The sequence below is a fragment of the Taudactylus pleione genome, unplaced genomic scaffold, assembly GCF_031769625.1.
Source record: "Taudactylus pleione unplaced genomic scaffold, aTauple2 ptg000214l, whole genome shotgun sequence".
NCBI classification, from domain to species: Eukaryota; Metazoa; Chordata; class Amphibia; order Anura; family Myobatrachidae; genus Taudactylus; species Taudactylus pleione.
This window is the reverse complement of record NW_028284616.1, coordinates 16020789-16091408: the sequence shown is the minus strand read 5'-3', so window position 1 is coordinate 16091408 and position 70620 is coordinate 16020789. Positions and strand designations below refer to the sequence as shown.

Here is a 70620-nt window from a genome sequence, read left to right as displayed (position 1 = left end):
AGTCCCCAGGCAGGGGGCTCCCTGGGGACTGGCTGCAGCGTGGAGCCAGGCGACCAACCTGCGCTTTCCACTACCCCCTGGGACAGCGGACCGCAGCAGAGCGGTAGTGCTGCGGCGTCCCAGGGGTTAAATGCATGCCAGGGGAGCGCGCCTTCCCTGTCTCACAGCCGGCGCCTCCCCCGCTGCACACAGCCCTCTCTGCACGCTGCCGACTGGTCCTGTGGCAGCGCTCCTCCCCCAGGCCAGCCTCCTCTCTGCTCCTCGGCGGCCATCTTCTCCAGAACGCATGGTGAACGCTGCTGGAAGCGCTGGATGGGAGCATCGTGGTCTGGGTCCCCCCGCATACCTCTCCTCCGCTATGGTCAGGTCTGTGTATGCAGCGCTGTGTCCTACCAGGCCCTGTGTCTGCGTAGTTGAGTGATCAGTGCTGTTAGTGCAGGAATTGATTTTCTTTGCATTGTATGTGACTGTGCTAGCGCTGCTGCCTGTAACTTTTCTCTAAACTGTCAGCTTTATTACTGTCCCTGTTCTTTCTGCTAAGTCCTTGCGGTGCGGTGCTGCAGGGTGGTCTCTCGCCTATTTAAGTTATAATTGGTGAGAGAGGTCACATACGTGGTGCCATCATGTCCGAAAGTGATTTTCCCCTCCGGCTACAGTGTACTACGTGTAAAGTATCGTTAGCGGAGGGGGAGGGTAGCGCGGAGGGCCTTTGCCGGCAGTGTTTGTCCATGACGCAGCCTCTTACGGTTACAGCACTGGTACAGGAGCCGCCCTGGGCTTGTTTCGCTCAGGCGCTTACAGCCTTAGTGGGCCAGTTAGCTCCGCAGCCTGCGTTTACACCGATGGGTTTATCCCAGCAGTCAGTGGTGTCGTCACCCATGCAGGGTTTCCCACGACAATTGGTGGCACCCCAGAGTCTCCCTATTTCCCCCCTCCTGGTTTCTCAGGAGCCAGCGTGGGTTAACTCCCTGACGAGTTCTGTACAGCACTTGTCGGATGTGTTGCAAGGGGAGTCTGTGATGCGGCCACATAAACGGCCGGTGGCGTCTCTGTCGGCTCCTTATGAGGATGACGAGGGGACGTCTGATGATGGGGAGATTCTGGATCCTTACGATCAGGAAAATCTAAGTATGCCTTTGTCAAAGATGTGAAGGGCGATGCAACATTCTTTCATCTTTCGGGTCAGTTGGTGGACCATTTAGAGGAGGCGTGGAAACAGCCTGGCAAAAGATACCAGCTGCAGAGACGCCTGGCGGTGGCTTATCCGTTCGCGGATAATTATTTTGCAAAGTGGGAATCCCCTCCACAGGTGGATTCTCACGTGACCCGTCTTGTCCGTAGTGCCACATTGCCGATGCCATCCATGTCCTCCCTTAAGGATGCTACGGACCGCAAGGTGGAGATCTGCCTGAAGTCCGCTTATTCCCTTGCGGGGGGGGCAGCACACCGGCTATGGCCATTTGCTGGGTTGCCAGAGCGATGGAGCGCTGGGCGGATTCATTAGAGGCTTCTTTTGATTCCGACTGTCCGGCCGAACAGGCGGAGTTGATTGGCAATCTCCGTGATTCGGCCACCTACATCAACGAGGCGGCCCTAGATATTAGTACTCTGGTGTCTAGGATTTCTTCAGCAGCGGTAGCTGCTCGTCGCACCTTGTGGCTGCGATCCTGGAAGGCGGACTTAGATTCCAAAAAGGGTCTGGAGGCGTTGCCGTTTACCGGAGAAGTTCTCTTCGGTCCGGATCTGGATAAGATTGTGGCCACGCTGGCGGCAGCCAAATCAGCTTGTCTCCCGTCGGCCGCTGCTCCTTCTGGTTGTGGACCATCGTCCTTTCGGTCATCTAGGGCCCAGGGCAGGCCCAAACCACAGTCGTTTCCTCGACAGGCTGGTCCAAGAAATCGGCCAAGCCCCGGAAGCAGGCATGGAGTACCAGACGTCCGGCCCCCAAGCCAGATGACAAGCCTGCGGCCTGACGGTCCGGGCCTCCCTTTGGGGGATCCCAGGGTGGGAGGCCGCCTGCTGCAGTTCGCCCAGTGTTGGTCGACCACTACGACAGACACTTGGGTTCTGGAGGTGGTTTCCCACGAATACGCCCTCTCCTTCCGGCACAGACCCCCGGCTCGATTCTTCACCATGGGTCTACCATCAGACCGGAACAAGGCTACGGAGCTGCGGAAGGTATTGCACACTATGCTCCAGGCTGGAGTTATAGTGCCTGTTCCATTCTCCCAGAGGGACCAGGGTTTCTATTCAAATCTATTTTTGGTACAGAAACCCAATGGGTCATATCATCCGATTCTCAACCTCAAAGCACTCAACAAGTCTTTGCGGGTCCCGAAGTTTCGGATGGAGACCCTACGGTCCATCATTCTGACGCTGGAACCTGGGCACTACATGGTGTCATTGGACATACAGGACGCTTACCTGCATGTCCCTATTCTTTTGCGCCATCAACAGTTCCTCAGGTTTGCAATCCGCAGCGACCACTTCCAGTTTCGGGCGTTACCTTTTGGCCTGGCGACAGCACCACGTGTTTTCACCAAGGTGATGGCGGTGATGGCGGTCATGGCGGCTTCTCTGCGGCTGCAGGGAGTCCGCATGTTGCCGTACTTGGACGACCTTTTATTGGTGGCAGGATCTCCAGAGCTCCTGTTACGCCACTTTGACCTGACCATTGCACTGCTGCAACGGCACGGCTGGCTAATCAACTGGCAGAAGTCCACTCTAATCCTGTCTCGGAGGATTCTGCATCTTGGAGCCTTATTGGACTCGGGACAGCAAAGGATCTTCGTGACGGAGGACAAGATCTCTGCTTTACAGTCCAGGGTGCGCAGTTGTCTTCACAGCCGCCGGGTGTCCCTACACTCGGCGATGAGGTTACTGGGCTCCATGGTGTCGGTGTTCGACATGGTGGAATACGCCCAGTTTCACTCCAGACCTCTGCAGCACCTGATCCTGTCCAAGTGGAACGGGCTGCCTCAGTCTCTGAAGTCCCAGACGATTGTGATCACCCCGGAGGTTCGCCTGTCCCTTGCGTGGTGGTTACAGACGACCCACCTCAACAAGGGACGTCCGTTCTGGGTTCCAAATTGGGTCCTGTTGACAACGGACGCCAGTCTTCGGGGCTGGGGAGCAGTTTCGGGTCCACACTTGTTCCAGGGCAGGTGGACGCCGACAGAAGCGGAGCTTCCAATAAATATCTTGGAAGTCCGTGCGGTCTTCAATGTTCTCCAGCAGGCACAGCGGTTTCTCTAGGGTCACCCGGTGCAGGTCCAGTCGGACAACGCTACCACCGTGGCCTACATTAACAGGCAAGGAGGAACTCGCAGTCGGGCGGCTCTCGTAGAGGTCTCTCGGATCCTGGTTTGGGCGGAGCGCAATCTTCCGGCCATATCAGCGGTCTTCATCCCAGGAGTGCTAAATTGGGAGGCGGACTTTCTAAGTCGCCAGGACGTTCATCCGGGGGAATGGTCCTTGCACCCGGACGTTTTTCAACTGCTGGTGGACAGGTGGGGTCTTCCAGAGATCGACCTCATGGCGTACCGGCACAACAACAAGTTGCCGGTGTACGGGTCTCGCACAAGAGACGAAGGGGCATCTCTGGTGGATGCTCTGTCCGTCCGGTGGACGTTCCGGTTCGCATACCTGTTCCCTCCGGTCTCCCTTCTTCCACGGGTAATCCGGAAATTCAAACAGGAAGGAGGGACGCTCCTGTTGATAGCTCCCACGTGGCCCAGACAGCACTGGTTCTCAGACCTTCACGGTCTGTCCGTGGACAGTCCTCTGCGGTTGCCGCTACGACCGGACCTTCTGTCTCAGGGTCCTTGCCTTCACCCGGACCTGACTCGGCTGTCTTTGACGGCGTGGCTGTTGAGATGGCCATGCTGAGGTCCCAGGGGTTTTCCAGCTCTGTGGTGCGTACCATGTTACGAGCTCGGAAACCGTCTTCCGCGAGGATATACCATCGCGTGTGGCATACGTTCTTCCAGTGGTGTCGACCGAGAGGTTATGCACCGCGGGAGTTTCGTCTGTCTCGGATTCTCGCCTTCCTGCAAGCGGGACTAGATCATGGGCTTCGCCTTGCTTCTTTGAAGGTACAGGTTTCGGCCCTATCTGTCTGGTTTCACCGTAGGATTGCTACAATCCCGGATGTGCGCACCTTTATGCAAGGTGTTCTCCGCATTCAGCCGCCCTTTGTTCCACCTGTGGCGCCTTGGGATTTGGCTGTGGTCCTGAGGGCTCTCCAAGGACCGCCGTTTGAACCACTGGGCTCAGTGGATCTTAAATGGCTAACAGCTAAGACTGTTTTCCTTCTGGCCATTGCTTCGGCCAGACGTGTTTCTGAGTTAGGGGCTCTTTCTTGTAGACCCCCTTTCTTGGTTTTTCATGGGAACAGGGCAGTGCTCCGCACTCGGCCCGAGTTTCTTCCCAAAGTTGTTTCCCCGTTTCATGTTAACGAGGAAATAGTTGTTCCGGCCTTTAACTCACCGGGTCTTTCCGTGGGTGAGGCCTCTTTGGATGTTGTGCGGGCCTTAAGGACTTATGTTGACCGCACTTCTTCGTTTAGGAATTCGGACGCTTTGTTTGTCCTCTATGGCTTCCGTAAAAAGGGTTGGCCTGCTTCAAAGCAAACTTTGGCAGCCTGGATCCGTATGGCTATTTCTGAAGCTTATCTTCATGAAGGCCTACTGGTACCTCCTTCTCTGAAGGCTCATTCCACTAGGTCTGTGGGTCCTTCGTGGGCAGCTCGACGTGGTGCCTCGGCAGTCCAGATCTGCAAGGCTGCTACATGGTCCTCTGTCCATACCTTCGTGAGGTATTACAGGTTTGACACCTTCGCCTCTCAGGATGCTTCCTTCGGGCGGCGGATTCTCCTTTCTGCACAGGAGCGTCCCCACCCTTAAAGGATACTGCTTTGGGACATCCCCAAGGTATTCTGTGGATACCCTATGGACCCTGAAGTAGAAAATATGAGATATGGTAAGAACTTACCCTTGTTATCTCTATTTCTACGAAGTCCATAGGGTTCCACAGGACTCCCGCCCTGTCGCACCTGTGCTGCAGATGGGCTTTGCTCTGGTCACCGGTTTTCCGTCTCCCTCTGGTGAGAATGTGATTATTGTATGTGTCCAGATCTTTTTTCTCTCTCTTCCTTCTCCTCCTCCGGCCTATGGCTTGATAACTAACTGAGGTGCCTTGGCTTGGGGGCGGGGTATAGGAGGGGGACCCTAGTGCATCCTGGGAGGCTGAAAAGCTTAACTCTATGGTGCCCAGCGACTGACGTCACACCTATACCCCAAGGTATCCTGTGGAACCCTATGGACTTCGTAGAATTAGAGATAACAAGGGTAAGTTCTTACCATATCTCATATTTTTTAAGACCAGTCTGGCATATACAAATATTCTACTTTCAAATTTCCTCATTTTTATTATTATTTTTAAAATAAGAATTGACAACACAATGTATAATTTTGGGCTATTTTGCCATATATTACAGGGTTAATCCAATTATACGTGATATATTCGCTGGTGTGAGTCATCGCGACAATTGCCGCACTATGCAAATTCGGGCTTGAGCGGGCCACTAGGGGTGTGAGATGCTGTGCCGTTTCCGGCGTTTTAATGTCATGGTATGCAATTCTGCTGTATTTGTTATTATTTTTATTATTAGTATGTACATCTATTTGGAACATATGCTGAGAAATACTGATTTGTATTAGATTCGTTTTAATATTGACAATATATATTTTTACTACAAATTGCTTTACTTTATTCAAATAACATATCTTAACACCTACATTAGCACTTTGAGAATATTTAGGGACATATTTATCAATTACAGGTTGAGTCTCCCATAACCAAAATGCTTGGGACCAGGGGTATTTTGGATATTGGAATAACAAAATCTAAACACAGATAGCATTTATGTTCTATATACACCTTGTACACACAGCCTGCAGGTCATTTTATACAATCATTTCAATAATTTTGTGGCTCAAACAAAGTTTGTCTACATATATGAAAATCATTTTTGTTTCATATACACATTATACACAAAGCCTGAAGGTGTTTTTATGCAATATATTTAATACGTTTGTGCTTTAAACAAAGTTTGTGTACATTAATCCATCAGAAAGCAAAGGATTTACTATCTCAGTCATGCTAAAAAACTTCCGTATTTTGGAATATTCTGTATTTCGGCATATTTGGATATGGGAGACTCAACCTGTATTGGGTTTTAGACCTGATAATTGAAATTTATTATCATTGATAGTTGCGGTAATAAGCAATTATTTAACGCCTGAATGTATAAAAAAACACAGGCAGGGACAGGTATTCCGAAAGTAGCCCATACCTGGGTCGGGAGGTAATTATGAGATCGGCGGCCGCAATGCCGCCGGTCTCAATACCGACAGCTGAAGCCTGACAGAGGACTTAAGATAGGCATTGAAATAAAGACGCCTATCTTCATCCCGACGCCGGAACGTACATATTAATGCCAGACACTGGGTACACCCACTTGGCAGATGGTTACACCCCTTCAGTGGGCCCCTACTATTGCAATCCTCTGGTGCGCCCTTCATGCCCCAGTCCAACCCTGGATATCAGTGTTATCTCCTGGGTTACAGTAATGATGAAGGAGCCTATAACTTAATTTCTACACAATAAGGTGGAAATGTTAATTTTCCCCTACCTTTGTAGAAATGAAGGGATGATGAATAGGCCCTAGGTGTAGAAATGAAGGGATGATGAATAGGCCCTAGGTGTAGAAATGTAAATTCACTCAAATGTTTTGCTCATATCTACATGCTAATTAGAGTCTGTGGCTGTGCATAGAGAGTTATGTATTCTTTTAAGACTGAAAATATGGGTCTGTTCTGAGCTGTATGTAGCTGCGATGTTGAACACAGTGTTTTTTGTATGCACATGTGTCTGAGTTGCACTGCACTTGTGTACCGTAGGTGTTTGTACAGAGGACGCAAAAGTCCGGGCTCATTTATGTATCTGCCTGACAGGTTACCGCAGTTCTGGGATTTGCGTTCCACACTGTGGAATGCAAACCGGAAGTTCTCATCGGCTCCTGGCTGGCAGGCACATCCGGGTGCCGTTAGCCGGGAGCAGCAGCATAGTGTTAGCGCTGCTGCTCCTTTGCCTTCATAGTGGCAGCGTCTCATCCTGCACATAGCATCCAGCACCAGGGACCCCTGTTCAACCTGCCGATAAGCCGGCGTCAGCAGCTTACGGAAGCAGTGCCTCTCCCCTCTGGTACTTGGCAGTGGCAGTGGACACTATAAGGCAGCAGAGTCGAGCCAGCTGTGCCCAGCATTTAGCCGCTTCGTACTCACCTCCTCAGGATGCCTGCTAGTTAGACCAGGTATATAGTTTCTGGTCCTTGTTACTAGAGCCGATTTTGTGAGACTTCTGGGGGTTAATAACTTGCAGCAGTGCAGTCACTCTAAACTGCAGGAAGCAAACAAGGGAAGAGTATGCACTGTGATTCTCTTGTTAGAGTAGACAAATGTAAATTTCTCTATTAAGACTGTCCTTGGTCCTCTTTTGAGTAAAGCTAGTGTGCAGGCAGAGGCAAAGCATTGTACACTAAACACCCTCCATCCCATGACATACTCCCCACCTTACCTCTCAGCCCCTAGACATAGTGTCCCCGAAACCCAGGGACATACACTATACACTAAATCCCCCCCTCCCGATACTCTTATGTCCCCAGGGGCATACACTCCCCACCCTACCTCCTGGCCACCAAACCACAAACCCCCCGATCAGGGACATACATTATACACCCTACCACCACCAGTCCCCTCCCTGGTCCCAGAGACAATACACTGTCCGCTATATCTTCCCCCCTCCTGGTCTACTCTACACCTCAGTCCTGGGAACAAACACTACTGCTCTACCTCCCCTAATGTCCATAGGGACATATACTCCCTGTATCCCAGTGCTAATGCTTGTTTTTTTTTTTTCCTGTGGGGTCCGATGTGTTTTAGTTTTTTCCGTGGAGGCCATTGTGTTTTATTTTCTCCTATTGAGGCCAATGTGTTTGCTTGTGCTATGTTTCTTGCCTGTGCTTGCGTCTGAGTTTCTCCACGCATGCGTTCCATACAGAGTTGCAGTACAGATTCAGATGCGCACAGCAAGAAGTAGATTAGAAATGTTTTCGGTTCTCACAGGGGGATGACTAATCAGACTCTGATGTAATGTAGTATGGGTGTGTTGCTGAAAGTGGTTGCGTATAGAGACACTGAATCACTGATACTGGAGGCCATACTCAGACGGATGATCTGCACCTAGCATAGGGCTTGTGAAAGTTTCAATGATGTGACTGATGGTGGCGCCTAAAGACGCACAGAGCATGATCTGTAGACACTGAAAGTGGGCCGATGTACACCAGGGAAGGGCATTGTAGCAGCATTAGTTTAAAGTCGCAGATACAACTGTTGCAAATGACACAAAGAAGGTCGCAACTATGTCATACTCATAAACACACTGAGGACAGTCCCGCCCCCTTGACAAACCCCGCCCCCATTTGGGCTGCTTTCATAAATTTCCCGGGCTGGTTTTCCATCCCAATCCGCCCCTGCTGACATATGTTGGGTGTTCCTGGGCAGCATCTGGCTGGCAACAGTGGTGTGTGACTAAACGGATGCACAGAGATTTTGCGTATTATGGGAGTGTCACAGGCATGTCGTGGCCAAGTTGCTGATAGTGGGTGTCTCATACCTTGCACAGTTATACATACGGATGTACACCAGGGAAGGGCATTGTAGCAGCATTAGCATAAAGTCACAGACCTGACTGCGGCAAAAGATGAAAGGACTCAGAAGCAGCCTATATGTGTCTTTATTAATATTAAAGAAAAAGCATATTTTATATCTACATTGTCAATTGTATTAAAAAAATTGCAGTAGCTGCTTATTTTCCTGCCATAAAGAGCAAATTATCACCAATAGACAGAAAAATAGTTGGCAAGATTAGAAATGACCGTTTTCTGCTGAGTAGATCATGTATGTAAGTCTGTCATGCTGTCTAGTCAGATTCTAGCGTACTGCAACTCCCTTCATAAACCTCCCCATCATAAACTACAGTATGAACTGAACAAAGCACTTATTACTTTTTATGAATGTTTATTCACTGATGTGTATATGCTGCACCTGACATGAATTTATGACATGTAAATATAAAATATATATATATAAAAAAACAACCTCAACAGAAATTCAGTTAATCTTTATTGATGGATCCTGCACAGTCTACCCTTCAACACCACCCTTTCCCAATTGATAGACTTCAGCCCTGCACTGATAATAATAGGTTGGCTATGACAAGGAGACCCTATGCTTTGTCTCTGGCGGTGGGACAACACTCTCGGTGTCCCTCTCCTTTAGAGGCAGGAGGCCATTGGTATCCAGCTTCTGGCTCTACCCACGGGCACTATGGGAGAGACGTCATGACATCTCTCCCATAGTTCCAAGGAGCAACCGGGTGGACCGGGCGGCGGCGGACGCAGGAGCGGGGTTTAAGGTAAGTATTGTTTTTTTGGTTTTGTGTAAGCAGCACTACAGGGGCATTACTATGGTGGCATTGTTACAGGGGCATTACCATTTGGGCACTACTACAGGGGCATTACTATATGGGCACTACTACAGGGGCATTATTATGGGGTCATTACCATATGGGAACTACTACAGGGGCATTACTTTATGGGCACTACTACAGGGGCATTACTAAATGGGCACTAATACAGGAGCATTACTATAGGGGCACTACTATTACACTTCTTCACCATTATCCCCCTCAACTCATATCATATTATGTCATGGGCCATATCCTTATTGGGTGGCGTAGACACAATACTGGAAACTCCCTCCCTTTTCTAAGATTATTGCCGATACTCATAGAAATAATGAAAAGGAATCTTTAGGCTTGAAATATTCAACATCTACCGTCTCACCTTTAGTTAAATGGAGCCCATTGTTTGAATATTATACCAAACATCTTAACCCATCCCATTCCTCCTCCAATCCCTAATTAGGTTCTGTCTCTCTTGTTGTATGCAGATTACCTTTATAGGCCTGATTAGAGAAAGAACAAGTAACTGTGGTCCTGATTCAGAGTTGGGAATAGAGAGAGACATAGCACTTAACTGTGAACCTAAACAAACCATATTGCAATGAAAGGGGTGTAAATACATACATTTGTTTGCATGTGGAGTAAATTCTGGCTACTTTTACATGTAGCCCACAAATACTGCACAGCTTTATTATTACTCTACAATTCAGATGTCAGTTTGGACACCTCCATCCCAAATCTAAATCTCTCTGTACATTTTAAATCTGCCCCACCTGCAGTGCAGCATGGTTTCACCAAGATGATCAGTTGAGAGAGATATCGCTCTCTGGGTCTGATTCAGAGCCGGACGCTATTTGCGCTCGCTCGTCCAGAAAAAGGGGCTGGCTATTTAAATTGACCGTTCTCTCTTTGCGGTCTGTTGACGCCTCTAGGTCTGAACGAGCGAACAAAACATGCAGACTTTTTTTGTAAAAAACGCCCCCTGGCCGCTCGCATCATACGTCATCTCCGCTATTTATTAGATTAATCGAGTACATCGAAAGGCGAATGAACTGCTCGCTATTCTTGTGGTTGCATTTTCCTACCGCAATCATGCGAGCAGTTCTGGCTAAGAGACACCCAACTGACGTGGTCGATGATGCTGCTTTGTTAATTATGCACTCCCATTAAACGCCCGTTTTGACCGTTTGGCACGCCTGCGTTCGGATCTCCTCTCCCCGTTTTCAAGCACCTTCCCCTGTTACCACCTACAAACGCCTCACCCTGTCACTCAAATTAGCAGGCATTCGCTATATTGCGAGCACATGATTTCTGACCGCACTGACTGGTTCGCGCATGCGTACTAAAACCCATACGCATGCGCAGATGTGCGAACATCGCTCGGAACGAACGAGCGGCCGCTTACGAGCGGCTCTGAATCAGACCCTCTATTCCCAAGTCTGAATCAGGCCCTGTGTATCTTAGTAAAACCACTGCAGGTGGAGAAGATGTAAAATGTGTAGATAAATTTAGATTTGGGAGTGCTGTGTCCAAACTGACATTTAAATTGCAGTGTAAAAATACCTCTTTCCAGCATGTGTGGGCTACATGCAAAAGCAGCCAGTATTTACCGCAAATGCAAAAATTTTTTATGTATTTGCACCACTTGCATTGTAACATGGTTTGATCAGGTGCACAGTTACTTGCTCTATATTAAGCTGGGTACACACTATGCGATGTGTGCCCTTACGATATGTCGAGCCGACGAGCAGCGTGTACACATCGAGCGATGTAATGAACGACGGAACAATCCCTCGTTCCGTCCTTCATTACCTGCAACGACGCCGCATGCGGTATTGTCTGGTTACCCGTGAAGCACAGCCGACCGGACAACATGGCATGTGATCGCGGGTGTGCGCAGATAGTCCGTACACACTTTGCGATCCGCACGATCCATCATTCGGATCCACGACAAAATGATAGAACGTTCAATGGATCGCATAGTGTGTACCCGGCTTTACTCTATTCCCAAATCTGAATCAGGCCCGTAGTTGTATGTCTGCAAGCTATATTGGCCTACTCTCATGTTTTTGTTTTACTACTTTAATACTATTGTCTTGTACTCCCTTCCCTCCCTCCTTCCTTTCTTTCCCTGGTTGTTTGTTCCCCTTTCAGTACTTTCTGGTCAATGATAACTACCTTGTATTGCACGTGGTTTCAGTGTTTTCAGCTGCTGCATTGAAAAATGTTTTAAATAAAAATGTATTGTTTAAAAAATAAATAAATCTCATGCACGTATAGGGATTATGACATATTACTGCATGCATTATGCACAACTGAGGTACCCAATTCTGGGATTCAGGGTTTACAGTTCATTATCTCGTTGGTAATTTTTTCATTGCCAAGAACATGGTTGTAAAAATTGGGGACCTGGGATTGGCTGTGGAGCAGTGTGAAAAGATCCCAGGGTAAGGATACCGTCCATGTTATATAACTGCTGAAGCATGCTTGTGATTTCCGCATCCTCAGACAGATGTGTTTTTCACCCCAGCGTCATATGTGGCACCCCAAACTACCTATCTCCTGAAGTTCTGGCCAAGGATGGTCACTCTTTCAAATCAGACATCTGGGCTCTTGGATGCATAATGTAAGAGATGTATGATAAAGTACTGAGATTTCTGTTTCCTTTCCCTGTACTACAAATGTCAAGGAAGCAACATAGCATTAAATTACATGACATAGTCAGCATGATAATACCATTAGAATAGTAGGTTCTGCTCACACCAGGCCCACAATCCAAGTATTTATATCATTCTACAAACCTTGAGAGAGCCATCCTATTTATGTATACAGATCTGAAAAACGGCAGCATATAGTCTATCATGTGCCATCATAAGCCATCCAGGGACGAACAATTCAGTTTTTGTAATAAATACTGTTTGTTGATTAAGTCATATGAATGTGACCTTGCAGGGTCAAGAATCTTAATTCCCAATGTACATATCTGAGATTCAGAGGATTAATTGCTGTAAATATGCACCCAAGGGCAAGAGCGAGGCCAGACCTCTTTTGGGACATAAAGGGAGATGCATCAAACTTTCTAATCAGGACAGGTGAGAAGTTACCCATAGCAACCAACCAGATTTCATAGAATGTAATAGATAAAATGATATATAGATCTGATTGATTGCTATTGGCAACTTCGCCACTTTTCTCTCTTAGAAGGTTTGATACATCTCATAACATCAGATATCAGGGGGAATTCAATTAGACTTGTTATTTTAACAGGTGTGAAAAAGGGTGGTAGCCTCTTGCTTTAATGCCCCAGGGTGAGATGTAGTTAAAATTCCAACAGTCAGGATGTCGGCGCTAGCTAGCACCTTCTAGAAGATAATATGTAGAATCTGATTGGTTGCTATGGGCAACATCTCCACTTCTAAAAACTCTCACTCTAAATTTACCCCTAAGAATGTGTTAAAAGCATAACAATCAAATCATAACACCTTTGTGTCTAAAGTTTGTTTTGCAGTACCAAAATGCTATTTATTGTACAGAAAGTAGCCTTAGCCTTTGATGGGAAACAGGATCAGCACTCCTTAAAGCATGAAGATTAAACAAATAAAATAGAATGGTTTAATGAGTTGCAAACATCCACTTCTGCACTTTGGGGCTGATACAGGGGGTGTAGTAGGTATTACCGTGGGCCACATGGCCAGCGGTTCAAATCCCATCAGCGGCAGCCTGGCAAGGGTGAAGATCCCAATCGTCCCTAAGGTAAGTATCGCTAACCTAATTCTACCCCCTAACCCTGCCTTAGGGGTGCCTAACCCTAACCTCCCCCCAAGTGCTTAAACCTAACCCCCCCTTCCCTGCTGCCTAACCCTTAATCCCCCCGGGAGGCCTTAACCTAACCCCCCTCCCCCACGGCTGTCCGCGCCCGGCTTACCTTTATTCGGCATGCCGGGCGTCGGTCTTCTGGCGTATGGTTAATGACAGGCGTCGAGTTTTCGATGCCTGTCATTAGTACCATGCCGGGATTAGAGAGTCTGGAAGCCAGCGGTCGGTATTTAGACAGTCGGCTTCCAGACTACATCCCGATACAGGGGTGTACACAGCCGAAACTGTCTATTGGCGGCCACCTATCTGCAACTTTATGCAAATACCACCACAAAGCCCTTTCCTGGTGTACATGAGTATGAAGGTGCAAGGACTGAGACACCTACTGTCAGATTCTGTAAATTCTTTAATTAGATAATGAATTCTACTGTGCTCCTTTGGATAAAATCACTATACTTCACAAATGTCAACCAATGCGTTTCTTCTTCCTGCACTAACAACATAATGTTTGCTAATGTCCTTTGTCTGCTTGTAGCGCCAGGTAGCCAGCACTTATTATTAAGCACTTACTATGGTGCATCTTTCACCATGGAAACTTGCACATGTGGTATGGCAGGTACTCCATCTGTGTATGGCCGTCTATTTGAACGCCTATGTGCGCAACCACTTTCACAACACACCCACAACACTCTCATAACATGTCCATAAGATGGTTCCCCAAAACATTTCTGATACCATGCATCTCCATAGCTATTAGCAACAGCGCCTTTGTGTGAACACTGGGCCTGATTCAGAGCAGAGGAGTAGCATGGATCCATGGCGCCCAGAGAAAGTGCATGTCATACCGCCTCCCCCTTCCCTGTGCTGAAATGCGCCAGCTGGGCATGGCCAGCCCGTAGGGGAATACTGAAGTGAAGAAGAGCAAACAGTGGCAGTTTTACACTTGGCAGTGAGGTACCATTGGGGGAATGGAATGCTTTGGTGAGGCACTGTCGGACATTAAGGAGTAGCTCCTTTGGCACTGCTCTATTTATGTATAGAACCTAGGCTTTGACTTTTATCTCCTTTGAATCATTGTTATTAGTCAATAGAGGAGATTGTATTATATATTCTGATCATTTAACTTAAATTGATAAAATATATGTGCAAGAGTGAAATGTCACAGGGTGCAAAGCTTATTACTGCAATTACTGCCCCAAGCAGCTATCACTGATGTGGGAACACCTATGGGAAGCTCCCTTCTCAGCTATGCTACTACTTAGCAAATATACATTGCACCTATATTAATGTGAGTACTACTATTCATGTTCTGCCTGCCACCATTATTATTATATCAGGTCTCCTAATATTTTTTAAAAGACCTTTCAAATAACACTTTGTGGTCATGCCTGGGAACATCTAATTACTTTAAATAGCAAAGCAGTGCCTTTGTTTAATCTAATACCTTATAATTGAAGTTTAGGACTTTACCTCAGATGCGTCACTTTTAAGTCCATTGAAGCACAATGAATGAATGAGGAGAGGATGGAGGGGATCAAAGAAGAGAGAGGAGAGGAAAGTGCCGATCTGAGAGGGGAGGTGACAGAAGCCAATAAGAAAAAGAGAGGGTTGGTGACAGAAGCCAATAAGAAAGGAGTGGACAGGGGCAAAGAGCCAATCACAGGGTAGAGAAGGGAGGGAATTAAAGAGGTGAGAAGTGAATGTAATTAATCTGACAGGAAAGGGGAGGTGACAGATGATAATCACAGAGAAGGGAGGGCCGGATGGGAGGCAATCTGGGCAGCTTGAGAGAGCATGAAATGTAGAAACGGATCTCAGATCCGTAACTTATTTAGCATATAGAGCAAACAAACCGAGATAAAACTAACAAGGCGGCCGTCATACTGAGTAGCACCCATGACATCCGGAACCCCGGATGGCACCCTCTGTCCATTTTTGCACCCGGAGCTCATGCTCCACCAGAACCACCCTCGCTAGTCCCGATTCAGAGATGGACACTAATGTGATTGCAACAGCGTTCTTGTACGATTGCAGCTGCAAAAATATGTTAATGTCTGCAAAGATCTCCTGAGCATAGACGCCCACTGCTGCCTTCTTACCTGCATGCAACGACGCAAACCTGTGTAAATATCGGTAACATCAACGCACATTGAGTAGCCATCTTGGCCTTGCGGCAGGTCTGACCAGCCGCTGCCTTGGGAGCTCTTCAGACATGTAGAGCTGCGTATACACTCGCAGTGGATAATTTATGCACGCCCATGTAATAGTGTTTACACGTACAGATGGCTGTGTTTCTCAGACCACCCCCCGTCACCAACCCCAAATGCTGACAGCCTGTCACTCACAGTGCGGCTTATACGCATGCGCGATGGTAAACAATCACTCGATCTGCATGAAAATCGCATTAGCGTCCATCTCTGAATCAGGCCATGGTGTGTAACACAAGTGCCATAGGAGATATCAGGGATATTCGCACACGCGCAGCATCAAAAGTTGCTCAGGTATGTGACCTTCAGCATTGCGTGTAGCTCTGAATCAGGACCTTTGTGATATATGAAATAAAGCATTCGGCATTCCCACTTATAGCTATATTTATGGACATACAGTAGTAGCATCATATTTCATTCTCGTGGTGGCCTCACACTTGTGTGTTAGAAGTTGTGTACTTGTGCTGCTTACAAACCTCTTTAGCAGCATTGTCATGTGTTTGTGTGTGTTGGATCAGCTAGGGGACACATTGTTACTTCACACCGTACTTTAGTCATTTTTAACAGCTTTTTCTTTTACAGCTTGTGTTTGATAGGCTGCAGCATTTATAATTCATTTCAGTGGTCCTGGACCTTCAGCAGTTTTATCTGTTAGGGGAAAACACAACATATAGCCTTAGTAAGCTATAGAAGCTTTGGAAACATTAGAGGTCCAGCAAATAGCATATGCCATAGACTGTAGTGATAGGGATGATCAATAGATATTTGCTGCTTTTACTGACACTGCTGGTTACAAAACACAGATCTGACACCAACCCAATATGGGATTTGGTACACAGGTGGCTTATGTTGTTTCTGTATAGAGTGCAGACTCTGCGAGGGGGTATGTGCTGTTGTACTTACACAATACTAAGCTATGGGAAGTTACAGCTCTACTCTGTCACATTCAGGTACACAATGCTGTGTGAATATTCCCCTTTAAGAGCCCAGTCACAGAAAGAGATGTATTACTTCATCCGAGAAGGATTCTTTCCTGTACTGTCTTACATATCATCTAATGGCAGAAGACTAATCATCTCTTTACTTGTGAGCTGCCCCACCAATAGGCCATGTATAGAGGAAATCCTGGCCCATGATTTCTTCACCCAGGTATAGAACGGCCTCACTGGTGTACTGAGATAGGGGTATACTCACTATCCTAAGTGGGGATTTATACAAGTTTAGGTGTTGCCCATAGCAACCAATCAGATTCTAGCTATTATCTTCTAGAAGGTGCTAGATAAATGATAAATAGAATTTAATTGGTTGCTATGTGCAGCATCTCCTCTTGTATAAATCCGTACTTTAGTAAATATACCCCTTACAGTACATATTTGGAGGGCTGTCATAAGCAGCTACATGTAAATGCTGCACCCGTGCAATGGGATGTATTTACTAAGTTGTATGTAACCTAATAGAAAGCCATAGGACAAGCATAAAATGAGTCTTTTATCATCACTGAGTCTTTTCTTGTATTCAGGAAATCACACCCGAGAAGCTCTCATCTACCACCTGCCACACAGCTCCCACCCTGTCGCTTTCCATCCACCTCACCAGATTCTTCAGAAAGGCAGCTAAAGTTTTATATAGAGGAGTATTATACAGATCCTTATGCACAGGTATATAACTTGTCAGCTTCCAGCTATAGATAGCTAAGCATACTAACTTCATCTTGTACAAATGCTTGTGCTATGCTAGAAATGTTAGTGCAACTGGCATTCTTTTTATAGCATACAGTGTTTATATTAATAGTACCTTTGCCCTCTCTGTATAATGAATAATAATGATCATTTCTAATATTTCCTCTTAATTCACTTGGAGCATTATATAACAAACTTGCTCTTTTTTGATGGAGGGGGCAGCACTCCAAGAGGTGGGGGAAATAGTACAACAACCTGCAGTTGTCTGGTAATTAACCAATCAGATAAATAAACTACTGTAGTTCTTAGCCTATGTATGTGTTTGTCCTAAGCACAATTATATAGTAAAAAATTCAGATCCGTTATAAGTAGGGGTGAGCGGGTTCGGATTTCTGAAATCCGAACCCCCCCGAGCCCCCCCGATCCGAGTCCGATCCGAATCAGGCTCGACTTTTCCCGCCTGACTCGGATCTGAAATCGAGGCAAAACGTCATCATCCCGCCTTCCGAGTCTCGCGGGTTTTGGATCCTATATAAGGTACCCGCGTCGGCGCCATTTTCTCACTCGGCTGTGGACAGTGAAGAGGGAGGGTGGGAGTTAGGGCTGTGTAGTGTAGTGTAGTGTAGTGCTGCTGTTGTCCACTACTTCAAAGTCCATAGGGGCTGGCTGTGTTGTGCTGTGCTGCTGTTGCTAATAGGGGCTGTGTCCACTACTTCAAAGTCCATAGGGGCTGGCTGGACTGTGTTGTGCAGTCAGTTCTCCATAGGGGCTGTGTCCACTCCAAAGTCCTGTGCAGTGTCCCAGTCCTAAAGGGGTGCTGTAGTGTTGTCCAGGGGGTGCTCTGTCCATCAGGGGTGCTCCCCCCAAGTGCTAAAAAAATAATATATTTTCTGTGTTTGTGAATTGTGTGCGCAGTAGCCGCACGTGCATCAACAAAGTAGTGCCAAGCGTGCGCCTGTGTCATAAGTAAAGGGCCGGCTGGCTTGACCGTTAAGGGTGCTGTAACCCCCGAAAGTACACTCCAGTCCAAACCAAAAAAAAAATTATTTTCTGTGTTTGTGAATTGAGTGCGCAGTAGCCGCACGTGCATCAACAAAGTAGTGCCAAGCGTGCGCCTGTGTCATAAGTAAAGGGCCGGCTGGCTTGACCGTTAAGGGTGCTGTAACCCCCGAAAGTACACTCCAGTCCAAACCAAAAAAAAAATTATTTTCTGTGTTTAGCCGCACGTATATATCAAATCGATATAACATAAATGGAGGACCAAACTTTCTCCGATAAAAATAAAATAGAGAAAGATCAAGAACCACTTCCTCCTAGTGCTGAAGCTGCTGCCACTAGTCATGACATAGACGATAACATGCCATCAACGTCGTCTGCCAAGGCCGATGCCCAATGTCATAGTAGAGGGCACATACAATCCCAAATGGCAAAGTTCAGGAAAATGACCTTGAAAAAGACATTTAAATCAGCTGAAGAGAAACGTAAACTTGCCAATATGCCATTTACGACACGGAGTGGCAAGGAACGGCTAAGGTCGATCCCTAGTATGTTCATGACTAGTGGTTCAGCTTCACATGACGATGGAAGCCCTCCTCCCACTAAAAAAATCAAAAGAGTTAAGCTGGCAAAAGCACAGCGAAGAACTGTGCTTTCTAAGAAGATATCACAAATCCCCAAGGAGAGTCCAAGTGTGGTGGTGGTTGCGATGCCTGACCGTCCCAGCACTGGACGGGAAGAGGTGGCTCTTTCCACCATTTGCACGCCCCCTGCAAGTGCTGAAAGGAGCACCCACAGTCCACTTGCTGATATGCAAATTGAAGATGTCACTGTTGAAGTACAACAGGATGAGGATACTGGTGTAGCTGGCGCTGAGGAGGAAGTTGGCGAGGAGGATTCTGATGGTGATGTGGTTTGTTTAAATCAGGCTCCGGGGGAGACAGTTGTTGTCCGTGGGATGAAAAAGCCCATCACGGTCATGCCTGGACAGAAGACCAAACATTCCACCTCTTTGGTCTGGCAATATTTCTATCCAAATCCGGACAACAACTGTCTTGCCATATGTACCATATGTAAAGGTGAAATAAGTAGGGGTAGGGACGTCAACCACCTAGGAACATCCTCCCTTATACGGCACCTGCAGCGCGTTCATAAAAAGTTACTGTCAAGTTCAGAAACTTTGGCTAAGACCGTAAGCAGTCCAGGGACACCTAAATCCCGTTGTCCTGTTGTATCCAAGCGCCTGCAAACCACACCGTCAACTCCCTCCTCGTCAATTTCCTCCTTAGTCAGGATCGGAAGTAGTCCTGCAGGCCATGTCACTGGCATGACTGACTCTCCTATCCGGGATTCCTCTGGAGGATCCAGCATTGCTACGCCTACTGCTGCCGCTGTTGCTGCTGCTGGGAGTCGTTCATCATCCCAGAGAGGAAGTAGGAACACCACTACTTTTACTAAACAATTGACCCTCCAACAGTCCTTAGCGAGGAGGATGAAGTACGACAGCAGTCATCCTGAAGCAAAACGTATAACTGAGGCCTTGACTGCTATGTTGGTGTTAGACGTGCGTCCGGTATCCGCCATTAGTGCAGTGGGATTTAGACAATTGATGGAGGTAGTGTGTCCCCGGTTCCAAATCCCGTCTAGATTCCACTTCACTAGGCAGGCGATACCGAGACTGTACAGAAACGTCAGAAAAAGTGTCCTCAGTGTCCTGAAAAATGCCGTTGTACACAATGTCCACTTAACCACGGACATGTGGACAAGTGGAACAGGGCAGACTAAGGACTATATGACTGTGACAGCCCACTGGGTAGATGTATCACCTTATGCAGCAACAGCAGCAGCGTCACCAGTAGCAGCATCTCAGAAACGCCAGCTCGTTACAAGGCAGGCTACGCTGTGTATCACCGGTTTCAGTAAGAGGCACACCGCCGACAACCTCTTAGAGAAACTGAGGGAAATCATCGCCCAGTGGCTTACCCCACTTAGACTCTCCTGGGGATTTGTGATATCTGACAACGCCACCAATATTGTGCGGGCATTACATCTGGGCAAATTCCAGCACGTCCCATGTTTTGCTCACACAATAAACTTGGTGGTGCAGAATTTTCTGAAAAGCGACAGGGGCGTGCAGGAGACGCTTTGGGTGGCCCGAAAAATTTCTGGCCACTTTCGCCATTCAGCGACTGCGTGCCGAAGACTGGAGCGCCAGCAAACACTCCTGAACCTGCCCCGCCATCACCTGAAGCAAGAGGTTGTGACGCGGTGGAACTCAACCCTCTATATGCTTCAGAGGATGGAGGAGCAGCAAAAGGCCATACAAGCCTATACATCCACCTATGACATAGGCAAAGGAGGGGGTATGCACCTGACTCAAGTGCAGTGGAGAATGATTTCCGTGTTGTGCAAGGTTCTCCAGCCCTTCGAACTTGCCACACGTGAAGTCAGTTCAGACACAGCCAGCTTGAGTCAGGTCATTCCCCTCATCAGGCTTTTGCAGAAGCAGCTGGAGAAAGTGAAGGAGGAGCTAAGACGGAGCGATTCCGCTCGGCATGTGGGACTTGTGGATGAAGCCCTTCATTCGCTTTGCCAGGATTCCAGGGTGGTCAATCTGTTGAAATCAGACCACTACATTTTGGCCACCGTGCTTGATCCTAGGTTTAAAGCCTATGTGGTGTCTCTCTTTCCGGCCGACACAAGCCTGCAGAGGTGCAAAGACCTGCTGGTGAACACACTGTCAGCTGAAGCGGAACGTGACACGTCAACGGCTCCTTCTTCATTTTCTCCCGCAACTGGGGCTGCCAGGAAAAAACTTAGGTATCCTAAGCAACCCGCTGGCGGTGATGCAGGGCAGGCAGGACCAAGTTTGGACATCTGGTCCGGACTGAAGGACCTGGCAACAATTTCTGACATGTCTACTGTCACTGCATATGATACTGTCACCATTGACAGAATGGTGGAGGATTACATCGGTGACAGCATCCAAGTAGGCATGTCAGACAGTCCATACCTGTACTGGCAGGAAAAAGAGGCAATTTGGAGGCCCCTGTACAAGCTGGCTCTATTTTACCTGAGTTGCCCCCCCTCCATTGTGTACTCCGAAAGAGTGTTTAGTGCAGCCGGGAACCTTGTCAGCGAAAGGCGTAGGAGGTTGCTTCCACAGAATGTGGAGAAGATGATGTTCATCAAAATGAATTATCAGCTCTTCCAGGGAGACCAGCCTCCAGAAGGTACAGAGGGACCTGTGGTGGTGGATTCAAGTGGGGACGAGTTAATACTTTGTGAGGATGAGGATGTACACACTGAAGAGGGTGAGGAATCGGTGGATGAGGAGGATGAGGATGACATCTTGCCTCCGTAGAGCCAGTTTGTGCAGGGACACATTAATTGCCAGCTTGTTTTGTGGGGGCCCAAACGAACCAATCATTTCAGCCACAGTTGTGTGGCAGACCCTGGCGCTGAAATGATTGATTTGTTAAAGTGTGCATGTCCTGTTTATACAACATAAGGGTGGGTGGGAGGGCCCAAGGACAATTCCATCTTGCATTTCTTTTTTTTCTTTGCATTATGTACAGTTTGGGGCCTAGTTTTTCTAACTGCCATCCTGTCTGCCACTGCAGTGTCACTCCTAGATGGGTCACGTGTTTGTGCCGCCCACTCGTGTCGCTTAGCATAGTCATCCAGCTACCTCGGTGCAACCTTTTGGACATAAAAACACTATTGTGAGGTGTGAGGTGTTCAGAATAGACTGGAAATGAGTGGAAATTAAGGTTATTGAGGTTAATAATAGCATAGGAGCAGAACCCAAAACACGGAAGGGTGGTTTTGGCAAAACCAATCCAGATCCAAAACACGAAGAAGGATCCAGATCCAAAACCAAAACACAAAACACGAAAAGTGGCCGGTGCACACCCCTAGTTATAAGGTTGACTTAAAAAATACATATATTGTATAGTTATTCAGCTGTTAACATTTATGCACTACTGAAAAGTTATTAAAATGTATTAGACTTTTATTGTATAGTTCAGGTCTCATTATCAAATGATAACAATGGATACAGTAATATGTGCAGGTCATTAAATATATTATAGTAAGAAGGGAGCAAATATAATCAAACTAATGCATTCCCTGCTAATTAACAACATTGCTAAATATATCATAATAACATTATACAACGTCATAATATCACATTTGGATAAAACCATCCTTTGTGTTTGCCCTCATTAATCTCTATGTATCTGTATGCTTTCTCAGAGTTTCCAGAAGCAGGGGGACATAATAGCTCCATGATTGTCCCAACGCAGAGTCTGATGTCTCTCAATACAGATAAGATGTGTGAGGTATGAAGAAGAGGGTAGCTGGAGACGCCATGTGTTACAGGCATAGTTTTCCACATTTGGAGAGACCTCTTGTCTGTCTTTTGTCAGGGAGAAAAAAAAGGAGATGTTACAACAAGACCTGGTCATGAATCTTTGTACATTCTCATGAAAGGAAGAATGAGCCACAGGAGCAGATCGGCCTCCCAGAGTGAGCGCCAGTTTTACAAGTGGGATAATGCTAATAGTGCCTTGTATGACACCATGCTGGCTATATATACTTCATTATACAGACTCACAGTTATATCTCATCTCCTACTGTGCAAGTTACTGTGAGCAATGTGTAAGGTATCAGGTTTGGTTACAGAGAGAAATGTGCATATGTTTGTTCATTTTTAATAGAAAATTACTTTATTTACATAAAATGTATGAACAACAGGTATAAAAATAGGCCAGTCAGAAATGTAATGCACCCACATATATAATCCAGACATTAGAACACAATACACAACATACCATTTATGGTGTAAATACACATTACATCATATATTGCATTTTTCTGACAACACTGAAATCAAGAATGTTTCCTACTAAGCTGATTGTAAAGCTGAAATGGTATGTATCAAGTACCTAGATATCCAATCCTGGATACCATCAATTATTCTCCTCATGTATTTCTAAGTGTCATGTTTTAAACCTTTCCCTACTATATTTTTGATAATCTTAGATTACAGCTGTTTGTCACTGCATTGCTTTCGCCACCTTGCTTCTACCTATCATTTTATAGAATGTTCTTGATAACGCTACCTCACATCTCATTGTGTGCATAGGGTGGTTTTGGTGAGAAGTGAAATAGATATAATGATGTAGGTTGGGCAGGCGAAAGCTAAGAGGAATATCAGTTTTCTTACCTTCCTTGGCTTGTCCTTTGCTATAGTCTCCTATGTTATCAGTGTGAATAAGTCATCCTCTCAGCAGTACCCTTCTTAATCCATTAGGTGCCATCTCTGTAGATGTGTCTGGCCAATCCACAGAGATTGCAGGGCATCTACCTTGGACAGTCCCCATTCTTATTATGACCATCCTCTTGGCAACTCCTTTATGGTGCTATGCTAATGTCCAGAGAGAAGCTCTGTGGCAAGTGCTGGAGGCCATTGGCTGCTACCTGACAATGACAGATTATTTATAATCAATTATTATTAGTACATGGATACAATCCTCATTTTCCATTATATGCATTCGTCATTCTGGTATGACTTAGGTGTGTACCAAATAAATAGTTCCTGAGCAGACTAAGATACAGTATCACGTGATGGCTTTGAGATATGCTGCCTGCACCTTCAATAACACCTGCAATAAGTTTTGGTACAATCAACACTAGGAATAAGAATTGATCATGAACAATTAAGATTTTTTTATTAAAGATCAATTGGAAAACTGATTACTTCCACCATGTCCACATTCAGTTACAGTTCCCACTTTGATAACTTTGTAGCATGCTATGTTTTAACACTTTGCTCTGTCAGAAGCTCAGGCTTTGCTCTATGTGCTATTCTTTTCTTGCAGTGCAGACAGAGACCGTCACGGAGAGAGTGGTGGAAGGTGTCACACTTATATTAGAGAACTGTCTCTGCAACATCATACCAGGTGAAAGCAATAGAAATAGTATGAAAGCCCTTAGCGCTAAAACAGGGGAGTGAGGAAAGAGTACATATACTTCTCTTGTGGCATAATTTCTCTCAATAATAAAGAGGCGTTTCCAAACATAAAAGAGAAGACAATAATAATATAGTGTGATACTGTACGTAATAAATAGCTAATTCTAAAATCTAACAAATAAAGCAAATATTTTCAGAGATAAATCTGAGTAAGTTTTATCCCAGAATAATTTGCTCAAAAGAGAATATCATAAAAACTGATCAATTACTAATAAAACATTTTACAGACATATTCTGCATATTCAATACTAAAAACGTGATAAAAGCTCAAACATAGAGCAGTAGTAGTACAAATAAAGTTCTAAATGGCCAAATAGGCCTTTGTACCAGATAGAGGATATAAGTTCAGCGTTGTGTCACAGCCTTGAGGAAGAGATATCGCTCACAATGCACCAGTGCTGATGCCAGCTACAGAATACTTCTCTCCTGATGGGCCTTTGCCATTTACACATAGTAAGTGAAGTCCGGCATCACTTCTAGTGCAAAACAATGCTGAACTTACAACACCCATCTGGTTGGAAGGCCTATTAGGCCATTTGCTTGTGTGTATTGTAATGTAACACTATCACTTTGGACCAGGGCGCTGTTTTATCACATTAGCGAAAACTCTTTTGAACATTTTCAGTGGCCAATATATGCGCAATGGAGCCATGTGTGGCTTTTTCTGTCACAATGCCTGCTCATAAGATCAAACGCCAACACATCTTTGGGCATCAGGCAATGAGATTTCATAGAAAAGAAATTCATCCCTTGCACTATGCAAATGGGATTTTGTAAAGGGCTATAATAGGACATATTCCAACAAAGATTTGCTGCTTGAGCTGAGGTGGTGGTCTCATCCTCTGACCTGTAAAATAATATTAAATAATCAATATATTTATCTTCTTCTGCTAGTTTTGATTTCTCATTTTCCATCAAGCAGGTGAATTGGATCCCAGAGATCAGGTAACTTGCCCCATCCTGTGGGTGACCAAGTGGGTGGATTACTGTAATAAATATGGCTTTGGTTACCAGCTGTCAGACAACTGTACCGGAGTGCTTCTGAGTGACGGAACACACACTATTCTCTCCCCCCATTTGCAGTAAGTATAACAATATACTGCCATTTTTAATGACTTGGTTTTAGCGTGGCTAAGATGTATCCTTTCACTCTCTTCTTTCTTTCAGAAAAGTTTGTTATTCTACTAGCTTATACGAGCACATTACATTCCCTGAATGGAGTCCGCCCTGCAAGTTGGATGTAAAGATGAAGATATTGAGGTTCTTCTCTGAGTACATGCAGGAAAATATCTTGGAGGTGAGGACTTAGCAGCCATAGGAGAAGCATGTTGTTTGTGTAACATTTTTATTTTATTCCACATTGTATGAGAAGTTTGAGTAAAGGTGCGTACACACGCAGCAATTTTTTGGACGATTGAATGATAACGATGTCGTTATCGTTCAGTTGTCAAAAAATCGTTCAGCTTCTGCCCTAAAACGATGAACGATAACTACCAATGTGCGCTCCCACTTGTAGTTGGTAGTTATTGTTCATCGCCCGAACCTCTCCAACCTGACGAAAATGTCAAGTTGAACATGTTCGGGGATGAGAAAGGTATCCCAGGACTGAACGATAATCGTTCTTGACTTCATTCAGTGTTTCTGCTCAGTGTCATTATCGACACTGATCACACCCCTGCCGGGGACACACGGGATGGTATTGTTCATGGAGCAAATCGTCCCGTGTGTATGCACCTTAACAAGTATATGTCAGTGATTATGTGAGAAGATCCAATACAATAGGTTTGTTAAACTGATGGCACGACACACCTAAACAACTTACCTCTATTTTCTACTCTGAAGTATAATTCTATTCTGCATGTCCATTTGGAACCAGCAGAGGCTAGATACTTAATTAGAGTAAATATTAAGCTATTCACTATATCAATGCTGTCACCCTTTACATAACACGATAAATGGGGATGCCGTTTATAGACCGGCGGACTAAATGCCGCCGGTCTATATCCCGACACGACAAGCCCGACGGGGGACTTCACAGGCATCAAAATACCGACTCCTATCTGAATCCCGACGGCGGAACGCCGAAGGATGACAACCCGAATGAGGTGAGTCCGGGGCGTCTTTAGCGTTAGCTGCGGGGGTGGGGTTAGGTTTTGGGGGGGAAGGTTAGGGTTAGGCATTCCCCCGGTGAGAGTTAGGTTAGGGTGCGGGAAGGGGGGGTTAGGTTTAGGCATTCCCCCGGGGGGGACTTAGGGTTAGGCACCCTCAGGAGTTTTAGGGTTAGGCGCCTCTAAGGGGGGGAGAGGAGTACTCACCAGATGGCGTCGGGATCTCCTGTGTCGAGATTTGAACCAGCGGCTAAACAGACTGATTCCGATAAATGAATGGCTACATGTCATGTCTACAGTCCCTTCCATAATACATATTAAACTGGAAACTCTGCTTACAGGGTGGAGATCTCCGTGCAGCACCAAGCCCCAACGTCAGGACTTTGTGCCTCCTGCACTTCCTGAAGACAGACCAGGCTCATGTTGTTCAGTAACAGGACATTACAGGTAAGTAGGTCTAGTCAATGCAGTTCATGAATATTTACACTGTTGCCTGGATGCCACTAGAGTATAGGTATGAAATATAGGTCATTATTTTCCTTAGCGGAAACAAGTTCTTTATGCAATTCACATACTATAGAAACAGAGTTTGACGGCAGATAAGAACCACTTGGCCCATCTAGTCTGCCCACTATATACATCATCTCTGATGATTTTGATAGAATATTTAGATATGGGAAAATCAATCTAGTTTTACAAAGTAGTCTACATAGATTGATTTTATGCCATTTTTTAAAAAACATATTGCATGTGGCTTTCTGGGAACCATATCAGATTCACAAGTAATAGCATCACTGGAATGTAGCGGCAGTACACAGGGCATTCAGTTATTATTTGCATATGACCCCTAATATTAATGTGCTATATAATTTATCTTCATTGGTAGGTGAATTTTTACCATGACTGCACAACAAAGATCATCTTAAGCAGAGGACAGCAGTGTTATCTACTGAGTTTCATTGACCAAGACAGACAGAGCTGTACAGTGCCCCTGTCAGCACTGCAAACCAGTTGTCCTCCACTCATAATTCAGAGACTGGAATATGCCCTGAAAATGCTGCAAAGCCTGAAATGGGATTAGCCAATCCACAAAGACACATTTCTGACAGGTTTTATGGGACTGCCAAGTGTACACTGTAGTTACAACTTACAATAATACGGTAACCACTGAAAAGGAACAAGGCGTGTTATGAATTGTGGGCACATGTATGTGAATGTAGCACCTGTAAAGATTGTTGTCTGGTGGGGAAGTCATGATAAAGCATTTCATTAAAGTTGTATACTTGGTTAGCCGGGAGCGAGGCAGTAAGCCAGGTCAGGTTCTGTGCCAGATACAGTAGCTGTCAGGGTACAGAAATATCAATATGGTAGTAGTGAGAAAAGATGCAGCACAGTCTGGTAATATGGAGGTCTAAATTTGCATCAAATGAGAAAAACAAGAGTTCTGGAGTACATTGTAGCAACTCAGATTTCATACTGGATCATCTTCTACTTTATACCAAAGAGATATTTTGTAATCAATAAAGGTCATTAATGAAAGTGCAAAACATTTGTCAATGCATAGTTTCTCATTGTGTGCAAATGTACCTGTTCGTTCATATTCTGTAAGCCTCAGCTTACTCTGCCTGGTCAGCATGCGAGCCCCGAAGACTGCGTACGTCCATGCAGTTCCCGGGCTGGCCACTCCCAGAAAACGGGGCGGACACATCCTGTTTCCGGGAATGGCCGAATACCCCATACCTCCACCCCACAAAAATCAGTGATCACAAGGATTTGCTCGACCCCCTAAATGGAGCCCATGGTGCTTAGTGCTGCTCTTGATTACATGACATAATTTAATAAATATCCTTTTCTATGATTTTAAACAGGAAGGGGTGATGCCATATAGGTTTGTAACTTAAATAAAAGAAATACACATCAAAACAATGAAATAAATAAGAATAAACAAGAAAACCAAGTCTCTCGTCCAGCCCTCCGGAAGAACCCCACACACTCCGTCTTTAAACAGAGTTTGAATAGAAATCAATGGGCGGATCATTGTCGATTATTCGCAATAAATACCAAGAAGTGGTACGTAAGCCAAGTGTACAAATATACTTTCCCACATGTTAAAAAACATTCTACTTTATGCTCCTTATCCATAGCTACTTATGTAACAGACCCTAGCTGTGCCATGTTCTCCCGTTACAAAGCCAACAATAAAGCAATTTTTTTCAAATTGATCTTATATGTTTTCACTCGGTTCAAGATGTTTTCACTCGGTTCAAGATGTTATCACACTGTTCAAGATGTTATCACGCGGTTCAAGATGTTTTCACTAGGTTCAAGATGTTTTCACTCGGTTCAAGATGTTTTCACTCGGTTCAAGATGTTATCACACGGTTCAAGATGTTTGTTATCACACGGTTCAAGATATTATCACACTGTTCAAGATGTTTTCACTCGGTTCAAGATGTTTTCACTCGGTTCAAGATGTTTTCACTCAATTTCAAGATGTTTTCACTTGGTTCAAGATGTTATCACACTGTTCAAGATGTTTGTTATCACACGGTTCAAGATATTATCACACTGTTCAAGATGTTTTCACTCGGTTCAAGATGTTATCACACTGTTCAAGATGTTTTCACTCAGTTCAAGATGTTTTCACTCGGTTCAAGATGTTATCACACTGTTCAAGATGTTTGTTATCACACGGTTCAAGATGTTATCACACTGTTCAAGATGTTTTCACTCGGTTCAAGATGTTTTCACTCGGTTCAAGATGTTTTCACTCGGTTCAAGATGTTACCAATCACTGTGCACTTGTCATCATGCAGTAACGGCTGATAGATAAATGTAGCCTGTAGAAAAAGACAAGTGTGAGTTACCCATGTAATGCCACTTTCAGAAGAGGAAATGATTGTTCTTAATTATGTCTCGTATAGAGATTATAGGCATGTTATGGCATTGTAGAGTAGAACATATCTTCCATTAATAACGATTCAACTATTGCTCAAATGATAACTGTATATAGGAACTGTTTTTTGTCAATGTAAGATCATAGATGGCAGGTAATTTCAGCACCGTAACTACATTTACTGGTGCCTGGTGCAGGCAACGCCCCCTCCACATGACATGAGGGGCGCCCTGCTAGGCAATTGCAGGAACCATGGGTGAGCAGCGGTGCCGCCCACAGAGCTCTGCGCTGGTGCACTGCACGCACACCCCTAGTTATGGCCCTGGGTAGTCTGCCTGCTGTTTGAATGCCCCTTCCCCCTCCCCCCCCCCATTTTAGGAGACAGCTAGGTATTCTTACGTCATCTATATGCAGACACATGGGGCCCAAACATCAGAAATAAGAATGATTCACTGATTCTGCCAAATTAACACTAGAAAATCCCTGTGGTAGTAGCTGAGAATAAAAATGGTGCAGGATGCAGGCACCAAAAGGTGCATAATAATATGTTGCTGGTTCGGTCAACTTTTCCTGCAATGAGCTCCAAGAACCAGTTTGCATAACAGACAATTCCAATATCCATACATTTTGAAAATTAATCCCACTCCCCTCCACCTGAATAGTGGGTGGAGGAAGAAATAAGGTAACCAGTGACGACAGGAAGGAAGAGGGGGGTGGACCAGTGACGACAGGAAGGAAGAGGGGGGTGGACCAGTGAATGCAGGAAGAAAGAGGTGGGGATCCAGCGAATGCAGGAAGAATGGAAGGGGGATCCAGCGAATGCAGGAAGATTGGAAGGGGGGGATCCAGTGAATGTAAAAAGAGAGGAAGGGGGGAACCAGTGAATGCAAAAAGAGAGGAAGGGGGGAATCCAGTGAATGCAAAAAGAGAGGAAGGGGGGAACCAGTGAACACAAAAAGAGAGGAAGGGGGGAACCAGCGAACGCAGGGAAGAAAAGGGGGAACCAGTGAACACAGGGAAGAAAAGGGGGAACCAGTGAACACAGGGAAGAAAAGGGGGAACCAGTGAACACAGGGAAGAAAAGGAGGAACCAGTGAACACAGGGAGGAAGGAGGGAACCAGTGAACACAGGGAGGAAGGGGGGAACCAATGAACACAGGGAGGAAGGTGGGGACTAGTGAATGCGGGGAGGAAGGGGGGAATCAGTGAACACAGGGAGGAAGGTGGGGACTAGTGAATTGGGGAGGAAAGTGGGGAAACAGTGAACTCAGGGAGGAAAGTGGGAACCAGTGAATGCAGGGAGGAAGGTGGGGACTAGTGAATGCAGGAAGGAAGGGGGGAGACTAGTGAACGCAGGGAGGAAAGGGGGGAACCAGTGAATGCAGGGAGGAAGAGGGGGACCAGTGAACACAGGGAGGAAGAAGGGGGACCAGTGAACAAAGGGAGGAAGGGGGGAACAAGTGAACACAGGGAGGAAGGGGGGAACCAGTGAACGCATGGAGGAAAGTGGGAAACAGTGAATGCAGGGAGGAAGGTGGGGACTAGTGAATGCAGGAAGGAAGGGGGGAGACTAGTGAACGCAGGGAGGAAAGGGGGGAACCAGTGAATGCAGGGAGGAAAGGGGGGAACCAGTGAATGCAGGGAGGAAAAGGGGGACCAGTGAACACAGGGAGGAAGAAGGGGGACCATTGAACACAGGGAGGAAGGTGGGGACCAGTGAACGCAGGGAGGAAGAAGGGGGACCAGTGAACGCAGGGAGGAAGGGGAGAACCAGTGAACGCAGGGAGGAAAGTGGGAACCAGTGAATGCAGGGAGGAAGAGGGGGACCAGTGAACACAGGGAGGAAGGGGGGAACCAGTGAATGCAGGGAGGAAAGTGGAAATCAGTGAATGCAGGGAGGAAGGGGGGAGACTAGTGAATGCAGGAAGGAAGGGGGGAGACTAGTGAATGCAGGGAGGAAAGAGGGGAACAAGTGAATGCAGGGAGGAAGGGGGGAACCAGTGAAAGCAGGGAGGAAAGTGGGAACCAGTGAATGCAGGGAGGAAGGGGGGAACCAGTGAACACAGGGAGGAAAGTGGGAACCAGTGAACGCAGGGAGGAAAGTGGGAACCAGTGAATGCAGGGAGGAAGGTGGGGACTAGTGATTTGAGGAGGAAAGTGGGGAACAAGTGAATGCAGGGAGGATAGTGGGAACCAGTGAATGCAGGGAGGAAGGTGGGGACTAGTGAATGCAGGGAGGAAGGGGGGAGACTAGTGAATGCAGGGAGGAAGAAGGGGGACCAGTGAACACAGGGAGGAAGGGGGGAACCAGTGAATGCAGAGAGGAAGAAGGGGGACCAGTGAACACAGGGAGGAAAGTGGGAAACAGTGAATGCGGGGAGGAAGGGGGGAACCAGTGAACGCAGGGAGGAAGGGGGGAACCAGTGAATGCAGGGAGGAACCAGTGAACAGAGGGAGGAAGGGGGGAACCAGTGAACGCAGGGAGGAAAGTGGGAACCAGTGAACGCAGGGAGGAAGAAGGGGGACCAGTGAACACAGGGAGGAAGAGGGGGACCAGTGAACACAGGGAGGAAGAGGGGGACCAGTGAATGCAGGGAAGAAGGTGGGGACTAGTGAATGCAGGAAGGAAGGGGGGAGACTAGTGAACGCAGGGAGGAAAGTGGGGAACCAGTGAATGCAGGGAGGAAGGGGCGAACCAGTGAAGACAGGGAGGAAGGGGGGAACCAGTGAACGCAGGGAGGAAGAGGGGGACCAGTGAACACAGGGAGGAAGAGGGGGAACCAGTGAACGCAGGGAGGGAGTTGGGGACTAGTGAATGCAGGGAGGAAGGGGGGAACCAGTGAACACAGGGAGGAAAGTGGGGACTAGTGAATGTGGGGAGGAAAGTGGGGAACCAGTGAATGCAGGGAGGAAGGTGGGGACTAGTGAATGGGGGGAGGAAGAGGGGAACCACTGACCATAGGGAGGAAGGGGGACCAGTGAACGCAGGAAGAAGGTTGGGACCAGTGAACACAGGAAGGAAGGGGAGGCCAATATATGTGTGACAGGGGGTGCAGTGGAAGAAGGAAGGATGGGAGGAGCAATGGATGAAGAAAAATGGAAGACAGGGGGGGCAGTGAATAAAGGATGAGGGGATTAGTGGATGTAGAAAGGAAGGGGTAGTGGATACTAGAGACTCGCTGTCAGCTCTAAGGGCCTGATTCAGACCCGGTCGCTAAGCTGCGTTCGCACGCAGCCGTCAGGGGCCGGGTATGCAAATCCCACGATCGCATGGGATGGCTTAAGGGCACCCTCTATGTCATAGCATGCGGCGGCTGTGCGATCACAAGCCAGTCTAATGCCGCCCCCTTTCCCTTCTCAGCACGTCATCTCCAGGAAGTGTATTAAACCATCTGTAACATCGAGAACCATCGGAGGCATACGCAGTGCTTGTGGCAGAGCCTACCCTTCCGCAAGCACTGCGAGTGCTGCAGTAAAAAAAACAGCCAGGTGATGTGTACAATGACACTTCACTTTAATTATGCATGCCCAAAGAACGCTGTTTTGACGCTCAGAAATACCTGCGTTCGCACACCCACTCCGCATTTTTCCAGGTCCTTCCCCTGTTACCACCCACAAATGGCACATTATGTCACTCAACCTAGCAGGCCATCTATGTGTTCTGAGCGATCGCTTCCCAATCGCTATGAGAGGCTCACGCACGCGCACAGCGATGCATAAGCATGCGCAGACGGTGACAATCGACCAGCAGCGTTCGAACGTAGCCTTGCGATCGGGTCTGAATCGGGCCTTAAAGTTAAGAGCTGACGGCCAGTGTCTAGTATCCACTTCCCCTTCCTTCCTACATCCACTAACTTTCCTTCCTTAGACTAAGCCAGTGACTGTCAGCAATGGCTGCTGCAATAGGTGGCACTGTTATAGGGTTCCCTCATTTTCCTGCACCCAGGGCAGTAGAGTGCCTCAGTGTAACCTGCTGTACTAGGCTAATGCCGCAGTCTGTCTCCTCCTATGACCGGCAGCACTAGCAGCTATCCTGGCAGCAGGGGGAGAGGAGCTGTGTCAGCTTAGTACCAGAGTCCAGAGATTAAGTCCTGCACTGATCCCTGTGCCTTGCTCTGACCCCAGCCATACATGATGTCATCCTGCTACCTCTGCATCATACGAGCAGCAGCTGGAGTAAGGGGGTGGAGGGGGTAAGCATGGAGACAATGCAGGTGGGCATCCCGGATATTGCGCCGAATGACTTTAGTGCCATCACGGAATTCGGACAATGCGGCTCCGCTGGGTGCCGCGATGCGCTTCCTGATCTCCTGATAAGAGCCATTGCTGCCCCCGCCGTCATGTTTCTTGGCTTCTTACGTCACTGGCACCACCACAGTGTCCATGCGCCAAGGGCTCTGAGGCTGGTGTGCACACATACATGAAGTCCCCTCTGCTCTGGTGGCCATTTTGTTGTAAATAGAGAAGAGAACAAAGTAGCGCTTGGCCATTGAGGCTGCGCTGTCTGTGGACATGTTAACAAAAGTCAGTCATGGCTCATTATGTAAACACATGCCATAACGCCCACAGACAGACTTTGCTCTTGATGGACATCGGAATCCCGGCATCAAATGGTTGCTGGGCTAACTACATCAAATCCAGCGATGCGATGGCAACTAGCCGGTATGTACCTAGAAAATCGGTAAGTGCTGTTCTTTGTGATAGAGGGATTTCTGGGTTTATGACGTGCATGCCTCTCAGGGGCATCCCAAAAAGAGGCCCATAGCCTTCTATTAGGGTAACAACCCATTGAGTCGAAGCACCGTAATACATACAATATATGAGAAATGCAGTAAAATGCCCAAAACCTACAGAATTTTTCAGTTTAGTACATCCCATCCTGTGAATGGTGAGGTTTCCTCCTGGGTTGCTGGGCATTGGAATTCAGACAAGGGATGCCCATCAGTGGGCTGGCCGTTAGTGGTTATCATCGAGCATTTCATCTGTGATTTCCCCACAGATGGTTTTGCTCCATCAATGTTACTGTTGATAGTTTGCAATGCCACCGGAAGGCATGGCGTGTCGCAAGCCAATCAGAATTGGGGGTGGGCCTTAGCAGACCACTGGGAGGCTAAATTCCAGCCATCTGAGATAGAAAGAACTCATCAGGTCCTAGTCAGCTATAGATGGCAGGGAACCACTGGATCTCTGCCATCATTGACAAACCCATCGACCATCGGAAGTTAACCATTGATGGTAGTTAACTATCAATGGTCGATGGCCATCCCTAATTTAGACTCAACTTTAATAAGAATGATTACGGAGTTTATTATCATCATTTAACATTTTCACTTTTGTAGAGGGGTGACACCAAAATGCCAGCTCCTCTGCAGTGACAGGGAGCACACCACATGATGCTCCTTTTAGTTATTGGTGGGCTGTTAATGTAAACAGTGCAGTGATTACATCACCAGGGCTCCCTGCTGAAAGCAAACCAGTGATGCCAATAGCCATGATGGTGTGTGATACATGGATTCCCATCCTTGGTCAAAATGAGTATTTTGCAGCAGTGGCGTAAATAGGGTATTTGGAGCCCAGGGCAAGTTAAGTTTGTGCGTGAGAAAAGGGGTGTGGCCACTGAAAAATGGGGGCGTGTCAACGTGACTCCCCACCGTTTCCTGACACTCTAGGAACATTCCTTTCCATTCCATGTGCACCTTAATGCCTCAGTAGTAATGCCCCTTACAATACCCACTGTAGTAGTGCCCCTTATGCAATGCAATGTCCCCAGTAGCATTGCCCCTTATGCAGTACCCCCTGTAGTGCCACTTATACAGTGCCCCCAGTAGTGGTCCCCCCTATGTAGTGCCTTTTATACAGTCCCCCAGTAGTGGTCCCCCCTATGCAGCACCCTCAGTAGTAGTACCCCTATGCATTGCCCCCTATACAAGTACCCCAGTAGTGGTCCCCTCTATGCAGTGTCCCCAGTAGTGGTCCCCCCTATGCAGTGCCCCAGTAGTGGTCCCCCCTATGCAGTTCCCCTAGTATTGCCTCTTATACAGTGCCCCCAGTAGTGGTCCCCCAACATGCAGTGCCTCTAGTAGTAGTCCATTCATGCAGTGCCGCCAGTAGTGGGCCTTCTATGCAGTGCTGCCAGTAGTGGGCCTCCTATGCAGTGCTGCCAGTAGTGGGCCTCCTATGCAGTGCCCCCAGTAGTTCCCCCCTTTACAGTGCCCCCAGTAGTAGTCCCCCTATGCAGTGCTCCCAGTAGTGCCCCCTATACAGTGCCCCAGTAGTAGCCCCCCTATGCAGTGCCCCCAGTAGTGGTCCCCCCTATATAGTGCTCCCAGTAGTCTCCCCTATACAGTGTCCATTATATAATAAAGACACGCACACACAAAAAAACAACGCTTACCTGAATCCCCGCTCCTCCGTCCTCCCACTCAGCACTATGGGAGAGACGTCATGACATCTCTCCCATCACTCACTGTGGGAGCCGGAAGGTGGAGCACATGACTGAGCTCCAGTAGTGGGTGCAGCAGCCAATGAGAGTCTGTGTGACTCTCATTGACTGCCAAAACAAACACACCGCCGCCAGACAGTACGAGTGTAGTACCCAGTGCCGGCGTGTTTGTTACTGTGTACTCTGTCTGATCCACACTACACTGACTTAAAATCACTGTCCTGGACTGCGGCCAGTCCGATGGAGCCCAGGGCACGTGCCATGCTCGACCCTCCGTTTTGCCCCTGCTTTTCAGAGAGGGCATATACCAACAAGCTGTTGTGTAGTTGTTCCTGGATCCAGCACTAGCACCCGCTATACCCCAAGGGTAATGAAGTGTCATAAAGTAGCACAACTGCAAAATCAGGCCCTATTACATTTCCCTCAATATGTCTTCACCACTGTAAATCATTTATTATTATTGTACATGTGCATATAATAGTCTGGTGAATTGTAATCAATTGATGGAGTCTAAGACATAGTTACTTACTATTTAGATGTTCTTTGAAATTTTGAGCGCAGCCAGCTTAGGAATTTATTCTTGTTTTGTTTTCTGCAAAAAAAAGCACATATGTTGGTACATGCGGCAGGTTCTGGTTCTGCACCAATGTGTATGTTTTGTTTATCGGCCAGCATTGTCACAGAAGAAAAGACACTTGGGGGTAAATTTACTAAAGTGAGAGTTTTTAGTAGTGAGTTTTAAAAGTAATGTTGCCCATAGCAACCAATCAGATTCTAGCTATTATCTTCTAGAAGGTGTTAGTTACTGTAAATGTTAAGTAGAATCTGATTGGTTGCTATGGGCAACATCACTTTTAAAACTCACTTCTAACAACACTCACTTTCGTAAATTTACCCATTGATGTGTATGACTACTGTGTATGTGTCTCACATGTACATAGTTGTGTGTATATGACTACTGTGTATGTGTCTCACATGTACATAGTTGTGTGTATATGACTACTGTGTATGTGTCTCACATGTATATAGTTGTGTGTATGACTACTGTGTATGTGTCTCACATGTAAATAGTTGTGTGTGTATGGCTACTGTGTATGTGTGTATGACTACTGTGTATGTATCTCACATATAAATAGCTATGTGTGTAAGACTACTGTGTATGACTACATGTGAGACACATACACAGTAGTCATACACACACACAACTATTTACATGTTAGAGAGATGAATGTGTGTATTTTGGGGCTAATTGGTGTGAGGTTCTGGTTTTGTTGTGGACCCAGGGTGGTATTAGGAGCAGACACTGAAGTAGATTTAAAAGAGAACGTGGAACTTTTAATGAGTGGTTTAGTAGACATGGAAATGGCAACATAAAAGTCTGGGTAGTAATAAGGTGCACTTGAAACTGTAGTGAGGCAATGGGAAAAAGTCCAGGTAGTGACAGACAGGAGACAGTCCAGTATCCCAGGTTTGTGAGGCTGAAGTGAAGTGCAGGCTGAAGAAAACAAGATCCAGTGGAATGCAAGTGGAGGCAAGGTGCAGGGTACAGGAGACTCAGGTACTTAGACAAGGGAGAGGTAATTGGAGGAGGCAGAGGAATCCAGCAGAGTTAGAGCAGGCAAGGTGAAGCAGGCTAGACAGGGATTCCAACGACTGGTGTATGAGCACAGGAACTCTCTCTCAGCTTCCGCTGAGAAACACGTTGCACTGGCAATGAAAGGGAGCTCTGAACTCCCTTAAATACCCAGTGCTCTGCCATGACAGGCCAGAGAGAGAGCACGTGACACACCAGTATAGGGCGACTAGGTCACATGGCCAGAGGCAAGATAGCAGTGCCCATGCTGGAGCGGAACAGAAACACCGCCAGGCCTAACCAGCCCAGAATGACAACATGCCAGCACAGGACCAAGCACAGCCAATGCTCCCCGCCAGACAACAGCACCACCGCCAGACGCCCCTCGCCATAGCATCCTCACAGGTATCACCCGCTGACTGCCATGCCGAGAAACCCTGGTCGTGACAATTGGGACTTTAGTAATACACACTCACATTACTTCTCTATGCTATCATTGGATAGAAGTATATACAGTTGTCAGATGTAAATTAAGAGAGGAGAGGACCTGTGTGCAGCCTCCTTGCTAGCCCCTTCCTGTCTCTGGGACAATGGTGGCTGTGCTATATTCCTGATGATATCTGTACTGTGCATACGCAAATCTCCGGAAAAATGGTGGCCGCACCATTTTTACTATGACTGGCACAATGCTGACAAGTGACTCCAGAGAGGTAAGTATACTAAATGGGTGCAAGGTGTGTGGTGTGGGCCCCCCTGGTCACAGGGGCACCTGCACCCATTATAGATGCACCACTGACAGTTGTACACCTGACTAATGACTGGGGCAAGTGTGTCTCTCTGACTATTTACACATACAGTAAATACTCTTTTTTTTCTATGTCCCATAATACAACACTTTACCATGATATACATACTGAATAAACCAACGCGTTTCGTCGTGTGTGACTTTTTCAACCTTGAAAAAGTCACACACGTGACGAAAAGCATTGGTTTATTTACTTTCATCCAATACTGACGTCACAGACGTGTGACCAGAGAACTCTGGAAGCACAGACACCGGGAAGAACATACGCGGCTAACGTGATAGGGGCATCACTAAACAGGAATAGTGAAAAAGAGAGTTCCCGTCTCCGAGTGACCCGGCTTGCTGCTCCACTGTATAGCAGAGAGGAGATCCTGAAGTCGCTGCAAACAGGGACAGGTAGGGAGAGGGACGAGTTTAAAAATTTCTACCACTGCTGCTATAACCAGCAAGTATTTTATCAGTATTGGTTTATTATTACTACTTTATGTCTCAATACTGTGACTTTATTTTATTATACATAAGCTGTCATATTTACTTAGTAATTTATAAACTATTTGGTATCCTAAAGGGGGGTATCCACTACAAGATCTGAAAACGACTGCAAGATTACGACATTGTAATCGTGCAGTCGTTTGTCAGTTGTGTGATGAGCCTGCACTGAACGAGCAGACGTTCAGTGCAGGGTCATCAACCATCTGGTAACATGCTGAACCTGACGATATCGTCAGGTTGACCAGCATGTTGGAGAGATCATAGATGTCTAAAAGACCAGCGGGCACGCGCATCGCTGGTCGTTTTAGACACTTTTGCAAATGATTTTCCAGCGATCTGCAAACGATTGAACGATCAAACGATTGTGATCGTTCAATCGTTCCACTTAATCGTGTATTGGATACCCCCCCTTAAGGGTCACCAATGGGAGAGCTGCTAAAAACATTGGGCCTGATTCAGACCCACTCGCGAGCGGCTGTCCGCTCGCAAGTGGGTCGATGTTATGCACTGAGCATGCGCACGACGGAGGGAGCTCCGTCGTGCGCATGCGCCAGACGCGACGAGCGAAGGAAAGTCCTTCGCTCGTTGTGTCCGATCAAAGGGGGCGTGCTGTCAATGTTGATTGACAGCACACCCCCTTTGGTGGGCGTGCCGGGGGCGTGCCTCCCTGACGGGGGCGTTCCCACGGGAACGCCTCCCGTCAGAAGCCGGCCCACTGACATCACTCGTGTTGTCAGTGGGAGTGATTTTGGCTCTGATAGAGCCAAAATCACTCCGGAGCTTGCAGTTGAAAACCTCAACCGCAGGCTCCGGCTCGCAATTTCGATGGTCGCGATGGTCTCGACCATCGCGGCCATCACAAAGCACGCTCGTATAGCCTGTGGGTGGTGACCCACAGCTATACGAGCGTCCAGGAGGACGCTCCATGAAAATGGAGCCCGGCCCTCATTCAGAGCGTGCGCTCTGCTCAGAGCGTACGGCTCTGAATGAGGGCCATAGTTATTTATAGGGAGCACTGGATGATTGTTCCATTAGGATACTTACCGACAGGTGTCAGTATCCTAACCATGTGCCGGCATCCCGTACCCAAAACATTTATTACTTAAATGTTATTTCTATTATTACAGTTAGCAAGAAGATGATTGCCATTTGATGTTTAGAGGGGAAAACTTCAGATGTTAGTATTTATGTCATTTTGTTGGCATTTCTATTATATATGCAATTTTTATTTTAATTTCTTTTAATATTGAAACTGTGACTCTCACATATATTATTAACACTGTCATGACTATTATTTTGTATATGATATATAATTATATTAGTATATTATATAGAAACAAGGGAATGTGAGTACAGCAATTACTACTGACACAGTCGCACTACTGTTCTATACTCTATGCTATCATGGGATGTAAGTATAATACGGCTACTCCTGACTAATGCCTGAGGCAAGTGTTACTGTGACTGTGCCGGCCGCATACTGAGATGTGTCTGACTGAACATTTGCGCATATATACACATTTTCTTGCGTGCATCTTATATGCGTTCCATAATACAGAATATTATAATGATATACATACTCAGAATTGGGGACCTTCTAGAAGATAATAGCTAGAATCTGATTGGTTGCTAAAGGTAAAATACTTCAAAAGACTCTTACTTTAGTAAATATACCACTGAGGTGGTGATTCAGAGCTAAACACAAAAGGGATAGCTTCTGCCTCTTCAGTAGTAGCAGAACTGAGAACTTCTGCAAATGCTGCAGGTGGCATCTGAGAAACTGGCCCACTGCTAGATACTCAGATCTGCTGCATGTGTCCAAAGATGCAGCATTGGATCAACATTGGGAACATTGCGTGGACTATCAGATATCTGAGCAGGGCTGCCATCAGGCAGGACTGACGAGACTACTATACCGGGCTTGGACACTCCGACAGAAAAAGGGGCCCGGTCTGCTCCTACCACCCGTCCGCCGCTGTTGGGAGTGCAAATGAATGGGGACAGCACCACTACTTACCAGTGCAAGTGAAAGGGGTCCCCGTCTTAATACCCACCTGCCACTGCTACTGTAAGTGCAAATGAATGGGGCCCCTGGACGGTCTCCCCCAAACCCACCACTATTACCTCATCCCCAAGGTGAAAGGAGCCCATCGCCTGCCATGAATGAGATGCCCGTCCGCCCCTTCTGCTGTTGTACAATAAAGTTTATTTCCGGCGCATGTGATGTCATGGCGCCACTGAAGAGAGAAGCCACAGCACCAGCCTGGTAAGGTAAGATTTATATACTGCCTGGCTGAGGGAGAAGGGGGCTGGAAGAACACTTTGTGCAGGGCTGGGGAGACAGAGGATAACTCACAAACATAGAGATTATATATATATATATATATACACACACACACACATCTATATATCTATGATGTATATATATATATATATATATACACACACACACACATTTATTTGTGTATGTATGAATGAATGTATGAGAGATATGGTAAAAACTTACCTTTGTTATCTCTCTTTCTACTAAGTCCATAGGGTCCACAGGGAGACCTTGGGGTATAGGTGATGATCGGAGTCATCCGGGCACCACGCTGTTAATTTCTCTTCCCAGGGTGCACTGGGTACCTCTCTTATACCCCACCCCCGGGTCAGAGGTGACTCAGTTTCGTAACAAGCCAAAAGCCGGAGGAGGGTAAAAGAGAGAGAGGAAAGTCTGGAACACACCAGTCAGTCTCACACAGAAGGAGACAGAAAACCGGTGACCAGAGCGAAGCCCATCTGAAGCACAGGTGCTTCAGGGTGGGTGCCTTGTGGACCCTATGGACTTCATAGAAAGAGAGATAACAAAGGTAAGTTCTTACCATATCTATAATTTTCTACTTCAGTGTCCATAGGCTCCATAGGGAGACCTTGGGGATGTCCCTAAGCAGTACCCTCAAGGGTGCGGACGCTCCTGGGCAGAGAGGAGAACCCGCCGCCCGAAGGATGCATCCTGGAAGGCAAAGGTATCAAAAGCATAATACCTCAGAAAGGTCTGGACAGAAGACCACGTGGCCGACTTACAAAGCTGAACAGCTGAGGACCCATGGCGAGCTGCCCACGAAGGATCCACAGACCGAGTAGTATGAGCAGTAACAGAGGGCTGCACTGGAAGGCCCTCATGAGTGTAAGCCTCAGAGATCACCTAGCCAAAATTTGTTTATTGGCTGGCTAACCCTTCTTGTGAAAGCAGTAGAGGACAAACAAGGAGTCTGACTTCCGAAGGGTACTGTGGAACTGTACGGTCCACATAAATCCTGAGGGCACGTACCACATCCAATGAGGCCTCACCAGCCGAGAGGCCTGGGGAATTAAAGGCCGGCACAATAATTTCCTTACTAATGTGGAAACTAGAGACCACCTTTGGAAGGAAACCAGGGCGAGTCCGAACCCTGTTCTGGTGAAAAACCAGAAATGGGGAACGGCAAGAGAGAGCCCCCAAATCAGACACTCTTCTGACAAAAGCAATAGCCTGAAGAAAAACTGTCTTAGCAGTGAACCATTTGAGATCCACTGAGTCCAGGGATTCAAATGGAGGGAGCTAAGGACAACAGTCAAATCCCAAGATGCCACAGGAGGGACAAAGGGAGGCTGAATGTGAAGGACCCCTTGAAGGAAAGCGTGGATATCAGAGAGAGGAGCAATCCTTCACTGGAACCACACTGAAAGGGCAGAGACATGCACCTTCAGTGAAGCAGGGTGGAGACCAAGGTCTAAACCCACCCGCAGGAAAGCCAAAACTTTGGATACCCTGAACACTTGGGGGTTGTAACCTCTGGGACAACACCATTCAAAGTAGGTATGCCACACCCTGTGGTAAATCTGGCAGAGGCAGGTTTCTGTGCTCAGAGTATAGTGTTAATGCACACTAGTAATGGACACAATTTTAGGTAAGTCCTACAAATTATATACTGTACTGCAACTTTGGGTTGATTTTTGGGGCGTGGGTCCCCTGGATTGCCTTGGTTGGTCTGCTTCAGGGCATTGCATTATAACACTTTCATTTTTTGCACATTTTATACACTTTTACTGTTTGTTTTTTATTATATTTGTATTTTCACTTTTCTATCCTACACATGCAGCAGCAGCAGCTGCTCTTATCTTTCTTACTTTACACTTCACTTTTCTCATTAGAGCGATGCCCTGGGGTGGCTCGACTGAGCTGGTTTGGGTGTATCCTGCGCTCTAGATTTGAACCCTAGTATGTTAGGGACCTACCCTACAGAGGTTACCTGGATATGATGGGTAGGCCCATAACCTTGGCCATGATTATGCTAAAAACCTCTATTCATTGCAAAATTTTATTGCATAATGTATTTATATATAATCAGTAATTTGGAGTTGAGCACCTGTGATCTGTCCGTTTCTGTGCTTGCAATAATAGTCTCAACAAGTAGCACCTCCCATTATATATATTCAGGGTGTGCAGTCCAGGACCCTTTCTTATATACTATGCTGTATTGCCTCTGCCACTACTGTGAATTACATCTACGAACTTAGTGCGGCTAATAACCTTTTATAGTTATAGTCAGTGTGTCGACATATGATTCAAGTTTAGTACACAAGTACAGCAGCCACAGGGACGCCAACTTACGTTTCACCTGCGGCTGCTTTTTCAAGGCATCCTGAGGAACTTGTTCAGGGACTTGAGATTGAGGATAGGTCGGTGGGATCCGTTTGGTTTTTCAACCAGAAAAAGGCTGGAATAATAACCCGTTCCCATCTGGGATAACGGGACCGGTACAATGACCGCTGCCTGCAGCATGGATTGTACTGCCCTTTGAACAGCCAAGGCCTTGTCCTTGTTTGACAGGATATCTGTGCAGAAAAACTGATGGCGAGGCCGTCTGCAGAAGGAGAGGGCGTACCGCCGAGACCACTTCTCTCACCCAGGTGTCTGTAGTAGTGAAACACCACCGCTGGGTGATTTGAAGAAGTCGGCCTCCCACCCTGGGATAACGCCCCGTCAGACTGAGGGCTTGGCAGCTGGACGTCTCGCACTCTAGGCTTGTTTCTTAGGCTTGGTAATTTTCTTGGTGGTAGACAGCCTAGGAAAGGACTGGGTTCTAGCCTTACCTGGGGCCCGATAGGTCCGAAAGGATGAACTCCGTGACTCCAGGGGAGCAGGAGCAGATGGCAGACAAGCCGACTTAGCTGTAACAGTGTATGCACTATTTTGTCCAAATCCGGGTCGAACAGGACCTTACCATTATAGGGGAAACACTCCAAGCCCTTCTTGGAGTCCGCAGCTGCCCTCCAAGAGTGAAGCCACAGGGAGCGGCGAACGCAATTTCCGCCGTAGAAATCCTGGAATTCAATAAGCTGACATCTAAGGCCGCTTCATTTATATAGGTAGCTGAATTTCGCAAGTTGTCCACCAGATTCAACTCCTCCCTGATCGCATCTGAAGACAAGGACCCCTCAAGGTTGTTTGCACAGTATTCCATAGCCCGAGCCACCCAGCCGATAGCAATAGCTGGTCTGCATGCGGCACCTGAAAGGGAATAAATGGACTTTAGGCAAACCTCCACCTTCCTATCAGTGTCATCTTCAGTGATAATGTGGAAGGTATAGGGAGAGTGGCGCTTTTAACCAAGCGCGTGACGTGAGAATCCACTACCGGTGATGTTTCCCATTTTTAAAAAGTCCTCAGCGAAGGGATAAGCATGGGCCAGACGCTTCTGCGGCTGGTAACGCTTCCCAGGATTTTTCCATGCCACCTCCAGATGGTCCACCAGCTGGTCGGACAACGGAAATATGGCTTAAAAAGGGCATGTTTGGACTTAGGTACTGGAGGATCGTCCTTCTCTATGACCAAGGCCGCACGGACAGCTTGTATGAGACCCAGAATATATATATCTTGGACTTGGACTCCCTCTCCCGTGTAGAGGAGTTGTAGTCAGTCATCCCGGAGCGCCCCATCTTCAGATGAGACCTCGTCATCATCACAGAGTAGATTGGGACGACGGCAAAAACCTTTTAGACGGTTTGCCCTGAGGGGCCTCCAGCTGTCGCATTTCTGCAACATTTTGCAATGCAGTGGGAACTGTATTAACCTACTGGGGAGATAGCACCTGCATGGGTGAAGCAAGCTCTGAGAGGGCATAAGTTGCTGCTGCTGCTGCGTGAACTCCAGGGGGAAAAACACAGGAGGGGCAGCTAAACGTACCACAATGGCCATAAGTGCTTGTGCAAAGCACGCCCACAGAGGCTCCTGCGGATTGGCAGGGACCGTAGAGGGACCTGGGGGAGCATAGCACCTCAAACATAATCCCTCCAGTACCATGTCTCCCACCCCTAAAGTCGCTGTACATTTTTTACAGGACAGCTGGGCAGGAGCCACATTAGGCATATCACTCTCACTGCCAGACATAGTGAAGAGGATAGAAATATAATGTATGTGACCCCCTACACAGAAAGAACAGACTGTGAGAGGATGTACCCCGACAACACCTGTTTATAAGAGCTCAGAGAGGACAGGCACAGGGAAAGCAAAATGGCGTACAGGTCAGAAAGTGAAACTCAGACAGACAGCGCTAGCACACAGTCACATACAAAGCAGAATAAAAATAATACCTGCACTAAATCACACTTACTAGTCAACTATGCAGACTTAGCGTCTGGTAGGACAAAAGTGCTACATACGCTGACCACCGACCAGGAGAAGAGGTATGTAGGGGGACCTGGACTCCGCACTGCCTGTCTGCGATGAGCGACACTCAGCCAGGAGAAGATGGCTGCCAGAGATCACTGAGGGGGCGGATCCAGAGGAGGGAAGTTGTCACAGCCCAGCCAGACTGCGGCGGCAAGGAGCACTGTGCAGCGAGGAGGAGCCGGCTGTTATACAGGGAAGGCTGCCTTCCCTGATCAGCGTTTAACCCCTGGGATGCTGGAGCGTTCCGCCAAACTCCAGCCCAATGTCCCAGGTGGCTCAGTGAGGACACAGGACTCAGTACCTGGCCCCACTTGCTGTCATCCCCAGGGAGTCCACCGCCCCCGGGGGAAAAGACTAACTGGGCGCACACCACTGCAGAGACATGCCACTTACCTTGTGTCCCCATAGTGTCCAGCCACATTCCAGGGATCCGGTGTCCCTGCAAACCAAAACCCCAGAGGACTGCCGAGATCCCTGAATCAGTACCGGCGTCTTGCGCCGGCGGGGTGATGGAGTGACAGTGCGGACATCCCCTGGACTGTCCTTGTTGTCACAATGTAGAAGGAAACTTCTTTAAAACAAAGAAATCTTCAGGGTCTGTGTTAACAGCCCCCCCTGCGCGTCAGTAACCCGACTCCGGCCGGGCACCCAACAAAACTGAGGCACATATGCTGCATGTGCAGATGTAGTTGTATACCGCAAGGAGGGGTTTGTGGCCGCACAGGGCGGGATTGCCTGGGGTGGCATTCGCTGTACCTACCGTCGGCTCACAGTGTCTATACTGTGGGGTGGGGGGGCTGGCTGCCTATTTTGTCAGTCCCAGGCCCCACAATTTCTGATGGCAGCCCTGCATCTGAGCAACCCTAAGGTTGTGACAATATCCTCCGCTAGTAAACTGCAGAGACCAGAGAATCTACATCAGAAGATGCAGTTGCAGGATTCGGCATGCCCATAAACTGGTGGTGACATGCCCCATCACCGCCCACAAATGCCTGAGAGATGTCAATCACACTGCGAGTAACACAACAGTGTGATCGGAGCCACAATACCATTACCGCATATGCGCACTGCGGCACTACGCATGTATACAACAGAAAACATAGGTCATTTGTGACCGAATCATAACTGCGTCCATCTCTGAATCACCCCTTTAGTTCTTTATCATTAGGGCTACATTATATGACGTTACTGCTGTTTACTCACATTAGTTAAGTGCCATTTCTATTAGGACAGTTGCAGAATAGAAGACTTCCGTTTGATTTTTAAAGTGGAAACCTTGTATGTTAGTATTTATCATTTTATTTTTGTTATATATGTGAATTTTATTCATTATTTTTATATTGAAAATGTGACTCATATATATTATTAACACTGTCATGACATTATTCTCTCTTTTGTGTATGATATATAATTGTATTAGTATATTATGTAGAACAGGGTAATAGGAGTACAGCAATTACTACTGACACAGTCACACTACTGTCCTACGCTCTCTGTACTACCATGGGATGTAAGTATAATACGGCTACTCCTGACTAATGACTGAGGCAAGTGTTACTGTGACTGTGCCGGCCGCATACTGAGGTGTCCGACTGAACATTTGCACATAAATACACTTTGTTTGTGTGCATCTTGTATACGTTCCATAATACAGCATAGTACAATGATATACATACTTAGAATCCGGGACCTCTTCCTCTGGTGGTCTATTATAAATACAGTGAAAAAAAAAAATATATATATATACATAATATCTGTATAACAGTGTTAATGATTTTCTGTTACATAACGAAGCCCTTTTCTCCTTGCTAGGTACTGATTACATGATGATTACATATAATATATATGCTGGCTGACAAATGTATCCTCATTAGCTACAAAGATCGCTACTTCTGAATTATTGCTAGTAAATTATTATTAATCTATATATTAATATTGCTAACATATTACATAGCTCTTTACATACTCATGTACAGCAGCCACTGTGTTAGTAGAACTTACAGTATTAATTCTCTACCACACTGCATCAGGGGGGGACTACTACTGGGGGCACTGCATCAGGGGGACCACTACTGGGGGCACTGTATAGGGGGGGTTATTACTGGGGGCACTGTATAAGGGGCACTGTATAGGGGGGACCACTACTGGGGGCACTGAATAGGGAGGACCACTACAGGGGGCAATGTATAAGGAGCACTACTGAGGGCACTGCAGAGGGGGGCAGTTATGAGGCATACTTAAAATTGTAGGAGGGGGCAGTTATGGGTCATAATTGTGTGAGGAGGGGGCAGAGTTTAAATACCGCAGTATAGCATAATGGCCCTCTGCTTTGTTGAATTTTTTTATGTAGCCCACACTGCCTTAAAAGGTTGAAGACGCCTGGTATAGATATATGCTGACAGTTAGGAAAAAAGACACAGACAGGCAGAATTTACACTGCAAATTGGCACTACAATCAACCACCCAGATTCAGGACCTCATTCTGAGTCGGTCGTTGCGTCGTAAGGTAAAAGGGGCCGGATATGCAAATGAAGCGCTCGCAAGTTGTGTCGTTAAGATGGGATCGTTAGCTGGACAAGCGAGGGGAGGATGCGGCCGTAAGACTAAAAATACGCCCCCTTCTCGTTCCCATTACATGTCATCTCCGGGCATATAAGGATTAATCGAGACCATCGGGAACCATCGTAGCTGGTCGTAGAGCTTAAGGTTGACCATACCCTCTCTTAAGCACTACGATCAAGTCAGTGTAAAAACCTCCCATGTCACATGTGCCATGACACTACTTAGTTAATTATGCACTCCCATAAAATGCCGTTTGCATAGTCAGGCACGCCTGCGTTCGGATCTCCACTCCCCCGTTCACAAGCACCTTCCCCTGTTACCACCCACAAACGCCTCTTCCTGTCACTCAAACTAACGACCTGGCCAAGTTGAAGGAGAGAGCAATTTCTGATCGTAATAGCTAGTTTGCGCACGCGCATTGCGAATTTTACGCATGCGCAGTTTAGCGAACATCGGTGGCTTACGACCATGCGGCTGCAAAGACCGACTCTGAATGAAGTCCTCAGTGTCTGGGGATGCTATAGCGCTACATACACTAACCCAAAAGAGAGGTATGCAGGATGACTGGACCACGCGCTGTCCTGAGAGATCTGCGTCTGTACCACCAAAAAAGTGGCCACCGGAGACATCAGAGGTGGCGTGGCTGCAGGAGGAAGCAGCTCAGAGAAGCCAGACTTTAGAGCAGGGATGGGGAACCTCAGGCCCGGGGGCCATATAAGGCCCCCGGAATCATTTGGTCTGGCCATCGGAGCTTTTTTCTGCTAGCCTCATCTGGATAGCAGGGTGCCTAAATGGAACCCTGCAACCAGAATCTATGCAGTAGTGCAGCCTGGAGCGCGTCCTTAGGAAACTTCAGATGGTCACACCGCTGCCCTTACAGCTCCCCGGAGCATCCTCAGTATGCTCCAGGCATTGCTGTAATCACTGGCGATTGAGGCCCCGCCCCCATTTGATGTCACATGGAGGAGGCATGGCCTGCACCAGGCCCGTGAATAATGTTATATATATCAAAATGGCCCTCGGCAGAAAAAAGGTTCCCAACCCCTGCTTTAGAGGAAAGGCTCCCTGAGCTGAGGGGAGGAGCCGCTTAAACAGGAAAGATGTCTCCCCTGGCTGATTGTTCAACCCCTGGGACGCTGGTTCCCACACCAAAATGTCCCTGGTGGTCTAGTGGAGCGTGAGGGCTGGAGTCTGCGTCAACACTCATCACCTCCGGGCTGTCCCCAGAGACCGGAGGTATGACTGGCAATGTGCCCGTCGAGATCCCCAGATCAGTACAGGCGTCGCGGCACCAGACGGCAGCACAGACGTGCTATGGACAGGCTGCTGCTGCGCGCTCTGAATTTAGTAGAATAAACTAACAAAAATCATAAAAGAAAATAGCTTTAGGGCTGCCCCCTGTGTTAATAGTTGACCCGACTCTGGCCGGGCACCAACGAACACTGAGGTGCTTCTGAGTCAGTGGGAGGATGGACCAGTGCTTCCGGGGAGCTGAAAGCTTTAACTGCGTGGTGCCCGGATCCATCACCTACACCCCAAGGTCTCCCTGTGGAGCCTATGGACCCTGAAGAAGAAATATATATTTATGGTACATGAATAAGTTACAGGATCATATATGACTCATCTGAAATAAAAAAGTAAAAAATACTATAGGTACATACATGAAGGGTACAACCCGGTTTGACGACATAGCACTGTTAGAAATATAAAAAATTATGAAAAAAAAAGTTAGTGGTTTTCTTAATCCAATTTGCTTTAACTTACTGGCATACAGCTCTGTATCTATTACTACATTGCTTTGTTTTTCTGCCTTTAATCTCTACTTTTGAACCAAATCTTTATATCATCTGGCAGAGTTGTTTATTTTGTTGCCCTAGGATACAACACAATGCTGTGATCTGTATACAACTATCTGATCTGTATCTGTAGAAATGTACCTGATGCATAAAGCACAGCAGAGCAGCATTGTATTCTATAAGAGCAAGATGAAACAACACTGCCTGACTATACAGAATAAAAACATGGGGCTTGGGGCCTGATTTCGTTTTTTTTAAGTCAAATCAACCTGATTTTGCCAAAATTGCTACTTTGAATTACAAAATCAGCCCTATTACACTTCCCTCCCAATGTATCTTAACCATTAAAAAGCATTTATTATTATTGTACATGTGCATATAATAGTCTGATGAATTTGAAGCAATTGATGGATTCTTAGGGGCATATTCAGTTAGGTGCGAAAAGTCAAAAACTTTTCGCATGCCGGACTTTTTTCCCTTCTTCGCTGGTTTTATTTGCGGAAAAGTATCGCGCGCATCCCTGCTTTTCGCCATATTCAATTAGGAATCGCCAAAAACGTCAGCCGGCGAATTCAGGCCTGGCGAAAAGTCTCGTCAGAAATGGGGAAAACTGCCTGGAACCCTGAAAAGATGCACTAACATAGGGGTTCACTATAGGGATGTTTTTAGTACCCCTAATAAAGCTATTCTGGGTACTTCAGGTTTTTCAAAAGCTTGCTATTAGCGTCTTTGCATAAGTGAAGAATGGCATTAAGCAATATTTTTTCAACAAAATAACTAGTCCCAGCACATTTGGGGTACATGAAAATGGGTGCTAGCATATTTAAAAGTTGCTAATGTTAATCCACCTGCCGCAAGCACCTGCAATCTTAAAAACACCGGGTGCATACTTGGGGACCCCCCTGGAGTCTATTTAGCTAGTTTATATGTTTGTCCCCGAAATTTGGTCTTTTCCGCCCCCAATTTGAAAGTGCTTTATTGGGGTGTTCTTATGTATTTTTTATTTGACACAGTTTAGCTGTGGGGCGCTGTCCCAAGGGTGCTGTGTGGTTTCCGCAAGTTTGCACCCCTAAACCCCAATTCTGCACTTTTTTTGGCCTGCTTTCATAGGCAAATCTTTTCCACGAATTCCAATGCATTGACTTTTCGCACCTGCGAAAAAAGTTTCCACAATTGAACACGGGGATAAGTTTTCACCTGGCGAAATGACGTCACCAGTGAAACTTTGTCGCCAAATACGGCTTTTCGCACCTAAATGAATATGTCCCTCAGATATAATTACTTATTAGCTAGCAGTTGCTGCAAATTTTGAATGTAGCCATCATACAACTTTATTTTTGGATTTATTCCTGCAAAGAAAAAAAACACATATGTTGGTACATGTAGCAGGTACTGGTTCTGCACCAATGTGTAAGTTTTGTTTATAGAACAGCATTGTCACAGAAGAAAAGACACTTTTCTGTGTATGACTACTGTGTATGTCTCACATGTATATAGTTGTATGTGTATGACTACTGTGTATATGTCTCACATGTACATAGTTGTATGTGTATGACTACTGTGTATATGTCTCACATGTATATAGTTGTATGTGTATGACTACTGTGTATGTGTCTCACATGTATATAGTTGTGTGTGTATGACTACTGTGTATGTGTCTCACATGCAAATAGCTGCGTGTGTATGACTACTGTGTATGTGTCACATGTAAATAGCTGTGTGTGTATGACTACTGTGTATGTGTATCACATGTAAATAGCTGTGTGTGTATATGACTACTGTGTATGTGTCTCACATGTATATAGTTGTGTGTGTATGACTACTGTGTATGTGTCTCACATGTAAATAGCTGTGTGTATGACTACTGTGTATGTGTATCACATGTAAATAGCTGTGTGTGTATGACTACTGTGTATGTGTATCACATGTAAATAGCTGTGTGTGTATGACTACTGTGTATGTGTATCACATGTAAATAGCTGTGTGTATATGACTACTGTGTATGTGTCTCACATGTATATAGTTGTGTGTGTATGACTACTGTGTATGTGTATCACATGTAAATAGCTGTTTGTGTATGACTACTGTGTATGTGTATCACATGTAAATAGCTGTGTGTGTATGACTACTGTGTATGTGTCACATGTATATAGTTGTATGTGTATGACTACTGTGTATGTGTATCCCATGTATATAGTTGTGTGTGTATGACTACTGTGTATGTCTCACATGCAAATAGCTGTTTGTGTATGACTACTGTGTATGTGTCACATGTAAATAGCTGTGTGTGTATGACTACGGTGTATGTGTCACATGTAAATAGCTGTGTGTGTATGACTACTGTGTATGCGTATCACATGTAAATAGCTGTGTGTGTATGACTACTGTGTATGTGTCTCACATGTATATAGGTGTGTGTGTATGACTACTGTGTATGTGTATCACATGTAAATAGTTGTGTGTGTATGACTACTGTGTATGTGTATCACATGTAAATAGTTGTGTGTGTATGGCTACTGTGTATGTCTCACATATAAATAGTTGTGTGTGTATGGCTACTGTGTATGTGTCTCACATGTATATAGTTGTGCGTGTATGACTACTGTGTATGTGTATCACATGTAAATAGTTGTGTGTGTATGACTACTGTGTATGTCTCACATATAAATAGCTGTGTGTGTATGACTACTGTGTATGTGTCACATGTATATAGTTGTATGTGTATGACTACTGTGTATGTGTATCCCATGTATATAGTTGTGTGTGTATGGCTACTGTTTATGTCTCACATATAAATAGTTGTGTGTGTATGGCTACTGTGTATGTGTCTCACATGTATATAGTTGTGCGTGTATGATTACTGTGCATGTGTCACATTTAAATAGTTGTGTGTGTATGACTACTGTGTATATGTCTCACATGTATATAGGTGTGTGTGTATGACTACTGTGTATGTGTATCACATGTAAATAGTTGTGTGTGTATGACTACTGTGTATGTCTCACATATAAATAGGTGTGTGTATGACTACTGTGTATGTGTCTCACATGTATATAGTTGTATGTGTATGACTACTGTGTATGTGTATCACATGTAAATAGTTGTGTGTATGACTACTGTCTATGTGTCTCACATGCAAATAGGTGTGTGTGTAGGACTACTGTGTGTGTGTGTCACATGTATATAGTTGTGTGTGTATGACTACTGTGTATGTGTCACATGTAAATAGCTGTGTGTGTATGACTACTGTGTATGTGTATCACATGTAAATAACTGTGTATGTATATATGACTACTGTGTATGTGTCTCACATGTAAATAGCTGTGTATGTATATATGACTACTATGTATGTGTCTCACATGTAAATAGCTGTGTGTGTATGACTACTGTGTATGTCTCAAATGTATATAGTTGTGTGTGTATGACTACTGTGTATGTGTCTCACATGTAAATAGCTGTGTGTGTATGACTACTGTGTATGTGTCACATGTAAATAGCTGTGTGTGTATGACTACTGTGTATGTGTATCACATGTAAATAGCTGTGTGTGTATATGACTACTGTGTATGTGTCTCACATGTAAATAGTTGTGTGTGTATGACTACTGTATATGTGTCTCACATGTATATAGTTGTGTGTGTATGACTACTGTGTATGTGTCACATGTATATAGTTGTGTGTGTATGACTACTGTGTATGTGTATCCCATGTATATAGTTGTGTGTGTATGACTACTGTGTATGTGTCACATGTAAATAGCTGTGTGTGTATGACTACGGTGTATATGTCACATGTAAATAGCTGTGTGTGTATGACTACTGTGTATGTGTCTCACATGTATATAGTTGTATGTGTATGACTACTGTATATGTGTCTCACATATATATAGTTGTGTGTGTATGACTACTGTGTATGTGTCACATGTATATAGTTGTGTGTGTATGACTACTGTGTATGTGTATCCCATGTATATAGTGGTGTGTGTATGGCTACTGTGTATGTGTATGACTACTGTGTATGTGTCTCACATGTAAATAGCTGTTTGTGTATGACTACTGTGTATGTGTCACATGTAAATAGCTGTGTGTGTATGACTACGGTGTATGTGTCACATGTAAATAGCTGTGTGTGTATGACTACGGTGTATGTGTCACATGTAAATAGCTGTGTGTGTATGACTACGGTGTATGTGTCACATGTAAATAGCTGTGTGTGTATGACTACTATGTATGTGTCTCACATGTATATAGTTGTATGTGTATGACTACTGTATATGTGTCTCACATGTATATAGTTGTGTGTGTATGACTACTGTGTATGTGTCACATGTATATAGTTGTGTGTGTATGACTACTGTGTATGTGTATCCCATGTATATAGTGATGTGTGTATGGCTACTCTGTATGTGTATGACTACTGTGTATGTGTCTCACATGCAAAGAGCTGCTTGTGTATGACTACTGTGTATGTGTCACATGTAAATAGCTGTGTGTGTATGACTACGGTGTATGTGTCACATGTAAATAGCTGTGTGTGTATGACTACTGTGTATGCGTATCACATGTAAATAGCTGTGTGTGTATGACTACTGTGTATGTGTCTCACATGTATATAAGTGTGTGTGTATGACTACTGTGTATGTGTAGCACATGTAAATAGTTGTGTATGTATGACTACTGTGTATGTGTATCACATGTAAATAGTTGTGTGTGTATGACTACTGAGTATGTCTCACATATAAATAGTTGTGTGTGTATGGCTACTGTGTATGTGTCTCACATGTATATAGTTGTGCGTGTATGACTACTGTGTATATGTCTCTCACATGTATATAGTTGTGTGTATGACTACTGTGCATGTGTCACATTTAAATAGGTGTGTGTGTATGACTACTGTGTATGTGTCTCACATGTATATAGTTGTGTGTGTATGACTACTGTGCATGTGTCACATGTATATAGTTGTGTGTGTATGACTACTGTGTATGTGTCACATTTAAATAGGTGTGTGTGTATGACTATTGTGTATGTGTCTCACATGTATATAGTTGTGTGTGTATGACTACTGTGCATGTGTCACATGTATATAGTTGTGTGTGTATGACTACTGTGTATGTGTCTCACATGTATATAGTTGTGTGTGTATGACTACTGTGTATGTGTCTCACATGTATGTAGTTGTGTTTATGACTACTGTGTAAGTGTCTCACATGTATATAGTTGTGTGTGTATGACTACTGTGTATGTGTCTCACATGTAAATAGTTGTGTGTATTACTACGGTGTATGTGTCTCACATATAAATAGTTGTGTGTATGACTACTGTGTATGTGTCTCACATGTATACAGTTGTGTGTGTATGACTACTGTGTATGTGTCCCACATGTATATAGTTGTGTGTGTATGACTACTGTGTATGTGTCTCACATGTATATAGTTGTGTGTGTATGACTACTGTGTATGTGTCACATGTATATAGTTGTGTGTGTATGACTACTGTGTATGTGTATCCCATGTATATAGTGGTATGTGTATGGCTCCTGTGTATGTGTATAACTACTGTGTATGTGTCTCACATGTAAATAGCTGTTTGTGTATGACTACTGTGTATGTGTCACATGTAAATAGCTGTGTGTGTATGACTACGGTGTATGTGTCACATGTAAATAGCTGTGTGTGTACGACTACGGTGTATGTGTCACATGTAAATAGCTGTGTGTGTATGACTACGGTGTATGTGTCACATGTAAATAGCTGTGTGTGTATGACTACTGTGTATGTGTCTCACATGTATATAGTTGTATGTGTATGACTACTGTATATGTGTCTCACATGTATATAGTTGTGTGTTTATGACTACTGTGTGTGTGTCACATGTATATAGTTGTGTGTGTATGACTACTGTGTATGTGTATCCCATGTATATAGTGATGTGTGTATGGCTACTGTGTATGTGTATGACTACTGTGTATGTGTCTCACATGCAAATAGCTGCTTGTGTATGACTACTGTGTATGTGTCACATGTAAATAGCTGTGTGTGTATGACTACGGTGTATGTGTCACATGTAAATAGCTGTGTGTGTATGACTACTGTGTATGCGTATCACATGTAAATAGCTGTGTGTGTATGACTACTGTGTATGTGTCTCACATGTATATAGGTGTGTGTGTATGACTACTGTGTATGTGTAGCACATGTAAATAGTTGTGTATGTATGACTACTGTGTATGTGTATCACATGTAAATAGTTGTGTGTGTATGACTACTGAGTATGTCTCACATATAAATAGTTGTGTGTGTATGGCTACTGTGTATGTGTCTCACATGTATATAGTTGTGCGTGTATGACTACTGTGTATATGTCTCTCACATGTATATAGTTGTGTGTATGACTACTGTGCATGTGTCACATTTAAATAGGTGTGTGTGTATGACTACTGTGTATGTGTCTCACATGTATATAGTTGTGTGTGTATGACTACTGTTCATGTGTCACATGTATATAGTTGTGTGTGTATGACTACTGTGTATGTGTCACATTTAAATAGGTGTGTGTGTATGACTACTGTGTATGTGTCTCACATGTATATAGTTGTGTGTGTATGACTACTGTGCATGTGTCACATGTATATAGTTGTGTGTGTATGACTTCTGTGTATGTGTCTCACATGTATATAGTTGTGTGTGTATGACTACTGTGTATGTGTCTCACATGTATATAGTTGTGTTTATGACTACTGTGTAAGTGTCTCACATGTATATAGTTGTGTGTGTATGACTACTGTGTATGTGTCTCACATGTAAATAGTTGTGTGTATGACTACTGTGTATGTGTCTCACATATAAATAGTTGTGTGTATGACTACTGTGTATGTGTCTCACATGTATACAGTTGTGTGTGTATGACTACTGTGTATGTGTCTCACATGTATATAGTTGTGTGTGTATGACTACTGTGTATGTGTCTCACATGTATATAGTTGTGTGTGTATGACTACTGTGTATGTGTCTCACATGTACATAGTTGTGTGTGTATGACTACTGTGTATGTGTCACATTTAAATAGGTGTGTGTGTATGACTACTGTGTATGTGTCTCACATGTATATAGTTGTGTGTGTATGACTACTGTGACTGTGTTTGACATGTATATAGTTGTGTGTGTGTGTGTATGACTACTGTGTATGTGTCTCACATGTACATAGTTGTGTGTGTATGACTACTGTGTATGTGTCTCACATGTACATAGTTGTGTGTGTATGACTACTGTGTATGTGTCTCACATGTAAATAGGTGATGGAGTAAAAAAGTGACCCCAGAGGATCTTTGCAGAAACTACTCTTACACCTAATTTAGAATGTAAAGAATCTGAAATAGGAACTTTGGGCCTGATTCAGAGCCGTTCGCTATTTGCGGTCGTTCGTTCAAAAACAAGGGGTGGCTATTCAAACGATCCGTTCGCAAATTGCAGTCTGTTCACACCTCTAAGTCTGAACGAGCGAGCAAAACATACGCTCGTTTATTTGATAAAAACGCCCCCTGGCTGCTCGCACCATACGTCATGTCCGCTATTTATTAGATTAATCGAGTACATCGTACAGCGTATGAACTGCTCGCTATTCTTGTGGTTGGTGTTTTCAACCACTATTTTGCGAGCAGTTCTGAGTTAAAAAAACCAAATGACGTGGTCAATGACGCTGCTGTATTAATTATGCACTCCCTTAAAATGCCCGTTTTGACCTTTAAGCACGCCTGCGTTCGGATCTCCACTCCCCGTTTTCAAGCACCTTCCCCTGTTACCACCCACATACGCCTCATTCTGTCACTCAAAATAGCAGGCCCTCGCTATATTGCGTACCAACGATTTTCAGCCGCACTGACTGGTTCGCGCATGCGTACTAAAAACCGTACGCATGCGCAGATGTGCGAACATCGCTCGGAACGAGCGTACTGCCGCTAGCGAGTGGCTCTGAATGAGGGCCTTTGTGTTGATCAGAGACAATTGAGAAGTGCAGCCTCACAAGAAACACAATACTCCTGGACATACCTGATGTAAATGCAAATATATGGATACCTGATAGGCACATTGTAATGAAGTTAACTGCTACACATAGGAATTCAGTTAAGCTGTGTACACACTTATAGATATATAGCCTGCTTGTTTTAACGAGCGATATATCTATAGTGCATTGCCGAGTGTGTACAGCAGATGTCTGTGGACGATATCGTTCACAGACATATCTGATCTGCTCACAGCATACGGCCGACATATCTGAAAGATATATCGACCATCTGCTCGTGTGTACGGGCGACCCGCCGATCACGCATACACATGCTGTGGCACCCGGGGGTGATTGACAGCTCAACTGGGCAGGCAATTTAAATGCCTGCCCATTTGAGCTGTCAAGCCTGGCACATCGGGCAGGAGAATTGGTAAGTGTGTATACAATTAGCAATTGTCAGATAGGTCGGAGGGTTGACCCAGCTTTATGTATCACAGGCGTCAATGAATGACGTCACAACACTAGTGATGTCAGTGGGAGTGCTTTTGGCTCTGATAGAGCCAAGAGCACTCCTGGGCTTGCGGCAGCGAGACCCTACCGCAAGGGTCTCGTCGCAAGCCCGATGGTCGCGATGGTCTTGACCGTCGCGACCATCACTTTGGCCGCTCGCTATAGCTGTGAGTGGTCACCCACAGCTATGCGAGAGGCCAGGAGGCCGCTCCAAAAAGGAGCAGAGACGGCCCTGATTCAGAGCGAGAGCTCTGTCAGAGCATTCGGCTCTGAATCAGGGCCATAGTCCATTACATCCTCCTATACAGCAGCCCCTGTGTCAGTGGAAGTAAGGAATACATTTGCTAAGTGGTGGCTTTTGCTAGTCACTGCTTCTGTGTTTTTTTAATGCCAAATTGTAACATGATAATTATGGTCAAAACTGTGTTTTGTGTTAAACATGATGGTCATTTTACATTTTGGGGTTAAACATGATGAAAAGTTGCGGTTTGCAAGCTTAGAACATTTACCCCTAACCAGGGCCGGATTGAGGGCCACATGGGCCTGGAGCTGAAAATGATTGAGGGCCTATTTTGAAAAGCAGATGAGGTGTGACCAGAGCTGTATGGTGTGGCCAGAGCCACATGGGCGTATGCACCCACTATAATGTCAACACCAATGTCTCCGTAAATATGTAAAAGAAAAAAAAATCTATTTTGTGAGGTGATACAAATTTACTACTTATGATTTATGGCTGACCATGTGGACAGCAGATGGTCAGTCAACATCATGCTGTCATGACAATGGGCCTATTTTTATTTGGAGGCCTGGAGCTGTAGCTCCATCCGCCCCATTGTTAATCTGGCCCCACCCCTAACAGTCTAAGGGATCTATTTACTTAGCAGTGTTAAGCTGGCCACACACTAGACCAACTTACATCCAACCAGCCAACTAGTTGATTGGTTGGAATGAAAATCTGGTAATGTATGGGAGTAACTGATGATCAGCAATTTGATCCTAAATGCCAGAAAACAGACGAAAATGGTCGTTCAGAGTTAAGTTTGTTAAATGTTTGATCTAAACTATTTGTTCATTTTCCAGCGTTTAGGAGCAAATTGCTGATTGTATTTCTTACCAGATTTTCATTCCAACCAATCAACTAGTTGGGTGGTTGATGTAAGTTGGTCTAGTGTGTGGCCAGCTTTAGGAGACAAAGTGAAAGGAGATAAGGTACCAGCCAATCAGCTCCCAACTGCCATTTGTGACATGCCAGTTAGGAACTGATTGGCTGGTACCTTATCTCATTTCACTTTGTCTCCTAACACTGCTTAGTACATAGACCCCTAAATTATTTTCATACAAACTAGTGTCCAGGGCAGGATTAAGGCTTGTGGGGGCCCTGGGGCAACTAAGTTGTGGGGGCCCCCACCAAGCCACATGGAGCCTACCCCTTCCCCCGCCACACGTTAAACACGGACACACACATATAATACATATGTAGCAAACATGTTTTCTATAACATACATACTAACACACACATGTACAGTATATACAAACACATACACACTAACACCAGGGCCGGATTGAGGGCCACATGGGCCTGGAGCTGAAAATGACCAAGGGCCTATTATGAGAAGCAAAGGAGGTGGGCCAGTGCTGTGTGGGTGTGGCCAGTGCCATGTGGGCGTGTACACCTATACTCTGAGCCACAATGTCTCCATAAAAAATGTGAAAATGAATATAAAAGCTTAATTTTGTGAGGTAAATAGAAATACAATTTTACTACTTATTTATCGCAGACCGTGTGGAGAGCAGATGGCCAGTCAACATCATGTTGTCATGACAATGTGCCTATTTTTATATGGAGGCCTGGAGCTGTAGCTCCATCCGCCCCATTGTTAATCTGGCCCTGACTAACACTACACAGTGTATACACACTAGCACATACTGTATATACACATTAACACATACATACACACTAACACATACACACTAACACATACTGTATATACAATAACACATACACATATACACACACTAACATATACAGTACTGTATACAATAACACATATATATATACTTAAACACATACATATACACATATAGACTATAGTAAACTTACATTCTATGCAGGCTGCTGCTCACTTCATTAGGCCCCGCCCCCTCACGCTGTACTGCCATGAATCTCGGGTCATATGGGGGCGGGGCTTGCCATGTTGGCTCCGCCCCCATTTTGGGAAAAGTAGAAGGGGGGACTGGTCGCCAGGGGGGTGGTTTCTAGCTGACCTGCAGCAGCAGCAGCAGGTGCAGGGAGCTGGCTGGATGGGCACTCTCCCTCCTCAGCGTGACACTGACACACCCCCCGGATCATGCACTGAGATGAGCAGGCTGTGGTTCAGCCTATGCTATGATCGGAGCCTGTGTAATGCGCTGCCCGCGCATTATACAGGCTCCGATCACAGCACAGGCTCAGCGCATGATCCGGACTGCGCTAGGGGGGGCGATCGCTCCAATCGCCCCCCCCCTGGATCCGCCACTGGTGTGTGGGCCCCCTGTGTGTGGGGGCCCAGGGACGACCGCCCCTGTCGCCCCCCCCTTAATCCGGCCCTGCTAGTGTCACTTTGGCCCAAAGCTAATGCTGGGTACACATTATATACAAATATAACTGCAGATGATGGTCGTTCATACACACTGAGCGGCCATCATCTGCTTCTGGCCGCAGGTCCCGGCAGCCGGGGGGTGGGGCGAGGGCATGTCCCTACCCCCTCCTTGTGGCTACCGCTATATGTGTACGGGCGGTCTGCAGACCACCCATACACACTTGCCGATGGACAGATATGTCTGCAGACCACCCGTACACACTTGCCGATGGACAGATATGTCTGCAGACCAGCCATACACACTTGCCGATGGACAGATATGTCTGCAGACCAGCCATACACACTTGACGATGGACAGATATGTCTGCAGACCAGCCATACACACTTGACGATGGACAGATATGTCTGCAGACCACTCGTACACACTTGCCGATGGACAGATATGTCTGCAGACATCTGCCAGTTGGCTATGCAGCACAGCCAATGCGATATGTCTGTGAACGATGCCATTCACAGACATATCGCGGATACACACTGGCCAACGGGCAGCAGATATATTGGCAGATCAATTGATCGGCCAATATACCTGTCAGTGTTTTCCCAGCTTAAGTAACCTAGCACTATATAATTTGAACTTTTGGGGAAGAAAGAACCTAGAAGAGTCCCACTGTATACAGACTGGGAAATACCATGTTACTGCATATGAGCCGTAAGTCAAAGCGCATTGTGCACTTCCACGTTGGCATTTTGCACTTACTTTTGCCAGAGCTTTTGCTCTTTTGTGCACATGTGCCATCTTTCTGATTATCACTGAGAAGATGGTGCAAGGGAGGAGGGACACACTTAACAGCACAAGGTACGATGCTGGGCTAAGGGGGGTACACTGCACAACGGCCCCCTCAGGTGTTAATATGCCCCTTCCGGACCTGTACAATTTGTAAGGTAAACATTGGGACCCTATGTGCATGTCAGAACAAATTGAAAGTGATGGAGTAGAAAGTAATTGGGGTGAAGGTGCTGGGTACAAATTACTTGAGTGAGATAATATAACTGAGTGGGAAGGAGCTGGAGTGCAAAGTAATTACCTAGTGAGCATTAATGGATATGAATGGGCTGCATGAATTGATCTGGGGGAGACATGAATTAGGCTCAGGGCATGCAGTGACTGGGGGTACCCATGAATTGAGCTGGGGGAGACATGAATTAGGCTCAGGGCATGCAGTGACTGGGGTAGCCATGAATTGATCTGGGGGAGATATGAATTAGGCTCAGGGCATGCAGTGACCGGGGGTAGCCTTGAATTGATCTGGGGGAGACATGAATTAGGCTCAGGGCATGCAGTGACCGGGGGTAGCCATGAATTGATCTGGGGGAGACATGAATTAGGCTCAGGGCATGCAGTGACTGGGGTAGCCATGAATTGATCTGGGGGAGATATGAATTAGGCTCAGGGCATGCAGTGACCGGGGGTAGCCTTGAATTGTTCTGGGGGAGACATGAATTAGGCTCAGGGCATGCAGTGACCGGGGGTAGCCATGAATTGTTCTGGGGTAGACATGAATTAGGCTCAGGGCATGCAGTGACCGGGGGTAGCCATGAATTGTTCTGGGGGAGACATGAATTAGGCTCAGGGCATGCAGTGACTGGGGGTAGCCATAAATTGTTCTGGGGGAGACATGAATTAGGCTCAGGGCATGCAGTGACTGGGGGTAGCCATGAATTGTTCGGGGTGAGACATGAATTAGGCTCAGGGCATGCAGTGACCGGTGGAAGCCATGAATTGTTCTGGGGGAGACATGAATTAGGCTCAGGGCATGCAGTGACCGGGGGTAGCCATGAATTGATCTGGGGGAGACATGAATTAGGCTCAGGGCATACAGTGACTGGTGGTAGCCATGAATTGATCTGGGGGAGATATGAATCAGGCTCAGGGCATGCAGTGACCGGGGGTAGCCATGAATTGTTCTGGGGGAGACATGAATTAGGCTCAGGGAATGCAGTGACCGGGGGTAGCCATGAATTGATCTGGGGGAGACATGAATTAGGCTCAGGGCATGCAGTGACCGGGAGTAGCCATGAATTGTTCTGGGGGAGACATGAATTAGGCTCAGGGCATGCAGTGACTGGGGGTAGCTGGGAGACATGAATTAGGCTCAGGGCATGCAGTGACTGGGGGTAGCCATGAATTGATCTGGGGGAGACATGAATTAGGCTCAGGGCATGCAGTGACCGGGGGTAGCCATGAAGTGATCTTGGGGACATGAATTAGGCTCAGGGCATGCAGTGACCGGGGGTAGCCATGAAGTGATCTGTGGGAGACATGAATTAGGCTCAGGGCATGCAGTGACCGGGGGTAGCCATGAATTGTTCTGGGGGAGACATGAATTAGGCTCAGGGCATGCAGTGACTGGTGGTAGCCATGAATTGTTCTGGGGGAGACATGAATTAGGCTCAGGGCATGCAGTGGATGGGGGTAGCCATGAATTTTTCTGGGGGAGACATGAATTAGGCTCAGGGCATGCAGTGACTGGGGGTAGCCATGAATTGTTCTGGGGGAGACATGAATTAGGCTCAGGGCATGCAATGACTAGTGGTAGCCATGAATTGTTCTGAGGGAGACATGAATTAGGCTCAGGGCATGCAGTGACTGGGGGTAGCCATGAATTGTTCTGGGGGAGACATGAATTAGGCTCAGGGCATGCAGTGACTGGTGGTAGCCATGAAGTGATCTGGGGGAGACATGAATTAGGCTCAGGGCATGCAGTGACAGGGGGTAGCCATGAAGTGATCTGGGGGAGACATGAATTAGGCTCAGGGCATGCAGTGACTGGGGGTAGCCATGAAGTGATCTGGGGGAGACATAAATTAGGCTCAGGGCATGCAGTGACTGGGGGTAGATATTAATTGATCTGGGGGAGACATGAATCAGTGCTCAGGTTATGCAGTGACTGGGGGTAGCCATAAAGTGATCTGGGGGAGACATGAATTAGGATCACGGCATGCAGTGACTGGGGGTAGCCATGAATTGTTCTGGGGGAGACATGAATTAGGCTCAGGGCATGCAGTGACTGGGGGTAGCCATGAATTAGGCTCAGGGCTTGCAGTGACCGGGGGTAGCCATGAATTGATCTGGGGGAGACATGAATTTGGCTCAGGGCATGCAGTGACTGGGGTAGCCATGAATTGATCAGGGGGAGATATGAATTAGGCTCAGGGCATGCAGTGACCGGGGGTAGCCATGAATTGTTCTGGGGGAGACATGAATTAGGCTAAGGGCATTGCAGTGACCGGGGGTAGCCATGAATTGTTCTGGGGAGACATGAATTAGTGCTAAGGTTATGCAGTGACCGGGGGTAGCCATGAATTGATCTGGGGGAGACATGAATTAGGCTCAGGGCATGCAGTGACTGGGAGTAGCCATGAATTGTTCTGGGGGAGACATGAATTAGGCTCAGGGCATGCAGTGACTGGGGGTAGCCATGAAGTGATCTGGGGGAGACATGAATTAGGCACAGGGCATGCAGTGACTTGGGTAGCCAAGAATTGATCTGGGGGAGATATGAATTAGGCTCAGGGTATGCAGTGACCGGGGGTAGATATGAAGTGATCTGGGGGACATGAATTAGGCTCAGGGCATGCAGTGACCGCGGGTAGCCATGAAGTGATCTGGGGGAGCCATGAATTAGGCTCAGGGCATGCAGTGACCGGGGGTAGCCATGAATTGTTCTGGGGGAGACATGAATTAGGTTCAGGGTATGCAGTGACTGGGGTAGCCATGAAGTAATCTTGGGGAGACATGAATTAGGCTCAGGGCATGCAGTGACTGGGGGTAGCCATGAAGTGATCTTGGGGACATGAATTAGGCTCAGGGCATGCAGTGACCGGGGGTAGCCATGAAGTGATCTGGGGGAGACATGAATTAGGCTCAGGGCATGCAGTGACCGGGGGTAGCCATGAATTGTTCTGGGGGAGACATGAATTAGGCTCAGGGCATGCAGTGACCGGTGGTAGCCATGAATTGTTCTGGGGGAGACATGAATTAGGCTCAGGGCATGCAGTGACTGGGGGTAGCCATGAATTGTTCTGGGGCAGACATGAATTAGGCTCAGGGCATGCAGTGACTAGTGGTAGCCATGAATTGTTCTGAGGGAGACATGAATTAGGCTCAGGGCATGCAGTGACTGGGGGTAGCCATGAATTGTTCTGGGGGAGACATGAATTAGGCTCAGGGCATGCAGTGACTGGTGGTAGCCATGAAGTGATCTGGGGGAGACATGAATTAGGCTCAGGGCATGCAGTGACTGGGGGTAGCCATGAAGTGATCTGGGGGAGACATGAATTAGGCTCAGGGCATGCAGTGACTGGGGGTAGCCATGAAGTGATCTGGGGGAGACATGAATTAGGCTCAGGGCATGCAGTGACTGGGGGTAGATATGAATTGATCTGGGGGAGACAAGAATCAGTGCTCAGGTTATGCAGTGACTGGGGGTAGCCATAAAGTGATCTGGGGGAGACATGAATTAGGATCAGGGCATGCAGTGACTGGGGGTAGCCATGAATTGTTCTGGGGGAGACATGAATTAGGCTCAGGGCATGCAGTGACTGGGGGTAGCCATGAATTGTTCTGGGGGAGACATGAATTAGGCTCAGGGCATGCAGTGACTGGGGGTAGCCATGAATTAGGCTCAGGGCTTGCAGTGACCGGGGGTAGCCATGAATTGATCTGGGGGAGACATGAATTTGGCTCAGGGCATGCAGTGACTGGGGTAGCCATGAATTGATCTGGGGGAGATATGAATTAGGCTCAGGGCATGCAGTGACCGGGGGTAGCCATGAATTGTTCTGGGGGAGACATGAATTAGGCTCAGGGCATTGCAGTGACCGGGGGTAGCCATGAATTGTTCTGGGGAGACATGAATTAGTGCTCAGGTTATGCAGTGACCGGGGGTAGCCATGAATTGATCTGGGGGAGACATGAATTAGGCTCAGGGCATGCAGTGACAGGGGGTAGCCATGAAGTGATCTGGGGGAGACATGAATTAGGCTCAGGGCATGCAGTGACTGGGGGTAGCCATGAAGTGATCTGGGGGAGACATAAATTAGGCTCAGGGCATGCAGTGACTGGGGGTAGATATTAATTGATCTGGGGGAGACATGAATCAGTGCTCAGGTTATGCAGTGACTGGGGGTAGCCATAAAGTGATCTGGGGGAGACATGAATTAGGATCACGGCATGCAGTGACTGGGGGTAGCCATGAATTGTTCTGGGGGAGACATGAATTAGGCTCAGGGCATGCAGTGACTGGGGGTAGCCATGAATTAGGCTCAGGGCTTGCAGTGACCGGGGGTAGCCATGAATTGATCTGGGGGAGACATGAATTTGGCTCAGGGCATGCAGTGACTGGGGTAGCCATGAATTGATCAGGGGGAGATATGAATTAGGCTCAGGGCATGCAGTGACCGGGGGTAGCCATGAATTGTTCTGGGGGAGACATGAATTAGGCTAAGGGCATTGCAGTGACCGGGGGTAGCCATGAATTGTTCTGGGGAGACATGAATTAGTGCTAAGGTTATGCAGTGACCGGGGGTAGCCATGAATTGATCTGGGGGAGACATGAATTAGGCTCAGGGCATGCAGTGACTGGGAGTAGCCATGAATTGTTCTGGGGGAGACATGAATTAGGCTCAGGGCATGCAATTACTGGGGGTAGCCATGAAGTGATCTGGGGGAGACATGAATTAGGCACAGGGCATGCAGTGACTTGGGAAGCCAAGAATTGATCTGGGGGAGATATGAATTAGGCTCAGGGTATGCAGTGACCGGGGGTAGATATGAAGTGATCTGGGGGACATGAATTAGGCTCAGGGCATGCAGTGACCGCGGGTAGCCATGAAGTGATCTGGGGGAGCCATGAATTAGGCTCAGGGCATGCAGTGACCGGGGGTAGCCATGAATTGTTCTGGGGGAGACATGAATTAGGTTCAGGGTATGCAGTGACTGGGGTAGCCATGAAGTAATCTTGGGGAGACATGAATTAGGCTCAGGGCATGCAGTGACTGGGGGTAGCCATGAAGTGATCTTGGGGACATGAATTAGGCTCAGGGCATGCAGTGACCGGGGGTAGCCATGAAGTGATCTGGGGGAGACATGAATTAGGCTCAGGGCATGCAGTGACCGGGGGTAGCCATGAATTGTTCTGGGGGAGACATGAATTAGGCTCAGGGCATGCAGTGACCGGTGGTAGCCATGAATTGTTCTGGGGGAGACATGAATTAGGCTCAGGGCATGCAGTGACTGGGGGTAGCCATGAATTGTTCTGGGGCAGACATGAATTAGGCTCAGGGCATGCAGTGACTAGTGGTAGCCATGAATTGTTCTGAGGGAGACATGAATTAGGCTCAGGGCATGCAGTGACTGGGGGTAGCCATGAATTGTTCTGGGGGAGACATGAATTAGGCTCAGGGCATGCAGTGACTGGTGGTAGCCATGAAGTGATCTGGGGGAGACATGAATTAGGCTCAGGGCATGCAGTGACTGGGGGTAGCCATGAAGTGATCTGGGGGAGACATGAATTAGGCTCAGGGCATGCAGTGACTGGGGGTAGCCATGAAGTGATCTGGGGGAGACATGAATTAGGCTCAGGGCATGCAGTGACTGGGGGTAGATATGAATTGATCTGGGGGAGACAAGAATCAGTGCTCAGGTTATGCAGTGACTGGGGGTAGCCATAAAGTGATCTGGGGGAGACATGAATTAGGATCAGGGCATGCAGTGACTGGGGGTAGCCATGAATTGTTCTGGGGGAGACATGAATTAGGCTCAGGGCATGCAGTGACTGGGGGTAGCCATGAATTGTTCTGGGGGAGACATGAATTAGGCTCAGGGCATGCAGTGACTGGGGGTAGCCATGAATTAGGCTCAGGGCTTGCAGTGACCGGGGGTAGCCATGAATTGATCTGGGGGAGACATGAATTTGGCTCAGGGCATGCAGTGACTGGGGTAGCCATGAATTGATCTGGGGGAGATATGAATTAGGCTCAGGGCATGCAGTGACCGGGGGTAGCCATGAATTGTTCTGGGGGAGACATGAATTAGGCTCAGGGCATTGCAGTGACCGGGGGTAGCCATGAATTGTTCTGGGGAGACATGAATTAGTGCTCAGGTTATGCAGTGACCGGGGGTAGCCATGAATTGATCTGGGGGAGACATGAATTAGGCTCAGGGCATGCAGTGACTGGGAGTAGCCATGAATTGTCCTGAGGGAGACATGAATTAGGCTCAGGGCATGCAGAGACTGGGGGTAGCCATGAAGTGATCTGGGGGAGACATGAATTAGGCACAGGGCATGCAGTGACTTGGGTAGCCATGAATTGATCTGGGGGAGATATGAATTAGGCTCAGGGTAAGCAGTGACCGGGGGTAGACATGAAGTGATCTGGGGGACATGAATTAGGCTCAGGGCATGCAGTGACCGCGGGTAGCCATGAAGTGACCTGGGGGAGACATGAATTAGGCTCAGGGCATGCAGTGACCGGGGGTAGCCATGAATTGTTCTGGGGGAGACATGAATTAGGCTCAGGGTATGCAGTGACTGGGGGTAGCCATGAAGTAATCTGGGGGAGACATGAATTAGGCTCAGGGCATGCAGTGACTGGGGTAGCCATGAATTGATCTGGGGAGACATGAATTAGGCAAAGGGCATGCAGTGACTGGGTGTAGCCATGAAGTGATCTGGGGGAGACATGAATTAGGCTCAGGGCATGCAGTGACTGGGTGTAGCCATGAATTGTTCTGGGGGAGACATGAATTAGGCTCAGGGCATGCAGTGACCGGGGGTAGACATGAATTGTTCTGGGGGAGACATGAATTAGGCTCAGGGCATGCAGTGACCGGGAATAGCAATGAATTGTTCTGGGGGAGACATGAATTAGGCTCAGGGCATGCAGTGACCGGGGGTAGCCATGAATTGATCTGGGGGAGACATAAATTAGGCTCAGGGCATGCAGTGACCGGGGGTAGCCATGAAGTGATCTGGGGGAGACATGAATTAGGCTCAGGGCATGCAGTGACCGGGGGTAGCCATGAATTGTTCTGGGGGAGACATGAATTAGGCTCAGGGCATGCAGTGACTGGTGGTAGCCATGAATTGTTCTGGGGGAGACATGAATTAGGCTCAGGGCATGCAGTGGCTGGGGGTAGCCATGAATTTTTCTGGGGGAGACATGAATTAGGCTCAGTGCATGCAGTGACTGGGGGTAGCCATGAATTGTTCTGGGGCAGACATGAATTAGGCTCAGGGCATGCAGTGACTAGTGGTAGCCATGAATTGTTCTGAGGGAGACATGAATTAGGCTCAGGGCATGCAGTGACTGGGGGTAGCCATGAATTGTTCTGGGGGAGACATGAATTAGGCTCAGGGCATGCAGTGACAGGTGGTAGCCATGAAGTGATCTGGGGGAGACATGAATTAGACTCAGGGCATGCAGTGACCGGGGGTAGCCATGAAGTGATCTGGGGGAGACATGAATTAGGCTCAGGGCATGCAGTGACTGGGGGTAGCCATGAAGTGATCTGGGGGAGACATGAATTAGGCTCAGGGCATGCAGTGACTGGGGGTAGATATGAATTGATCTGGGGGAGACATGAATCAGTGCTCAGGTTATGCAGTGACTGGGGGTAGCCATAAAGAGATCTGGGGGAGACATGAATTAGGATCAGGGCATGCAGTGACTGGGGGTAGCCATGAATTGTTCTGGGGGAGACATGAATTAGGCTCAGGGCATGCAGTGACTGGGGGTAGCCATGAATTGTTCTGGGGGAGACATGAATTAGGCTCAGGGCATGCAGTGACTGGGGGTAGCCATGAATTAGGCTCAGGGCTTGCAGTGACTGGGGTAGCCATGAATTGATCTGGGGGAGACATGAATTTGGCTCAGGGCATGCAGTGACTGGGGTAGCCATGAATTGATCTGGGGGAGATATGAAGTAGGCTCAGGGCATGCAGTGACCGGGGGTAGCATTGAATTGATCTGGGGGAGACATGAATTAGGCTCAGGGCATTGCAGTGACCGGGGGTAGCCATGAATTGTTCTGGGGAGACATGAATTAGTGCTCAGGTTATGCAGTGACCGGGGGTAGCCATGAATTGATCTGGGGGAGACATGAATTAGGCTCAGGGCATGCAGTGACTGGGAGTAGCCATGAATTGTTCTGGGGGAGACATGAATTAGGCTCAGGGCATGCAGTGACTGGGGGTAGCCATGAAGTGATCTGGGGGAGACATGAATTAGGCACAGGGCATGCAGTGACTTGGGTAGCCATGAATTGATCTGGGGGAGATATGAATTAGGCTCAGGGTATGCAGTGACCGGGGGTAGACATGAAGTGATCTGGGGGACATGAATTAGGCTCAGGGCATGCAGTGACCGCGGGTAGCCATGAAGTGATCTGGGGGAGACATGAATTAGGCTCAGGGCATGCAGTGACCGGGGGTAGCCAAGAATTGTTCTGGGGGAGACATGAATTAGGCTCAGGGTATGCAGTGACTGGGGGTAGCCATGAAGTAATCTGGGGGAGACATGAATTAGGCTCAGGGCATGCAGTGACTGGGGTAGCCATGAATTGATCTGGGGAGACATGAATTAGGCTCAGGGCATGCAGTGACTGGGTGTAGCCATGAAGTGATCTGGGGGAGACATGAATTAGGCTCAGGGCATGCAGTGACTGGGTGTAGCCATAAATTGTTCTGGGGGAGACATGAATTAGGCTCAGGGCATGCAGTGACCGGGGGTAGACATGAATTGTTCTGGGGGAGACATGAATTAGGCTCAGGGCAT

General features: G+C 46.7%; 1 pseudogene; it reads left to right on the top strand.

Moving 5' to 3' along the window:
• Window positions 1–16740: 16740 nt before the first annotated feature.
• On the top strand, window positions 16741–28164 carry LOC148517635 (serine/threonine-protein kinase PLK2-like; annotated as a pseudogene).
• Window positions 28165–70620: the final 42456 nt, after the last annotated feature.